Source organism: Ostrea edulis, chromosome 1 (genome assembly GCF_947568905.1).
Source record: "Ostrea edulis chromosome 1, xbOstEdul1.1, whole genome shotgun sequence".
In the NCBI taxonomy this organism is placed as follows: domain Eukaryota; kingdom Metazoa; phylum Mollusca; class Bivalvia; order Ostreida; family Ostreidae; genus Ostrea; species Ostrea edulis.
The window spans coordinates 65,414,276-65,486,364 of NC_079164.1; the positions used below are offsets into that span (position 1 = coordinate 65,414,276).

Below are 72,089 nucleotides of genomic sequence, written 5' to 3' on the forward strand. Positions count from 1 at the left end.
ATGATTTCAGCTTCTCCATCGTCAACTTCCCATATTCATGTAGCAATATTCCATTATCACCTGCATATGGTGTTTATGTCTCTCAACTGATTCGATACGCTCGAGTTTGTTCTGCTTATGGTCAGGTTTTAAATCGATGCAAGCTACTGACAAACATGTTGATGGTACAGGGGTTTTAACAGTCTCGATTGAAGTCAGCATTCCGCAAACTCTATGGTCGCTATAAGGATCTAGTTGGTCAGTACAACCTATCATTGGGTCAAATGCTGTCTGACGTGTTTCATACCGATTGTTAGGTCGTTCTTGACACACTGATTTTGACTACGGATAAATCCGTTTAGCTCATCAGGATATAGGGCTCACGGCGGGCGTGACCGGTCGACAGGGGGTGTTTACTCCTCCTAGGCACCTGATCCCACCTCTGGTGTGCCAAGGGATCCGTGTTTGCCCAACTATCTATTTTGTATTGCCTATAGGAACTATGAGATTGATCACTGTTCGTTATCTTCACCTTTCATAAGAGTACTCGCGTAAAATAAGGAATCAATAGTAATCATATCGAAAAAATAAGTAAATTCTAGATATAAAAGCCATCATAACACAGCCAATGAAAACTGAATTTTATGAAATTCAAATAAGATTTTAATCATTGCATGTGGGCGGATTATCATCAACATGTATGTACGTAAATTACAGAATTGAAAGTATTTAGAACTATTAGTATTCACTGATGTACATCAACAACGATTTTAGTATACAAGGGCATTTCATAAAAGTTAGATTTTTCATAATAAGCATTTGATGAATTTATTCCATCTACGTCCATCCTGATTAAAGCTTTCTTCAGGAGCTCAAACCTAAAAGAAAAGAAAAAAAGCATTGTTTTAAATGGTGAATAAGTAGACCTAACTCCTACATCCGTACAAAAATACCACTGAACAAACACAGCCTCTGTTAATAAAAAAGGTCTTATGTTTGAAACGCTATGGCCATGAAATGGTTTAAATCTCCAAATAATTTCATCAGGATTTTACGTTGTACTCGCAGCTTTTAAAACATGAATGAATTATAGTTCAGACAGCTGCTGTCATATTGTAGCTTTTGTACTTTTACGTGGAATACGTCTATGAAGCAACTGTCTCTGGTGTTTGGAGATTTAGTCGATCCATGAATAATTAAGGACACATGACACTCCAAAAATGTTACAGAATTCTGTAAAGTTATTTTAAGAGGGTGTCCATTATGATATCAGGCAGAGGTCGGCACATACTATCTCTCAGATTTTCATGGAACTTTGTGCCTACTGACCCCAATATTAAATTTGCGAAATAAAACGTTTCTATCAGGTTTAGTTTGGGTTCGACATGGAAAAACAACTTTGAGATAATTTTCGGTGCAAAAAGGTCACGAAATATTGGGAAAAAAGTGCTATGTTTGAACAGCTCTAAAGTGTCATATAACTAAGAAATAGAGAAAAGCAATATTTTATATGTTAGATATACACTATATGCAATAACTAAGAGGAGTTTTGTGTGTGTATTCATCCATCCAATGAATGAATTTATTAATTGTTAAAATTGCACATATTTCACAGCATACACTGTATATATTTTACAAGATAATGATCAAAATTTAAGATATCATAAAACCCAATACAATGTCTTAAAAGAAATAAATTAAGTATAACCAGAAACTTGAAGAGGTGTATTTCAAGTTACAAAAATAAATTCAGTGGAAAAAGCAAGGTTTGATGGTGAAAAGTTGAACTGAAATCTCTAAATTTTCAATAAGTGCAAAAAGGTCAACTACTTTAATGAAGATTGTTGAACTACATACATAGAAATAAATATGAAGTAGATATAACCAATCAATGATTAAAATTCACGAAAAATTACTAGGACCTATGAACATTGAGAAATAAATTCCATGTCTTTCTATACATTCTATACAATGAAGGCAAAAAAAAAATGCCTATGTAAATCATTATATAAAATTTTACAATGTTAATTTTCAGAGGTCATTTCTGACACAGGATTTGATATAATAGTCAATTAATTAACAAACATATATGAAGTTAAAATTATCAGTAAATCAAATTGTAATCAATTGCCTATCATGAAGAATCTTAATTCATTCAGTCACATTACAAACTTAACATTGGCAAATCCCGTGGGGATGAGGGATGGGGTTGGAACACACCCTCTCCCTTTCTATGGGACATCTAGATAGTTATTTAGCATTAACCAGAAATTTCTTGACTCTCTTGTAAAGCATTTCCATTTGCATTCATGAAATAACATACCAGATTCCATTTTCTGCCTACATCAGATTGACAGGACTTGCTTTAATGCATGTTTACTCTGATGTTGAAATATTGACCACTTCCAGATACAAAAAATGTTTGTTGAATTTACCCAGTGGCGGAAAATGTTCAAAAAGTATCTTCAACTGATGCATAAAAGGATAACTAGCAATGAATAATAAACATATCTACTTTATCAATTCATCGGATATGACCTAATGCAGATCTTAGATAATTTTTCTGGACCCCCCCCCCCCCCTTCAAATCACTGGATCTGCCTCTGTTTAACAAATAACAATAAACAAATCATGTCTTAATGCCTGGTACTTAGTAGCATGGTTTGCAAAGAAAGAGCTAGTGCATATTTCTGACATTTGTTACAAACAAACTTTCCCCCTAGAAATTATGAAAATTGCAACTGAATTTATATTGATACATGTATATTAACAATTAATACATTTCACAGTATGGAATCTTATATTGCCACCCAACAACTCTCTTTTGAATATTGGTTCAGAAACAGGAATAAAATTTGTCACTTCAAAAAATGAGATATGCTGCAACCATAGAGTTAAAGTAGTGATCATCATTTGATTATCTTTGTCAGCTGCAAAGTGTTTCTATGAAATAACTGTCAATAGATCTAGATTGAAGTGGAGCTATGAGTTCTACAATTCCCCTTATAACTTCACAAGTCTTTTGTCTGTAGTAATTCTGTGTTCTCTCCAAAGCCTCTTCCTATCTTGGACTCAGCTCAGATCTAAGTAACAAAAGTTGTGTGAATTAATGGAAATAAAATGATGAACATGTTTAAATAGCACTGTAAGCAATGTACTAAGAAAGTCAAGATCATGTTTGATATAGTCGCAAGGTCAAAGGTCATGGTATAAAATAAATTCTGGTCATTAGACATTTCATGTGAAACAAACTAACCCAATACCTTATCCCTCAAGATATAACAGATCTGGTAATTATGAATGTTTTTCAAAAGTAGGTCAACATGGTCAAAGTCAGAAGTTCAAAAGTAAAGCTCTTTTCATTAGTAATCTATAATATGTGAAATTTATATCAAAGCCCAATCCAAAATGGTTGAGAAACTATATACCAGTTTAAAGTTTTTGAAAATCATGCTATTTTAAAGACTAAGGTCAGGTACTAAATTGTCTGGTAATAAAGAATATACACATTTTGTATATCATTATGTAAAATATCAATATAATAAAATCTGGGTTAAACTTCAAAACGAAGGTCACAATATCAAACAGCATGGTATGAAATGAAAGCTCTTGCCATAAGATATCTAAATACTAAACATAAAAGGCTAGCCTACTTTATATATAGTTCAGGAGAATTGCCTACTGTAGGTTATATTTTCTTAAAAGTAGGTCAAACACAAACGTAAAAAAAATGATACAGAAAGAAATGTCTTATTACAAGAAATAAAAATATGAAATATAAGAGCCCTATTACTAACATGAGCAAGCTCCAGACAGACATGACCTAGTATTTGAAATTATCTAAACAAGAATTGTCTGAAGAGAGTTTAAAGCTTGTCGAGTAGGTTAAAATCTTTGATAACAGTCATGAATTAAAAATGCATATATGTGTTGTGTGTGGCATGGTGGCATCACATAAAACTTGAATATGAAGGGTCAAGGTCGTAAGGTAAAAATGTTACTATCATATGACATAAAGAACACAGATTTCTGAAATATCCAAACCCCATCTCTAACAATTCTTATGTTATTGTCAAAGTTAAAGTTTTTATATTCTACAGTATGTCTGTCAAGTGAGTTAAAACAAAAGGATTGTGACATCATAACTTTGGATGCCTGTGGTCAGGATTTGTCTCAAGAAATATACATGTCAAATGTGGAATTAAGCCCTTATCTGTAATATTTCTAAACTTATATAATTTATGAATTATGACAATATGACAAGGTCAGATGTACCATGTTCTGAATTTAAAATCTTTTGATTGAAATAAATATACTCACTGATACAGTCTGATAATTGGCTTGCAGTAGGGGTGAAATGACTATCATTATTTTCCAAATCTGTAATGAAATGGGTGTTTTATTCATTATCAAGCTAATACTAATACTAATACACATTAGATCTGTGTGCATGCATATCAATCATCAGATTTTGTGTCATGTTAAACCATCTGAATTTTATAATCCATTCAACTTAAATTTAGAGAAAGAAACAAGTAAATTAAGGATATTTAATAGTACTATTGTAAATTTGTACATAAAGTTACTACATCAACCTTTACCCCCCCCCCCTTTCCACACACACACACACACACACACACACACACACACACACACACACACACACATAATGGTTCTTATAGTTGCATAATTACATGAATATATATCATTATTTTTTTTATATTATATTTATTATTCGGTTTTTGTCACATACATACATGTACATATAATACCCTCTCACACGATTCATTCATTCTTTCTTTAATAGTTATTAAATCTGGGAACCCAGAAAACAAACACATTTGAAAAGTAGCTAGTAAAAAAAAGATCAGTCAAAAATAATCTGATCTAATTTTAATATATATTATTTTTTATGCATGCATGCTGATATGTACATAGCTTGCAGGACAATAAACATTTTTATAAACACTTACTGAAATTTTCACCACTTTCATCTTGTTTTTGTGTGATTCTATTGTTTCTTAATTCAATGATTTGTGGATGAACATGGTGTCGTACAGATTTTAAAAATCCCTACATTAACCTCCCCCCCCCCCGACTGATTCAATGTTTTTTTTACTGTAGGGATTTATCATTTTAATCATTATTATTATACCCCCCGCAACAAGTTGTGGGGGGGGGGGGGGGTATACTGGAATCGGGTTGTCCGTCTGTCCGTCCGTCCGTCCGTCTGTAGACGCAATGGTTTCCGGACTCTAAAGCATTATCCTTTCCACCTACCGTCACCATATCATACATATGGACTACCCATGGGATGAAGATGTTCCCTATCGATTTTGGGGTCAATAGGTCAAAGGTCAAGCGCACTGGACATCGAAGTAGCAATATGGTTTCCGGGCTCTAAAGCGTTATCCTTTCCACCTACAGTCACCATATCATACATATGGACTACCCATGGGATGAAGATGTTCCCTATCGATTTTGGGGTCAAAAGGTCAAAGGTCACGCGCACTGGACATCGAAGTAGCAATATGGTTCCCGGGCTCTAAAGCAATATCCTTTCCACCTACAGTCACCATATCATACATATGGACTACCCATGGGATGAAGATGTTCCCTATCGATTTTGGGGTCAAAAGGTCAAAGGTCACGCGCACTGGACATCGAAGTAGCAATATGGTTTCCGGGCTCTAAAGCATTATCCTTTCCACCTACCGTCACCATATCATACATATGGACTACCCATGGGATGAAGATGTTCCCTATCGATTTTGGGGTCAAAAGGTCAAAGGTCAAGCACACTGGACATCGAAGTAGCAATATGGTTTCCGGGCTCTAAAGCATTATCCTTTCCACCTACCGTCACCATATCATACATATGGACTACCCATGGGATGAAGATGTTCCCTATCGATTTTGGGGTCAAAAGGTCAAAGGTCAAGCACACTGGACATCGAAGTAGCAATATGGTTTCCGGGCTCTAAAGCATTATCCTTTCCACCTACCGTCACCATATCATACATATGGACTACCCATGGGATGAAGATGTTCCCTATCGATTTTGGGGTCAAAAGGTCAAAGGTCAAGCGCACTGGACATCGAAGTAGCAATATGGTTTCCGGGCTCTAAAGCGTTATCCTTTCCACCTACAGTCACCATATCATACATATGGACTACCCATGGGATGAAGATGTTCCCTCTCGATTTTGGGGTCAAAAGGTCAAAGGTCACACGCACTGGACATCGAAGTAGCAATATGGTTCGGTTTGTCATGCCATTTGTTTTTTACACTCAGAAAAGAGGTAGTTTATACCCATTACCAACACCCTTTGGGAGATTGGGGTAAGCGGGGGGTATTCTTAGTGAGCATTGCTCACAGTACCTCTTGTTTTAAAAAGAATCATTTCATCATATGAATTGTTTGCATTGACACATCATGAGAACTTGCATCAAAATTGTCTAGCAATCAAAGACAGTTTTCAAAGAAAAATAACAGAGAACATTCGACATTTATTCTTACCACTTCCAACGGGAACAAATATTTCCCTTGAAACAATGAAGTTTACTGCTCTGTCTCCTTTACACTTTCCTTTGTGTAGTAGATAACAACATTTGGTGGTGGTTGCCTCCAATAAATCCCCAAAGAATCGCAATGACCTCGGCATAGTAGTACATGTAAGCATCTGCACCGTGAACGATAGTTTAAACAGTTAGACTTTTACGTCGAATTCGAAGTACCCCGATCTGTACAGCAGGAGGTCAATCTCGGTTGAATATTACACGCAATTCCAACTTTAAAATATCTTAAATATCCACTTATGCAAGGTGAAGATAACGAACAGTGATCAATCTCATAACTCCTATAAGCAATACAAAATAGATAGTTGGGCAAACACGGACCACTGGACACACCAGAGGTGGGATCAGGTGCCTAGGAGGAGTAAGCATCCCCTGTTGACCGGTCACAACCGCCATGAGCCCTATATCCTGATCAGGTAAACGGAGTTATCCGCAGTCAAAATCTGTGCCAAGAACGGCTTAACAATCGGTATGAAACACGTCCAACTTATGTCTTTTGAACAATTATTAAGGGTTGGCAAGTCCCTAAAACAAAGACCACTCCTAGAAAAACTTCACGTTTCTATCTTGTCAGCCATATCTGTTTAACCACGAAACTTTGATAAGGTCCGGGCTGAATATTTCTTTTTCACCATCAAATTAAAAAAAAAAATCAAATTTAAAAAAAAAAATTAATTCCACGTTTACACTTGATAAAACAAATCGAGATAAGTGAAATATGTACTCTTTTCTTCGAAAATTACAATTTATGCAAGTTTTGAATCATTTTACATTTTTTACGCCAAAGGAGGTAACTCAAATTACTGGCTTTTTGGCTACTTCTGTCAGTAAATGCTCAACAATAATATTGTTTCCCAGCAATTTTATTGTTTCATATTAATTATTAAGGGATTTCCTTCAAATATTGTCTATACTTTCTGGACAAATAATATTGTATTGGGTATTATTTAACTTTACAAAATGATCGTTTTCTATAGATTATATAGGGTCCTCGGATTTATGAAATAGCCCAAGTTTTGGCATCTAACGAAATTCACTTTACATACGTTACAATTGGCGTATGACCTAAACTTTTATTGGGTATGAATAAAAATTTTGGGAAATGCATGTGCCAGCAATATTATAGCTACTGCCTGATATATCTGTGGACGGCCTCTTAAATGTTTCAACATTGCTAAACCCATATTACCAGAAGTTTTATTTGAAAATTCAATGGAGAACATTACGCAAAAAGAGTACACCACAAACGGTGTTCTTCTTAAGCAATGACCTGTAGAACTAACTTTGCTTCAGGTAGTAAAAACCATCAGCAGGCTGTGACATTCTTTCAATCGTATGAATAAAAGGTCTTTATTTAAAAACTGTGACAAGAGGTAGATAGACAAAGGTTAACTATGAATTCTATGAGTAGAATATTTCCCCAAATTTTTCCAAGTTCGACAACCTCTAATATTTAAAACAATAAAGAAAATAAGAAATTGTTGAGAATAAAATCAAAATCCTTGCCCTATGCACATATTCAAGTTAGCTACAAAGATCCTAGCTTTTAAACTGTGAGAGGGGTTAAAAGGACAAACCATGTCCTTTATGAAAGGTGAAGATGAACAGTGATCAATCTCATAACTCCTTCATTTCATATATTTCCTCAAAACGGACTAAGTTCATCAATTTGTGATTTCCTCAACAAAAACAAAAATCCTCCGCATATGCACATCTTCAATACTCTGTAAAACAAGGTCCACACTTGAAAACTGTGGAAGGAAAAACAGAAAAATCATGTATTTTCTATGCACTTTCCTTAAAACGGACTAAGTTCAACAACCCGAAATTTTCTCAAAAATTTAAGAAAATCAAAATACTTTCCACAGAATGACATGCTCATCTTCCAATCCCATACAAATACTCTGTAAACTAAGGTCCCCACTTAAAAATTGTGGAAGGAAAAATGAAGAAATCATGTACTCTCTATGATTGCTTGTATCTTGTTTAACGTCTGTCGAGAATTTTTCACTCATATGTAGACGTCACCAAGACCAGTGAAGGGCTTCAAATTTAGGCCAGTGAGAGTTCTTTAGCATGCCACACCTACTGTGACACGGGACATCCGTTTTTAAAGTAATCTCCGAGGACCCGAGACATTCACACCTGATGCCGAGCGTTTGGCGATGGAACTGTCACTACCTGCTTTAACGCCTTAGGTCTGTCGCGGCCGGAATTCGAACCACGGCCTTCCGCATACCGGGCGAACACTAACTTCTAGGTCACTGCGGTGTTGTGTATTCTATGAACTAATTCAACAATCTGATATTTTCTTTAAAATTGAAAAAAATCAAAATCCTTGCCACAAAAATCAAAATCCTTGCCACATGCACATCTTCCATACCCATACAAACACTCTGTAAAAGAAGGAGTTCGTCGAACAAGTTATGTACCCTCCATATGACAATAGTTTCCAAATAAAGGGCCAAAACTCCTGCAAGATAGCTCGAAATGGATCAAAATTGCAACATGATCTAGAGTGATAAACAAAGCCGCTACCTGAAAGGTGAATACAACAAACTGATCAATCTCATAAATCCTATCAACGATACAAAATGGAGAGTTGGGCAAACACGGATCCCTGGATATACCAGAGGTGGGATCAGGTGTCCCCGCTCGTGACAGGTCCGCATCGAGGTTTTAAAGATGTTAACAAAGGTAGTGATTGCTCCTTCCCCGAACGCTCGGTATTTAGAATTGAGTATCACGGGTCTTTCGAATATGACTTTTAAAACGGAGGGGACCCGTGTCGTAACAGGTATTGGTTTGTTAAAGATCCCTCACTGCTACAGCCTTGAGCGCTAAGCATCGGACGAAATTTGAGGTACTTCGGTGTTGTCTCAATGTGAGTGATAATATCCCGACATGACGTAATCCATCCAAAACAATATGTTTGACACGGCCATGTCACGAGTGTGTCTCGAACTTATTACCCCTAGTTACGAAATGAACGTTCTAACACTGAGCTACCGCGATCGGTAATAGGATTTTTAACATTAATCACTGTTGGTTATCTTCACTTGTATTTCGGTCCTCGGTGGAATTACGTTTCCTTTTAAAAAACAAGATTACTACGCGTAGCCATATGTCCCCAACCGCCGCTAAAAAGTTGAAGCACATAAGTCTCATAACTCCTGTAAAATTTGTTGAATCAAACTTGTGGTAGCATATGATCAAATACATAACGTGACTACCATTCCTACAAAATTTAAACAAAATCCGTACAGTGGTCTCTGAGGAATTGCGTCCACAAAGTGTTCTTATGGTATAGCATGTACAAATTCAACAAAGTTGATAACTCCGGTAAAAATTGTCGACTTAAAATGGCGGCGCAATATGATCAACTACATATGGTGACTAAAAAGCCAACAAAATTTGAACAAAATCCGTTCACCCGCTTCAAAGGAGTTGCGTTCACAAAGTCAAGTGGGACAGACGGACAGACGCACGAACACCGGTATTTCTATGTCCCTTTCGTGGTGGGGGATAACAAACAAGATTAATAAGAAGTTAAGCATACCTCTCTGGATTTGCAACATTTCTGACATGCTTCATCATGGTATATCTGGAGATATCCATGGGAAACCTTTTCAGTCTCAACGTTTTCCTCACCATTCTGAAATCCATGTTTCCTATGGTAATATATTGTGCTCATGGCAACGAATAAAACAGCATTTCGAGGTCCGTAACTAGGATTTTTGATAGGGAGTAAATCAGTACCAATACATGAACTTGCAGGTATTTTGATCTGTAAGCATGAAACTGAGCCAGAAAAAATATCTAGGGTTAAAATGTACCCAAATGGCACTGATATAGTAAAAATGAGGGGGGTTGATATTTACCTTCCATATAATAGTGTCATGGGCTTTCAATGAAAGGAGGCGATGCGAGCGTCCCCATTCGTAACAGACCAAGCTTACTACATCTGTGATGTAACGAATTAAGAACAATTGAATTGTAAAGATGAGTTTCCTGGGACTTCTTAAATACACAGCATGATTGTGCTGGATCATTTTGAGGGATTGTTTGTTTTATGAACGAAAAACTGATATAGTTTAGCAAGATATGTATACTCCATATTAATTTTAAATAGCAAACTAGGAAGAATTGTTTTAGCATTTTCCATAGTTTTAATGCCCCCGAGATCGAAGATCGGGGGGGGGGGGGGTATTATTTTTGTCCTGTAATTCTTTCTGAAACTTTAAAGGTCACGTACGGTGATTTTCCTAGAACTTGAGTTTTGTGCAGAAAAATGTCTGGCGTACACTTATGGATTAATTTCCATGGCAATTTTGATAAAAATCAGTATATGCACCCAGGGGTGCATGAGCCGAGTTGCATGGAATACATTGTAAAGCCAGGAATGATGTGGCATACTTATAATTGTGAAGAACTAATTTCAGTTTTAGACTTTTTGAGTTACTGTCCAGAAACCATATTTGTCTGAAGTTTTCAATCTATATTCAGTCACTGGGGCCTTGCTTTGCTGGTATCCAACAATATATCCAAGTATCATTTGATTCCAATTAAAAATTTTCGAGTTATCCTCCAGAAACCAAATATTTTTGGAATTTTAAATCTATTTTCGGTCACTGTCACCTTGACCTTTGACCTCTTTTCTCCAAAATCAATAGGGGTCTTTCGTACCTTGTACATAACAATATTTTTAAGCATCATTTGATTTGGATTTAAACTTTCTGAGTTATCATACGGAAACCAAATATTTGTGAAATTTTCATTCTATATTCGGTCACTGTGACCTTGACCTTTGTTCTCCAAAATCAATAGGGGTCTTCCTTACTTGGTACCCAACAATATATCAAAGTTTCATTTGATTCGGATTTAAAATTTTCTGAGTTATCATCCGGAAACCAAATTTTTCTGAAATTTTCATTCTATTTTCGGTCACTGTGACCTTGACCTTTGACCATTTTTCTCCAAAATCAATAGGGGTCTTCCTTACCTGGTACCCAACAATATATCAAAGTTTCATTTAATTAGATTGTAAACTTTTTGAGTTATCAAACGGAAACCAATTGTTGACGCCCAACCGCCTGCCCGCATCACCAAACCAATAGCCGAGTTAATGCAAGTCGGCTAAAAATAACTTAGTGTGAATTACTCGACGCTATTAAACTTTTACCTGAGCGATCGATAATTGTGTTGTGACGTGAGTTATCGCCCGTAGCGTATGACGTCATCTGAGACAAACTTTTGATTGCATTGATAGGCTTTTATAGTGTTTACATCGAAAAACCCTGCATCTATGGTACAATGCGCTGCTTTGAACTGCAATGTGAAATCTGGACAGGGATTAAGTATGTTTCTCTTCCAAAAAGAACTTAAATTGGTAAGAATTTGGACACTGAAACTCAAAAGACACACTGAGATTTGTGACAAACCACGAGGAACAGTGAGCGACACTTTAACAAGGATCAGGTTTCCATCAACCCTGACGTATCATCCTGTTTGATTCCAAACAAAGTGCAAAGTGATGATTAACTGCCCGTCCTACAATACAAGGGGAGGGATGTATTTTGATGATAAAAAGTTCAATCCAAAAAGGGGGGTGCAATCCACCCCCTCTCTACATCCACCACTGGATGCTTTCGTGCGACATTGTATTCAGTGGGTTCGATATTGCATATTGTCTTACACTTTCACATAAAAATTAATGTCACCCAGTACCTAGTTCGAATTGATTTTATTTCTTTTCTTAAATGAAATATCTTACGAATATTGCCGTACTCATACTACATAGATATGACCATATTTATTAGGGACGCCGGTACTCCTCATTTGATTTCTTCACTAGATCTATATTTTGAAGGAAAAAAATATAATAAAAGAGGAAATGAATTCAATTTTAAAAACCTATTTTTATAAAACTTTATTTATAGCGAGATCAATATCAGCCGAATTTCAAATGTTTTTTCCCCAATTTGATTATGCAAACTAGTTCAATTTTTTCCTTATCCTAAGATGCTTTTAAGTGCTATTTCAAACCTCAAAATGCTACAGTTGGTTTTAACTTTGTGCCGTAATATTTCAATTTCGCATTTGACGTGTGCTGTGAAGAAACTACATGTACTAATAGGCCTAATTTACATTTTATGATATTGTACTTATATCAAGATATAAAATAAGTTTTTTTTTTCAAAAAGGCATTTTCATTTAAATATATGTAGTTAAAAACATTATAACCAGGTAAGGTATGTTAGGTCTCTGGTGTTGGTTTTCACAATTAGATCTCTTGATCCGCTCATACACACACGATCGCTACACGCAGATTACAGTTTATTTCCTTATAAAATACAAAGGTTATCTTTTGATAGAACAATTTTTTTCCCAATATCATTCCCAGTTTTCTATGGATTGGCCTGGTATATAATTTCTAGCTGAGATTTCGATGAGATATTTGTCGAACATATACATGTATATATAATATATTATATAAATATTACTATCTGATGGTTTCGAAACGGGTGCAGGTACAAACATAAAAGTTTGAATCTCTAAACTCAAGTGTATATCCGATATTTCACCATCACTATCCACGGTGTTGCTAAAACTAGCCATTTCTTACAGAAATTAAAACGATAATATAGAGGCGTAATATGCGTAAACAACTGTCTCAGATGATGTCATAGGAAAGGGCGATAATTCCTTCATTCGTTTCTATAAACAACGATTTTTAAAGAAGTATTTTGCGCAGTTACCAGGGGCGGATCCAGAAATTGCGGTTACAGGGGACGCCACTTTATGAAGCGGGGGGGGGGGGGGGTCTAGTGGGGGCCCAGGGGGCGAAACCCCTGGAAGCTCCTGAATTTTACAGATTTTATAGGGCTTGAAATATATCTTTTATTTAATCTTTTGTACTATTTTCTATCATTTTTTTTTTAGAGGTAATAAACATTTCATAAAATGACGCAAATTTTAAGGGTTTTTGGAAAAAATTAAGTTCTCCCAATAAAGTAATTCAAGAAATCAATAGAGTTTGTCATTTATTTCTCCGGGAGTGCAAGAAATTATTGCTTTTTACATTGTTTAGTACATTTTTCTAAACAAGATACCACGATTTACCTTAAGTTTGAAAAATTTAGGGGGGGGGGGGCGGCTGCGCCCCCTTAAATCCCCCACTGGTTACCTGGATTTTTCTTTAATAAAAAACAAACACATCAATAAACTTTTTCAAAACGGGTTTTAATGAATTATAAACTTTATTTTCAAATCTATTTTTACCACACTTGACCTTTAACCTTGCTAATACCTTTGAACAGTAAGTGCTAGAGCTTTGATATTTCACATGAGTATTCCTTCTGACAAGACCTTTCCATGGGTACCAAAATTGTTGACCTTGCAGTTTGACCTACTTTTTTTAAAAACAATTGACATTGGTCATAATATCTAAATGGTAAATATTAGAGCTTTCATATTGCACATGAGCATTTCTTGTGACAAGATCTTTCTACTGGTACCAAGACATTTGTCCTTGTGACCTTGGCCATTTTTGGAATTGGCTATTATCGGGGTCATTTGTGTTTCACAAACATCTTGTTTAAAAATATTTTTTTTTAGGAATCATCTTTAAAGTGGAAAATTAAGACTTACGGTACATAACATTCGCCTAGCATGTATATGTGCTTCAAACAAGGAACAGTGTTGTGAACATATGATAGTAAATTAAACTTGCCAACATACTAGATACCAAAGGCCTATGTCAAAAGACAAAAGAGTTATGGTCCGTACAACGTAAATGCCCAAAATGATATTACATAAAAGGTGAAAGTCATCAAAATGGCACGCTATACTCTGTCTTATCGTGATATACCAGTATACAAAACAGTAAAGGTCAAAATATGACACGTCGAACACTGTCTTAAGGTAACTCCATACTCGCAGTTTTATCTGATACAAGTTTGAAAAATGTATTTATTTCCATTCATTAGAGTTAAAACTAACAAATTATCAAATAAAATACATATGTCATCACACTTTTTAAGACACGAGACGTACATAAACAGAATCATCTGTCACCGTCAGAAAATTGCAATTTTCCTTAAACAGCGCTATCAAAATTTCATACAAACTGATTATGACGATATAGTAGCATTCATAACAATTTCATGAAAGTGTATCTTCACAAAAATATGCAAAATGTCTGTAAAAATAAAGGAAATATATCGCATAATAGACTTAATAAAGAAATCAATAGAAACAGAGTTATTGCCCTTGGATTCAATATCTTAAAACGTATTATTGATTATTTATCTATAATTTAGACTTTTAAAATAGTTTATCTTTAACAAGATTTTTTACAATAACTATCGGGAAAGACTGCAATAAAATTTATGTTCCTATCACGCATAAATGTAAATAAATCATTGATTTTGCAAAATCTAATGACATCGCAGGCGGGTGGAATTACTTTAACATGATATACTCACATAACTAATATCAAAGGCCTATTTCAAAAGACAAAAAGTTTATGATCCGGAGAACAAAAATGCCCCAAAACATTTTTCATTTGGTCTTCACATTAAAGGTCAAGGTCATCAAATATGACAGGGAACACTTTATCTTATCATGGTACACCAGCATGCCATATACCAAAGGGCTTACCCAAAAATTATATATTTGACCTTTGCATCAAAAGTCAAGGGTCATCAAAAATGGCACGTAACACATTTACCCATATACCAAAGATCAAAAACCTGTGTCAAAAACAGGAAAAAAGGTTATAGTCTGGACAGCAAGTGCCCAAAAATTAAATTACATGTGTATTTGATCGTTACATAAAAGGTAAAAGGTCATCAAAATGTCACGTGACACTGTTTTATCATGGTACATGTACATGTATATCCACATAACAATTATTAAAGGCCTATGTCAAACGACAAAATAGTTATGGTCCGGACAACAAAAACACCAAAAATACTATATTAATTGACATTTCCATAAAAGGTCAAGGTCAAAGGTAATCAAAAATGACACGCGACACACTGTCTTACCAAATGTACCAAATATAAAACGCCTATGTCAAAAGGCAAAAAAGTAAAAAGTTATGGTCCGGACAAACTTTGTATGAGAAGCAGAAGAAGAAGAATTCACACTAATATAATAGGTACCCCTTCTTATTTATATAAGAATTAATCACAAAACAAGAAATATTCATAAAATGTACATAGCCCCCCCCCCCTTCCACAAAATCAAAGTACATGTATACAGTACTGAATAATTAAGGAGGGATTACACATCAGAGAAATCTTATATTGATTTACCTTATTCTAGTTAAAAATGCAGTTTTAAAAATTGGTTTTTGTACACATAATAAAGCAAACGAATGCAATTAAGTCATGTATAAGTATTATGTGTAGAGGGGAGAGGGAAAAGTGAAAGTAGACAGCGAAAGAGAGGGAGATGTAGGCATGTTTTGGGTAAATACCAAGTTTCATTGGGTTTTTAAATTTTTCAAACAATTTCATTTCTCATATTGCAGGAGAAAATTTTAGATGTTCTCAGCGCACCTTACAGTATAAACATAATACATTGAATGATTCATTGATTGATTTGTGAATTTTTAACGTCCCTCTCGAGAATATTTCACTCATATGGAGACGTCACCACTACCGGTGAAGGGCTGTAAAATTTAGACCTATACTCGGCGCTTACGACGTTTGAGCAAGGAGGGATCTTTATCGTACCCCACCTACTGGACCTTGGTTTTAGTGGTATCATCCAAAGGACCGCTCCGTTTAGTCGCCTCTTACGACAAGCAAGTAGGTACTGAGGGCCTATGCTAACCCAGATTCCAGTCCACAAATGAAATATGGACTACCTTAATATACCCGCGTGGAGCTGTGATGTCACAATCTAATTTTAATAATTTTACAAATGATGGAAGTGGCGGATCTATCTCAGTAAGAGATCGTTTTGTTCAACAGAAAATACACGTTTTTCGCATCTGAAAATGAGAACCGCTAACATTGAGTTTCCGGTTTCATCTCCTTGGCATATTCGGTGATACGAAAGATGATGACACAACTTCCTCTCCATTGTTTGAAAATTATTCTAGCATGCACGCACAACGTAGTGGGGTTAGGTGTCCCGAGTAAAGTTATGACAAAAATTACAAATTGTAACTCAGAGCACTTCACACTATACAACGTCACAATATATGATTGATTGGTTGAATATTGTTTAACGTCTCTTTTGAGAATATTTCACTCATATGGAGACGTCACCACTGCCGGTGAAGGGCTGCAAAATTTAGGCCTATGCTCGGCGCTCATGGCCATGGAGCAGGGAGGGATCTTTATCGTGCCACACCTGCTGTGACACTGGACCTCGGTTTTTACGGTCTCGTCCAAAGGACCGCCCCATTTAGTCGCCTCTTACGACAAGCAAGGGATACTAAGGAGCTATTCTAACTCGGATCCCCACGGGTCACAATATAAAAGTACGTCACGATGTACAGGTCCATATACTTGTACCCCGGGGAAAATGTCCGAATCCTTTCTCGCTATTTACTACCTTTATCCAATCTGTGTTCAAGTTGTATATGAGTAAATCTCTTTCTCATATAATACTTTTCAGTTTTCTTTGATGGTATACTCAATTCAAGTTTATGAAAAGTTCTATAGAATTTTTTAGAATCCACATTTGATTAACACCACTTCTGGAATACATGTATGTAGTCGCACAGTAAGTTTGAAGTTTCTCCTTCACAACTGTTAAAAATTTGGCGAGGAGCAAAGATAGGGGCTTGGTAGAGCACTTACTGGATCCAGCAATGTATCTTTGTTTGTAAGGGTTTTTATGTAGTTTAGGAATCCAGTATACATGTAGGTACGGTAACTCTTATTCATTCAACCCATTGACGGAGATATTAAATGTGTCTAAAACTGAAGCATGGTTATAAAGAATTTCATCTTTTGAAATGGCAGTTGAAGTATAAGTACGATTACCAAAAGTAGAATTAATGCCAAGTTCGTTTAAAATACAGTTGTAACAAGAGGTACTGTGAGCAATGCTCACTAAGAATACCCCCCGCTTACCCCAATCTCCCAAAGGGTGTTGGTAATAGGTATAAACTACCTCTTTTCTGAGTGTAAAAAACAAATGGCATGACAAACCGAACCATATTGCTACTTCGATGTCCAGTGCGTGTGACCTTTGACCTTTTGACCCCAAAATCGATAGGGAACATCTTCATCCCATGGGTAGTCCATATGTATGATATGGTGACTGTAGGTGGAAAGGATAACGCTTTAGAGCCCGGAAACCATATTGCTACTTCGATGTCCAGTGCACTTGACCTTCGACCTTTTGACCCCAAAATCGATAGGGAACATCTTCATCTCATGGGTAGTCCATATGTATGATATGGTGACTAGGTGGAAAGGATAACGCTTTAGAGCCAGGGAACCATATTGCTACTTCGATGTCCAGTGCGCGTGACCTTTGACCTTTTGACCCCAAAATCGATAGGGAACATCTTCATCCCATGGGTAGTCCATATGTATGATATGGTGACTGTAGGTGGAAAGGATAACGCTTTAGAGCCCGGAAACCATATTGCTACTTCAATATCCAGTGTACTTGACCTTTGACCTTTTGACCCCAAAATCGATAGGGAACATCTTCATTCCATGGGTAGTCCATATATATGATATGGTGACTAGGTGGAAAGGATAACGCTTTAGAGCCAGGGAACCATATTGCTACTTCGATGTCCAGTGCGCGTGACCTTTGACCTTTTGACCCCAAAATCGATAGGGAACATCTTCATCCCATGGGTAGTCCATATGTATGATATGGTGACTGTAGGTGGAAAGGATAACGCTTTAGAGCCCGGAAACCATATTGCTACTTCAATATCCAGTGTACTTGACCTTTGACCTTTTGACCCCAAAATCGATAGGGAACATCTTCATTCCATGGGTAGTCCATATATATGATATGGTGACGGTAGGTGGAAAGGATAATGCTTTAGAGTCCGGAAACCATTGCGTCTACAGACGGACGGACGGACGGACAGACAGACGGACAACCTGATTCCAGTATACCCCCCCCCCCCACAACTTGTTGCGGGGGGTATAATAATGTGCCTTACAAACAAAGATAATGCTGTTACAAGCTTTGTCAGCTGGAACTAAAACATATTCCTCATGTAACCTATCTAATTCTTTTATCACTTCTGATTTACTAAATACAGAAGGATAAATGTTACGTACATTTGTTTTCATACGTCTAATGCGGGATTTTAATAATCCACTTATACTTTTAATCCATTCTGACAATGTATCAAGTTCTTCTTTTTCATATTTAGCCCATCGTTTGGCATAATCCTCAACAGAGCTCATAATAGAAATGAAGTTCTGTTGTCAATTGAAAGACCGAGGTTCTCTGTATTCAGGACCTTTTAGAATAAGTGATTTGATGTCCTCATCTTCAACTATATCAACATCACCAGTAATGACATGTCCAGCTGGACTATAGTTGAAAGAAGATGAAGAACAAGTTGGTGGATTACGTATAAGATGATCTATATCTAGGCACTGCAAAGTTTGTTTATAATCAAAAAGTTTGGATGTAATAGTAGACGATATTATATCGGTCCGGGTCACGTTTTAAATCTATCGTATCAATGTCGACATATCAAGCTCAAACCTCAAATGACTTCAGTACATCTTTCACCTGTGTCGAGGTAAGTCTAGCGTATAAAATAGTTCTACGTCGCTTTTATGATGACGTAATAGTTAAACGAGAGATTCCCCCACGTGATACGATGTTTGTTTATGTATTGATAAGCGATTATTAGTAAAATTATGCGACGCTTGGAAGAATTTTACTTTACTTTGAATTTGCTTTTATTACTTGTCATTTTACTTGGGACACCTTAACCCCACTGTGAAAACGAAAATAAGCTATGCCACCTCTTAAGACAGAGGTAGTCTTTTGAATTAAGTATGGTAGAGACTATGTCAGGCGCTCATATAGAGGCGGTGGGAGTTGGACAGACAGAGGACTCAAACCCATTAAATTATTTTGCCAATTTATTCACTTTTAGCTTATAAAATACTAAGTATCAGTGCTTAGTTTTGGCTGCACTCCTGATGGTACCCACTTCCCCCTGGGAAAAAAGTTGGATTCGGGTATGTGTATATACATGAAGCTGCGCTCACACTAACATTGTCAACATATTAATAATTATTGAATCTGAATAAATCTAATAAAACGGTGTCTGCCTAGTGACTACGCATCTATAGGACTGCTATTCTACAAAGAACGGATAAATACACTGTACCTCTTGACATATAACTATAAAGCACTTTTAATTTAGCTACAATGCCATGTTTGAAGTGAAAACTCTTATAACCTGTGATATATGTCGTCATCTTCTCCACCCCATCCAGGATACAAATTTGAAAAACCATTAACCGCTTCAAAATGCGTTCGAAGCATTGCAGAAACGCCTCCAAAGAGCTCATCATATAGTAATCTATTAAAGAGAAGTATGTATTAGTACATGTATGTACATGTAGCAATACAGACTATTTCTTAAGGTTATATCATCTTCAAGAGGAAATATTTAGATTATCAGGAAAAGACACGAATTAAAGCAACACAAGCTGTCATCTTGGTGTTGAAATTTGTTGTTTTAGACGTTCTTGGACAGAAAAAAATAAGGTTCATATTCTTTCATATTCCAAACTTATTCAGAGGCTCCGAAGGAAGCAAAATTACATTATTGTCTTTCCGTACATTTAATGCTTGTTCCCTGTGTGCATTCACATGATACCGGAGAACATGCTCAGTGAAATTAATCGTTCCAACATATTGTCAATTTATTTCAGTGTTTGAGACTTAGAAGTACCCCACGTGTATCAAAAATATGATGAACATAGGCTTTCAACAAAATCTGGAAATTTTATTAGCGTTCTAGGTGGGGAAGAGTCGGGTCCTCTCAACTGGTTTGACACTTGCTTTGTTTCCGGGTCATAATGATGAAGCTAGGTTTTATGAGCAGTCGTTATTCTATCGAGGAACGCCTGTCTTTCTCTTTGAGAACGATGTTGAAAATCTCTTTGAGAACGATGTTGAAAATTTATCATTTAGGTATGCGCAAGCTAACGAGCCAGAGAATAAAGCTCAGAGTCGTCAGTGGGAAGGGCCTGGGTCCCCGAGGCCAAAGAAGTTCAAGACGCAACCATCTGCTGGCAAGGTGATGGCCACAGTATTTTGGGACGCAAAAAGCGTTATTATGTTGGACTTTTTACCCAAGAGAAGTACAATAACTGGAGTGTACTATGCAAACTTGCTAGACCAGCTGAGAACCACCATCCGTGAAAAACGTCGAGGTAAACTCTCTAAAGGTGTTTTGCTGCAACAGGACAACGCGAGGGTCAACACCTGCAAAGTTGGAATGGATGCTGTAGAGCGAAACAGGGAAGAATTAATACTACAGCTTGCCTATTCGCCTGACCTAGCTCCTAGCAACTTCTTCCTATTCCCAAACTTGTAAAAGGATATCAGTAGACGTCATTTCCGGTCTGACGAAGAAGTCGTGACGGCAGTTGAAGAGTGGGTCAATGGAAAAGATCTGACCTCTTCAGTTCAGGGCTGATGGCACTTGAACACCGTTGGTCTAAGTGCATCACACTAGAGGGCAATTACATAGAAAAAGAAGAGGTGGATCTCAGCCCGAAATAAGTTAGGCTGGTTACGTATTGACTCGCCGTCGTACCAAATGTTAATTATTGATGTTGCACTGAGTATGCAAAACACGGATATTTGATTGATTGATTGTATCTTGCTTAACGTCTCGCTCGAGAATTTTTCAGATATGGAGACTTCACCGAGACCAGTGAAGGGCTTCAAATGTAGGACTATGCTCGACGCTTACGGCCATTGAGCAGTGAGGGTTCTTTAGCGTGCCACATTTTCTGTGACACGGGTCATCCGTTTTTAAGGTCATCTCCGAGGACCCTTGACATTCACACCTGATGCCGAGCGTTTGACGATAGAACTGTCACTACCTTTTTAACGACTTAGGTTTGTCGCGCCTGGGATTCGAACCCCGGCCTTCGGCATGCGGGGCGTACGCTCCAACCTCTCGGCCACCGCGGCGGTGACGGATATTTTAATAGTCGGTATTTTTATTGATAACCAATTGTAAGGTAAATAATTGTAAATTACGTGTATATGGCCTGATTAGGAAGTGTCCAAAATTTGAAACTTTTTTGACAACCTCTTGTAAATTATTGTTTGTACAATTCAAACACCAGCAGAGATGGTAAAAATTGTGGATATCGTTAGGCTTAGGCCAATCATCTTCACAAGTAAAGGGTTATTGATTCGTTACCTCGCACTAACCCTTGACATCAGTCGCTATTTAAAAGTTGGGCTCGAGAAGAAGGATGACGCAATATGCTAAAATTAATCAGCCAATTGGATTTCTTGTTTCAGATGAAAGTTTGGTAAGGGAATAAACAGAAAGTAAAAATTGGCGTCCGTTGACGAAAAGATATGTGAAAAACATCAAATCGATCATTTGACCGAAAACCAAAAGCTTTCGATATCATGTATCAGAGAAGGAAAAGATGTTTTTATTGGGACTAAAACCGGCAGTGGTAAATCGCTATCTTACGAAGTTGTTCCCATTATTTTGGACAATTTGTTTAATCATAGTCGACAACCGTACTTCGACAATCCATCATTTTCATACAGCTCATACCCCAAAACCTCGTCTAATTGTTTCTTCAAGCAAAACGAACTCCCGAAAATCAATTGATGGTATCTGCCGACGCCATGCGTGTTTCCTGTTTAGTTTTGTTTTCGACCGATTATGAAAGCCGTTGTCTGATTGGTTTGCAGCTTCAGGCCAATCATATGCTTCTTCTCGAGCCCAACTTTTAAATAGCAACTTTTGTCAAGGGTTAGTGCGAGGTAACGAATCAATAACTCTTGACTTGTGAAGATGTAGGCCAATTTATAATTATATTTATTTTCTCGTGACCGACCACGAATTCTAAATTAGGAGAACTACAGTCTCGACTGATTATTGGTGCAATAGTGTAATTTAAGTCCACATTTCCTTTGTGTTGGCTTTGTGGAAAATGTAGTAGTGAAAACACCGTAAAAACCAATTCGCAGTGAATCTTGTCAGGTCAAATGTAATAATATTTAGATTTCTTACAAATGATATTAAACCAGCTTTGTTAACGTACCTGTAATTAAATATATCAATTGCTGCAGACAGATGAATTGGACTGTCTATACATCCATACAAGATTTTATCGTTTTCAGGTACAAGATCAACATCATGAAAAACAAAACAGGAATAGTTATCAACTTTTAATGCCTCCACGTATCCTATGTTGAAGAGCAACCCCCGATTGAACAATGTACCATTGCTCTGAAAAATAAATATACAATAAATTATATAACTGTTCTAAAGAAGGACATGGGATGTCGCAATCACCTGTGTAGATAACACACCACAGAAGGAAGACATGATTACATCCTACCGACTAGAAAGTCTCCCAAACGAAATACTGGCTGTATAACAATGGACTTTATCCGAATACTTCTATTTCCCCCACATTAATAAACCCCTTGCACAAAATACCTGTCAATTCTAATTTTATTTAAGAACCTAGTTCACAAAGACTTTTGATTATAAAGAATATTCCTTTGTTTTCTCTAGTAAAACTGGCGTCACTTGACCTTGATCATAGTTTGTAGATTCCAATATCCTCTCATCATTTTTAAAGACCCCAGATCTCTAACAGTTCTGGTTCTAAAGTTATACCAGTTTTTTTAAAATCAAGGTCACCGTAGTCACTTGACCATGATACTAGTTTGTAGGTCTCGCCATCCTCTAATAATTTCTAAAGATCCTAGGTCTACATCAGTCCTGGCTTTGAACTTATATCGGTTTTTATGTTCAAAGTAAGAGGTCACTAGACATCGATACTTGTAAGTCACAACAGTTTTTTTTAAAAATCTTTTATCATGTCTCTCGATCCTGGTTGTAAAGTAATGCGAGTGTTTATGACCAAGATTAATGTAACTGGAGATACTACTTTGTATGTTACAACATTCTTTTATCACCGGGATATTGATGAATATTTCATGTTTCTATTGGTCTCAATTGCAAAGTAATACGGGTTTTTATGATCAAGGTCAAAAGTCAAGAGAGTCTGTCATTTGATCTTGATACTGGTATAGCGGACAGTGTAAGAGGTAACTTATGATGCCTCATTAGTGAGCTACATGTAGCTTTTCTAGTGATGTGGTAGAGTCTCTCTCTCTCTCTTGATCACGCAAGTTAAACAACGGCGAGCGTGATCAGCACTTGGCTGGGTGACCTCTACACGTTTGTTTCCTCTTATCAATTCTGAAGACCCCATTTCTCTATCAATTCCAATTATAAAGTTACACCATATTTATGCTTTAAGGTCAGAGATCATTGGAGTCACTTGACCTAGCAGATTCCATCATCCGTCCAGAAGATCCCATGTCTCTGTTAGACCTGGTTCTGAAGTAATACCAACTTTATGTTCCAAGGCCAGATTCCAGAGTGACACACCTTGATATTAATTTGTAGGTCCTATCACCCTCTTATCATTTCTAAAGATCCCAGACGCTATTGGTCCCGGTTTTAAAGTTGTACTATTTTCATGGTCGGAGGTCAAGGTAACTGGAGTCCCTTGACTGTGATACTAGTTTGTAGGCCCAGTCATTATTTTCTCATTTGCCCCGGTTTTACGTTGTACTATATTTTATGTTAATGGTCAGAGGTCAAAGTCACTGGAGTCCATTGACCTTGATACTAGTTTGTATAGGCACAATCATTCTCTTCTCATGCAAGGTAAAGATAACGAACAGTGATCAATCAAGACCCCAGGACTCTATCATATTTGTCTCGTTATATCTGTTGAAATATGGAATTAATTTTGACCCAAAGAGGTATATGATAGACTCCACCCCCTATTTGATCCATCAAAATGTACCTAACCCCCTTGAATCTGAAAACAAAAACATATCCGCAATAGATCCATTGGTCTTTCTTATCCTTGAATATTTAATACTGTCATTAAAGGGTTACGGAGTAGCTAAGGACATTTTTAGATGCGAAAAAGACGAACAATACTTTTAGTTATTTATTGTCAATATCTTTAAAAATTTTGGTGATCAGGTCTTCCAACAGTTTTTTAGAATTCCCATGTGCAGGAAGTGTGCTCCTTAGCCCCCTTTGCTAGCTGACCTGTTTTTATATTCTTATGAAGCAGAAATTATTCAAAAACTTATACGTGAGAAGAAATAATATCTTGCTGTAACCTTCAATGCGATACTTACATTGTAGATATATCGACGACGTTTAATCTCTTAATAATAATCATTTTCATTCATATGTCAATTCGACATATCCCTGTGAACTTGAAATAAAAGACACCATAGGGTCCTCAAAAATTCAGTTTATAAATCATGACAGGCTACTGACAAACAAGTTGATGTTATAAGAGTTTCAACAGTCTCGTTTAAAGTCGGCATTTCGCAAATTCTATGCTCGTTATAATGATCTAATTTGCCAATACAATACAACAAATCATTGGGTCAAATGTTGTATGACGTTTCATACCGATTGTTACATGTAGGTCGCTCTTGGCAAACCGATTTAGGCTATGGATTACTCCGTTTATCTGATAGATCTAAGGCTTACGGCGGGTGTGACCGGTCGAGATGGGGATGTTTACACCTCCTATGCACCTGATCCCACTTCTGGTATGTCCAGGGATCCGTGTTTGCCCTACCTTCTATTTTGTATTCCGTATTGGAATTATGAGATTGATCACTGTTTGGTATATTCAACTTTCATTCAAGACTGTTCCACCGCGGGATCGCAATAGGATTTTAAAGATTTACATAGGAATAAACATTGTATAGAAATTTGTTATGAAATATTCTCAACAACCACAATCAATCTAATAAAGGCTCACATCAACGAGTCAACCCCGTTGGTTCTTCAGAAAGTATTTGTGAGGTATATCCTGGTACATGTACAGCGGTGAGTATTTTGAAATTTAGAAACCAAATTATATTTGACCTGATTCAACTTGCTAAAGCCGGATATGTAATTTAAAGATGTCTAAGATAGTATCATCCGTGTTCGGTAGCTTTAGTATATTTACACTTCCCCCCATTGCTTATAGAGTTTAACAATTGTCAGAAGACAACATCGCTCGCCGGGAAGCGTGACTACTTCAATTATCCGCATTGGTTTAAAATTTTAATGTAATGTATGTAAAATCTTAAGGTCACTAGATTAAAAGTCTGAAGCTGCAAACCAATCAGACAACGGATTTTATAATCGGTCGAAAACAAAACTAAACCGTAAACACGCATGGCGACGGCATTATGGTGTAGAATTTGTGGCCAATTAGTACAAGACAGATACCGTCAATCGATTTTCGGGAGTTCGATTTATTTGAAGAAACAATTATACGAGGTTTTGGAGTATAAGCCGAATGAAAATGATGGATTGTCGAAGTACGTTTGTCGACTATGTTTTAACAAATTAAACAAATTGTCCAAAATAATGGGAACAACTTCGTAAGATAGCGATTTACCACTGCCGGTTTTAGTCCCAATAAAAACATCTTTTCTTCTCTGATACATGATATCGAAAGCTTTTCGTTTTCAGTCAAATGATCGATTTGATGTTTTTCATATATCTTTTCGTCAACGGACGCCATTTTTTACTTTCTGTTTATTCCCTTACCAAACTTTCATCTGAAACAAGAAATCCCATTGGCTGATTAATTTTAGCATATTGAGTCATCCTTCTTCTCGAGCCTAACTTTTAATAGCGACTGATGTCAAGGGTTAGTGCGAGGTAACGAATCAATAAACCTTGACTTGTGAAGATGATAAGGTTGAAAGACTTGGTAACAAATGAAGGGCCTAGTTACAAGGAATATATATGTGAAGTATTAAAGGTCTAAGGTCTATCCCCTTCAGTTTAAAATATATAGCCGATTTGAAGTTTTCGAAAAGTAGGTCAAAGTCCAAAGTAAAGGTCACTAAAGCAAAATATACAGCCATGGTTAATGTTATTTTTACAATAGGTCACAACACATGGTCTCGGTCAAAAATCATCATACCAAATAAAAGACATAGTCATAGCAATTTATATTTGAAATATTGAAGCCCTATCCTCTTTGGTTCAAAAGATATAGCATGGTTTACAGGTTTTTGAAAAGTAGGTCAAAGTTCGAGGCCAAGAGTCTTAAGTACAAATGAAACGCCTGGTCATGAGACATATATGTATGCATGTGAAGTATTAAAGCCCCATCCTTCAGGAAAAGTAAAGCCAAATTCTTTCCCCTTAGAGTGTGACAGTCTAATGCAGACATCGGCGTCATGGCAATAACTCTTCAGACATTCCTCCCACTAAAAATGAGAATTATAGATTTGAATACACGCACAACACGTGCTTACATCACATGTATAATGTAGCACTGGTTCATATATAATATAAGGGATATCAGATTGTACAATCACCAAAACAACACTTTAGTACTTCATTTTTCTATTTTATGAACACAAAATTACAACAATTTTGCAAGGATAAATCTAAATAATGAGGCAATAGAAACGCACTTTTTTTTATCATGTTAGTTGCTAATCCAACTTTTGAGAAGTTCAAAAGTTTGAATTTTGAACGCACAACGACGGACACAATCTGAAAATACCAGCAAATGACTCGGGTAACCAAAGAAAATTAATATTGATTATTTTGCGTTGGAATTCTTCAAATGTTAAGTCAATTGAAATCTGAGGTAATATGCATTTAATTTTTACCTTTGCTTTAAAAGCTGGTTCAGTAAAATCTTTAGAACAAAGGAATTGCTTTACGTAGAAATAAGACTATACTACACCTGTTCAATGACAAAAATGCCATAGTCCAAGAGTTGATGTTTCAGCATCGGGTGTAAAACATACAACAGGATATTAAGATGCTCCTGTCTATTTCTATAGGGAATCAGCACCGCTACTTTGTGTCTGGACAGACATTCTTCTGGTTTATGTCTTCCTCCTGGTTGTAACCACTTAAACATCTTAGTCATTTGCTTCAATGTCGGAACATCAGAAAATCTCATTTTCATACTACCTTCTGCAATAAAGAAATTAACCGTTTATCAGACCGGATGCTGGCACATTTATTAACAATGATTATTGGCAGGACTTACTCTGAATTGCTATATCAAGTCTAAAATCCCACTAACCACTAAGGAATAGTCAATAAGTCATCACAAGCTACCAACCACTAATCAAGAATTCCACGAATTAAGTATAAATCCAGAGTAGCTAGCAACTACTAAGCAATGACCAGTAGTTCAATTGATAACCAACAATAGATAAAGCAACAAAGCGTCTACAAATTCATACAAGTAGCAACCACTACACAAATGTCAATACAACCATTGCAGCTAGCTATTATTAGTCAACACATGCCAGTCCACATAAGCTAGCATCTACTCATCATCTAGGAGCCAGTAACCAAAAACGTCCCTGGAAACCAGCATCCACGAACCAAACTTTGTTTTATCTTACTTCCCATTATTCGGTAATTTCAGACGTCACAAGCTGTGGGTGAAGTGCGACAAAATTTAACCTATGCATGACCCTTAAAGCTGTGACAGATCTTGTCATCGCCTATCTCGATACGGGATCTCCGTTTCTAAAGTATGATCCAAAAGACTTTACATGATGGAAGCTTGTACCAGTCACTACTTAATATATTAAACAGCTTAGGTTTGAAGCTGCCTCGGGATCGCGAATCAAACCCAGAACATACAAGTTGCGCGCTAAATACTAGGCTACTGCGACCCTAAGTAAACAGCATTTTCATAAGGTCACAAAGATAAACCAGAGAACAGTCAATAACTACACAAAAACAACCACTAAACAACGGTCAATATCCATGGTAGTTAGTGACCACTAACAATCAGTCAATAAGCATGCATCTCTTAAATTCACCACTAATCAACAATAAATTTAATTTAATCCATAACCACTGACACAGACCCACACCCAAGAACTGAGTGGAGAGCTGAATAAGAGAAGAGCTCTTCTGTGTAGGGGTTAATTTACTGTTATAATCTTGAATGTCTAGGTGAGACAAAATTCACCAACAAATAAGTAAAGAAGACGGCAAAAATACATGTATCTATCCTTATGAATTAATAAAGTTTGCCAATAAACTCTGAAACGCTTGATCCAGAGTCACTGCTTGAACCTCTAATATTGTTTCATATATTTAAAGAGGTGAAGTCTGTAAGCTATACTTGATTAGTAAATATCATGAAATAAATTTAAAAAAACCATTTTCGTTTTCGATAAACTATCCTCAAATAGCAAAAATGAAAGTAACGTAGTATACATGCTTTGGCGGATCTAAGCCAGTTTTTTTCTTTAATGACAACATAAAACAATACGATATGAAGTAAATCCGTTGTTTATCGATGCTTGATTTTGATCTTACAGAAGAAATCAGTTTTGATGATTGTTGCATGAATAAAATATGCCTGTTCCTTTCTTCAATCCGTGATTCATCGATGCTTGATTTTTATGCCCCCCTTTGAAAAAGAGGGGGCATATTGTTTTGCAACTGTCGGTCGGTCGGTCTGTAGACCACATGTTGTCCGCTCAATATCTTGAGAACCTTTCACTTGATGATAATGATATTTCATATGTGGGTTGGTTATGAATAGAAGAGGACCCTTATTGTTTTTTAGGTCAAAAGGTCAAGGGTCAATCTACTCTGGACATAGGAATATAATGTCCGCTCAATATATTGCGAACCCTTTGCTTGACAGACATCAAACTTGGTACACTGGTACATCTTCAGGAGAAGATGACCCCTATTGATTTTGAGGTCACATGGTCAAGGGTCAACTGGACTTAAGAATATAATGCCCGCTCAATATCTTGAGAACACTTTGCTTGACAGGCATCAAACTTAGTACACTGGTATATCTTCAGGAGAAGATGACTCCTATTGATTTTGAGGTCACATGGTAAAAGGTCAAGGGTAAAACTAGCCATGGAAATATACTGTCCGCTCAATATCTTGAGAACCCTTTGCTTGACAGATATCAAACTTGGTACACTGGTACGTCTTCAAGAGAAGATGACCCCTATTGATTTTGAGGTCACATGGTAAAGGGTCAAACTGGACATAGGAATATACTGTCCGGTCAATATCTATGGAACCCTTTCCTTGACAGACATCAAACTTGGTACACTGGTACATCTTCAGGAGGAGATGATCCCTATTGAGTTTGATGTCACATGTTTAAAGGTCAAGGGTCAACCTGGACATTGGAATATACTGTCCGCTCAATATCTTGAGAACCCTTTGCTTGACGGACATCAAACTTAGTACAGTGGTGTATATTCAGGAGCAGATGACTCCTATTGATTTTGAGGTCACATGGTCAAAGGTCAAACTGAACATAGTAATATACTGTCCACTCAATATCTTGATAACCCTATTGCTTGACGGACATCAAACTTAGTACACTGGTACATCTTCAGGAGAAGATGACCCGTATTGAATTTGAGGTCAAAAGTCAATTGTTGAACTGGACATAGTAATATATTGTCTCCTATATTTTAAGAATGATTTGCTTGATTGACACCAAACTTGGTACACTGGTACAGCATAAGGCGTAGATGACCCCTATTGATATTTAGGTCACATGGTCAATTCACTCTTGACATAGGAAGATATTGTCTGCTCAATATTTTGAATTGATGATACTACTATCAAATAAATGATGTGTGTGTATAACTCTTTTCAATTTTGCACCATGGGGGCATATGTGTTTTACAAACATCTCTTGTTGTCTTACAGAAGAAATAAGTTTTGATGATTGTGAATAAATAAAATATGCCTGTTTGTTTATTCAGTCCGTGATTTTACTCCTTAATCAGTCTTCTGGAAAGGTCCAGAACGAAGCATCCAGAACCATCATAGATGCTTAGGTCTACAACCAATCGCACATTCTCGGGGGCTTCCCGGCCAGCCGAAGAACAACCCGAGCGGTTGCGATTAGTTTGCATTACTTTTGACAAGGCCGATATTTATAATTCTATGCAAATGTATAATTAGGACATACGTGTATATTACTTATATACATCTCGATCAACGAAAGACATCGGATTCCCTCCCGAGACCAACGATTTGGCACATCGATAAATTCTTAAATACGATATTCATCTGATATTTTCGATGTTCTTAATTTTTTTCCGTGATTATAGAAGTCACTGTTACGACTTTTTGTAATAATTTATTAACAGTTACTGATGTGGACAAACACATGGATAAACACAAGAAATTTTATATTATTATGTGATGACACAGATCTAAAAACTAAGTAATAAGTCAAAAAATGTCCAATGTGTTAGATATCGAATGGGTTGGGACTTATTAACTTTAAGGTTAAAATATTTTAACAAAATTAGGTTGTACAGTGCCTGGCATATAGTTCATTACGTTTTCAATAATTGCGTTTGACGAGAAGAAACCACGTTTATTCATAATTTTGCCCTTAAATCATCGCACCGGACAAAAACTACCATTATAAACACATTCGCAATAATGCGGTTCAAATTTTGAAATTATGAACGACCTTTCATTTTGTCTTTGGTCAACTACGTGAAAGGTGAAAATAACGAACAGTGCAATCTAATAAATTCTATAAGCAATACAGAATAGAGAGTTGGGCAAACACGGACCCTGGATATACCAGAGGTGGGATCAGCTGCCTAGGAGGAGTAAGTATCCCCTGTCGACCGGTCACACCCGCCGTGATCCCTACATCTCGATCATGTAAATAAACTTATCCGTAGTCAAAATCAGTGTCCCAAGAAATGGCCTAACAATCGGTATGAAACACGACAGACATCATTTGACCCAATGATTGGTTGTACATGTATCATTTATGTTACATAAGGAATATCTAATTTTGACCTTTTTGTGACTTCCTAATAATCAAGTTTCATATTTCACTGTGTATGATATTAATGAATATAACATAAATAATGAATGCACGAAATTATTAAAAAATTGTTCTTAAATTCATTTGAATTTAAAATTCAAACTAGAAGCGTAATATGTTTATGAAGCAAGTGACTGATCTTGACCAACAGGTCAATGTGACGTGACATCATCGGGTAAAGTGTGACGGATTTATTTCTTTGACAGTCGGATCAAGCATTACTTCACCAAAACTCTAAGGCGGGTTCAAAATAGTCAAATAGTGTTAATATATCATATATTATGTAAAGTATTTCGTCAGTATGGGCCATTTCAGGGACATTTTTAGCCGAGTTGCAATGAAGTTGAACTTGACTATTGGTTTGGTGATGCGGGCGGGCGGGTGGGCGTCAACAATTGGTTTCCGGATGATAACTCGAAAAGTTTACAATCTAATCAAATGAAACTTTGATATATTGTTGGGTACCAGGTAAGAAAAACCCCTATTGGTTTTGGAGAAAAATGGTCAAAGGTCAAGGTAACTGACCGAAAATAGAATGAAAATTTCAGAAAAATTTGGTTTCCGGATGATAACTCAGAAAGTTCAAATCCGAATCAAATGAAGCTTTGATATATTGTAAGGAAGACCCTTAATGATTTTGGAGAAAATAAGTCAAAGGTCAAGGTCACAGTGACCGAATATAGAATGAAAATTTCAGAAATATTTGGTTTCCGGATGATAACTCAGAAAGTTTAAGTCCGAATCAAATGATACTTAAAGATATTGTTATGTACCAGGTAAGGAAGACCCCTATTGATTTAGGAGAAAATAGGTCAAGGTCACAGTGACGGAAAATAGTTTTAAAATTCCAAAAAAGAATTGGTTTCCGGAGGATAACTCGAAATTTTTTAATTTGAATCAAATGAAACTTGGATATGTTGTTGGATACCAGCAAAGCAAGGCCCCTATTGATTTTAGAGAAAAAAGGTCAAGGTCACAGTGACCGAAAATAGATTGAAAACTTCAGACAAATATGGTTTCTGGACAGTAACTCGAAAAGTTTAAAACTGAAACTAGTTCTTCACAATGATAAATATGCCTCATTATTCCCAACATTACAATGTACCACATGCAACTCGGCTCATGCACCCCAGGGTGCATACATTGATTTTTGGTTTTTAAAAGAACACATTAGAATTTAGCTTAGATATAGATGCACAAGTACTCTGAAGTTCTAGATTGGCCAGAGCACCGAGTTAAGAGGAATTCTGTGCAATAGTCGCAGAAAAGGCAGGTGTACAGCTGGACCAGCGAGACATCCTGGCAATACATCGGATATCATCTAGCAGCGAAAAACATCCAAGACCAGTGATTGTTAAGTTCCTTACCAATGATGTGAGGAAAGCGGTCATCACAAAGAGGGAGAAGCTTAAGAGCAATTTTATTATGGTTGATCACATCACTAACATGAATGCACAGTTACTGAAAAATTTGAGAGCAGAACAACGCGGACATGTGATTGATAGTGTATGGTACTATAACGGGTACATATTTCCCATGGACAAAAGCGGGAAAAGACATAAAATGGATTTCATCGATGACATTGACAAAAAATTCATATGTGAAAGAAGTAGAAATGAAATGACCACAAACAGAGAGGAGTTTCCAGAAACAGGAGTGACATTTGACTTTGGGCTCTAAGTTATGCCTAACAATAGACTTCAGAATGTAACATGTGTATCTCATAGTGTGTGTTTTTGGGTGTGTTTGTGTCTGTGTGCGTGTTCACCTTTATTTCAGCAATTCATAGATATGTATAAGGTTTCTTTTTTTTTTTTTATTTCTTACAAAAATATGTCTAGTAAGGCAGAAAGTTTAAGTATATTTGCACCAAGTAATCAAAAGTGCAAGGATGTAGTTAATTGGGTAAGACAAAAAATGTTTCCATGATATGTTTTCAAGAAACACATAGTACACCAGATGTTGAATGATTTTGGGAGTCAGAATGGGGATATAAATCTATTTTTAGTAGTAATACTAGCAGTTCTGCAGGTGTTGCTATCATGTTTCGAATAAATTTTGAATTCACTATTCACTCTGTCCGAAAGGACTCTTCTGGTAGATTTATTATTTTAGATTTTTAAAACAGCAAATGATAATAGACTTACATTAGTTAAGTTATATGGTCCTAATTTGGATAGCCCATATTTTTAAAAAAAAAAAATATTCCTACTGAGGTCACTAAGTTTGTCGATTATTTTTTGTGGTGACTGGAATGTTGTAAGATAAAAATAAGGACACATTTAATGTAAAAAGATTAAACAATCAAAAGGCTCATTAAAAAATACTAACTATAAAGACAGAACTGGAAATATATGACTGTACGGACACGAAAGATTAGGTTTCTGTACGTTAGTTTATTCAATTAGTAAAAAGCTGTAACAAAAATAAATACACAATTACATAAAGAAATTCAGAATAACTTACAATAAAGGTATGCACTCACGATTGACAAATAATGAGTATTTTAAGAATATGAAAATTTGTATAAAAAATTAACACCACATTATACCAATTAATCATGCAGTATTCAAAAAATATAAATACTAGTATGACTATAAAGTAATATCGAATAAAAGGAAATGGTTACTTTTACTACATATATCTCATAAACAATGGTTGACTATGCACGAACTATTTCCCGCCAAACAGGTACATTGTTTACCTACACTTACATCCAAACTGATAAATACTGCATGTCATAAATAAATGAAAATATAATAAAAACTTACACTGTGGGACTACAGGATACGATAAAGGGTTGTACTCTGTACAAGGTGTGGTGGCATCTTTGCCCTATGTGGTGCGCGTGGAGACTTCTGTGTCTGTCAGCATCTATATCGACTGACAAATCTTATTGTACTAACTGGAGAGTTTAAGACAAGGGCAGTAACTCATGAAAAGTTCTACTTCTGAGTAATTCGTACGTAAAAATATTCGTGTTACACAACAATGACCCATGGAGGATATGGAATGATGAAGCTCGACACTTCACCTGGAGGAGATCAAAACCAGTAATTCAATCTAGAATAGATTATTTCTTAGTTTCGGACTGTGTATTTAGTAAAATGTTTGAAACTAAAATTATTCCAGGTTATAGAACAGACCATTCTGCAATTTTCTTTGAAATTTAAAACAAGTGAAAATAAAAGAGGAGAGGGCTACTGGAAATTTAATTCTCAATTATTATTGGAAACTGGATATATTGACAGAGTGAAACAATTCATCGGGGAAATAATAGAAGAGTATATGGTATCTGGTGACTTGGGGCAAAAGGAAGATATGAAATTTAGAGTTAGCGATCAGCTGTTCTGGGAGATTCTCAAAATGAAACTTCGATCAGTTTCAATAGAATACTCATCTATAAGAGCAAAAAAAAAATTATTAGAAAAGAAATTTTGGAATTGGAGTCTGCAGTAAATGCATAAGGAAAGGCAGATATTTTAAAATTACTTGAAGAAAAGCAGCAAGCATTACAAAATTCAAGGGCTAACTATGTTGAAGGTTTAATGTTACGGTCAAAGGCTACTTGGTATGAAATTGGGGGGGTTGGGGTTCGGAATATTTTTTGTAAATTGGAAAAGAGAAACTTTGTAAATAAAACTATATCCAAGCTCATTGACTCAGATAGAAACCATATTACAGAACATACGCAAATTTGAGCAGAACAAGTCAATTTTTACTCGGATCTTTACAAAAGTTAATTAAGAGATAATAATCAAGCAGCATTCTGTGAGGATATTTTTTTAAAACACAGTGTTAAATTAGCAAATTCACAGAAAGAAAAATGTGAAGGTATACTGAGACTACAGGAATGCAGTGAAGAATTAAAGAATATGAAAAATAAAAAATCACCAGGTTCGGACGGTTTTACAGTTGAGTTTTTTTTTCTGGAAAGACATTGCTGCGTTTGTGATTCGTTCATTAAATGAGGGATACCAGATTGGAAATTTGTCCCAGTTTCAATCTCAAGATATAATAATTTGTATTCCCAAAGAAGAAAAAGATAGACGCTCTATAAAAAATTGGCGACCCTTATCTTTATTAAATGTTGATTACAAAATTAGTTCTAGTGCCATAGCAGATTGTTTAAAGAAAGTACTAACAAGTATCATAAGTGACACTCAGAAGGGTTTTATAAAGGGACGGTTTATTGGTGAAAATACTCGTTTTTTGTATGATTTGATTGACTATCTAAAAAAGCAAAATCAGTCAGGATTGTTATTATTATTAGATTTTGAAAAAAGCATTTGATTCATTGGAATGGGATTTTATTGTAAAGACACTCAGGTCCTTCAATTTCGGGGAATTTATTGTAAAATGGTTTCTTACTCTATACACCTCTAGTACCAGTTGTATCATTAACAATGGAAACTTATCTAAATTCCTCAGTCTTGAACTAGGGTGTAGACAAGGAGATACATTGGCACCATATATCTTTATTATTACAGTAGAATTGTTGGCAATAGCACTTAAAGAAAATCGAAATATTAAGGGGATAATTGTGGCTGGAAAAGAAAACAAATTAGACCAGTATGTGGACGATGATGGCAGTGAAAAATCACTTTAGAGAATCTATCAGATATGTTTAGAATGATTTCTGGACTACGTTTAATTATTTCAAAATCACAAGCAATTTGGTTGGGGAGCAAATCAGGTTCGGCAGAAACTTTGTGTAATGATCGGAAAATAAAATGGGGAAATAGCAATTTTAAGCTCCTCGGAATAGTATTTACAAAAAATCTGGAAGACATGACTTTATGTAATTATCAATCTAAAATCAATGCCATTAAAAAATTGCTAGGTCTGTGGACTAAACGAGATTTAACTCCAATAGGTAAAATCACAATTATCAAAACTTTAGCACTCCCAAAGCTCATACACTTATTTTCAGCATTGCCTGACCCACCTAAACAAGTACTGGAAGAGTTGAATAAAATATTTTTTTTAATTTATTTGGGGACACAAGGTAGAAAAGTTGAAAAAGAAATACAGTTTGGGGTAATTATGATGAAGGGGGGCTAAATATGGTATATTTGGCATCTTTTACGTCTTATATTAAGCTGAAATGGATCAAAAGGTACCTTGCAGATAATGAGGGTATATTGCAACATATGTTGCATAATATTTCAAATCTTAGAAATGTGGATTTCATTTTTCACCTTTCCAAAGAAAAACTTAATGAATTTGTAAATCACATTGACAATGTGTTTTGGAAAGATGTGTTTAAAGCTCTATCAAGAGTTAAAGAAAGATCTCTTTCTGTTACAGATTATTTGAATTTAGATATAAGAAACTTTGTTGATGTTAAAAAATGGAATTTTTATACAAATTGGGTTGGCATTGAGTCCTTGAATGACTTAGTTTTGCAGAATGGAATATTCAAATGCTTTACTGATGTAAAAGATGTGGTTTATAAAAGAACTTTTTGAGCTATTATTGTCTTATTTCAAAAGTACCCCAAAAAATTAAAAGACAAATTGCTGATTTTAAAAACATCACGAATTGTTGAGTCCAAATCAGTCTATTGTACAGAAAATGAACTCTACTTCTAATGTTAAGTTTTTATATCAAGTTATGAAGGAAAAGGAGTTCATAGCCCCACAATTCAAAAGAGAGAAGTGGGAAACTTATCTCAGTGAAACTATTTCAGAAAAATGTTGGGAATTTTATTATATGAATGCATCATTATCCACAAAAGAAACAAAATTAATTTATTTTCAATACCGTGTTCTTATGTGTTATATAGCTACAAACTCTTTCCTTCACAAACTTAAACTTGTAGATAATGACTTGTGTTCATTTTGCAAAAGCGAAAGAGAAACAGTCACTCATATTTTTTATGACTGTGTGTATGTATCTGCCTTCTGGAGAGATTTTGTGAAATGGTACAATGCATTTGAAAAAGATTATAAAATCACAAAACGAAGTGTGTTACTAGGCAATATTGATGGAAGTTTGAAAAAAATTCTTCTTTTGTTAGCTAAAAAACACATTTATTACTCAAAATGCTTTGATAAATGGGCATTGTATGATACTATAATGGACAAGTAGTGTTGATTGATTGTATCTTGCGTAACGTCTCGCTCGAGAATTTTTCACTCATATGGAGACGTCACAAAGACCGGTGAAGGGCTTCAAAAACACGGGTCATCTGTTTTTAAGGTCATCTCCGAGGACCCCTGACATTCACACCTGATGCCGAGCGTTTGGCGATGGAACCGTCACTACCTGTTTTAACGACTTAGGTCTGTCGCGGCCGGGGTTCGAACCCCGGCCTTCCGCATGCGGGGCGAACACTCTAACCTCTCGGGCACCGCGGCGGTTGTAGTTTGTTGAAAATCAAAATATATTTATATGAAATGTGTATATCTATGTGTGTATATATATATATATATATGTGTGTGTGTGTGTGTGTGTGTGTATGTATATATTATATATATCATACATGTATATACAATGCATGGTTATTGTTGATACAGAAGGTGCACAGAGTGACTGAGCGAGTGTAGATTACAGTTTGTATGTATAAATGTGTTGAAAATACAAAATATGAAACATTTAAAAAAAACTTACTATACGCAAAACAAGCTCTTGCGGATCGAATCAGTTGAGAGATATAAACACCATATGCAGGTGATAATGGAATATTGCTACATAAATATGGGAAGTTGACGATGGAGAAGCTGAAATCATCCCGTTTTTCATACAGTTGAGTTGTCGAATTGAAGTCCACAGCAAGATATTTTTTCTCACGTAGAAATTAAACTTAGATATTTTATTGAAAATAGATTTTAACGGCAAACTAACAACTCAACTTTATGATATTCAAAAAATCCTGGATCCGCTTGTAACATTCTGCATCAAGATAGGTTACATTGTAATTACATAGGTCTATTAGCTTTGTTCGTTGAAAGAAAATGTTAAAACTACACTCTACACACTTTTAATTAAAAAAGGTAAACAAGTACCGATACATAAAAATTGCTTGCGCCGCGCAAAGATTCACTTCGCAACATAAAGAGGAAGCGAAGGCCGCCATCTTGGTTCTTCGCATGCAACAGACAATGCAGAAAAATTTGCAACTTTTTCTTTCACTAAAGTTTTATCTAACAACGTTATAAATTACCATAGCATAAGTCAAATCCGACACAGTAAAATACTTGTAAGCAATTCACAGATCGCGATCCACATATATGTCAATCGATGCGATGGAACGTCATTTAACAGGACATGACGCATTTTATGTTTTGATAGACGGATCAAGAAATTTACTCTGTATTTTTTTGCCAGAAAATTTCCGCAACTGTTTGTCACTAGTGGTAAATCTGTTTTAAAAGTCCCAAATGTTTACCAGAACCTTGCTACAACTGTTTACTACTACCGGCAAACTTCTGGAATGTTTTGTTGAATAGTTATGCCAAACAAATCTATTTGCCGTAAATTTGCGGCAAACATTTAGTTTTGGTAAGGGTACACACTATCTGGTAATTTTATTCCTTTATACATCTGTTATTGGTGCTCTTTTTCTAAAATAAACAGTGTAATTATTATTTATTTTTGGACTAAACAAATTATGATACGTTACATTGTTGACAATCAAAAATTACCTTGGGAACGAAGAATGCAGAATTCGGATGTTTTAAAATATTCGAATTTTTCAAACATTTTACGGTAACACGAGCTCTATATGTTAAATTTCTTTGACTGGGCGTTCACAAATGTAAAAATCATTCCGATCTACATAAGTTTATGTTGTTTCAACGATCTGACGACATAATTTATTTTCAAACTCCCCATCGAGGCCTCATCTATGTACATGTATATATTTGTGAGGAAACGAATCCAGTCGAAGTTTGAATTTATTTTTCGATCAATTGTGACGTCATGTCAGTATTCATGTGACGTAGTCTATGGATTAGTCTGATATTTCGAGGTCTATGGATAGTGAATCACCATGTCATTGGACTATAAATTTACTACTTCACAATGCGAAACTGGAATTCATCATATATATCATCGTTCATTTACACTTTCTTTCTCATAGCCACAGGCACGGCATTGTCTTGTGCCTTTTACAGTACCCGCAACGTTATTCTTGACCTTCCTATCGTGCGTGTATCCTATCGTATCGTGCGTGTATCCTATCGTATCGTGCGTGTATCCTATCCTATCGTGTATCAGGTTTTCCGTTCTCTATCGTGTTTTGCGTTTATCAGGTCTATCGTGTATCGTGTTTTGCGTGTATCAGGTTTTCCGTTTATCGTGAAAATCGTTTATCATGTAGCTTCGGAAACTATCGGGATCGTATATAAAATCTAATGAAAAAGTACGATGCTTTCCGAAACCTTTATTCGTTTTGTTAAAAAAATTTTTTAGGATTTGAGGAAAGACGGTATATTTGAAGGAGAACATACTGTTGTCGATTTTAAGGCAGAAGAAGAGCTATTTGTCTGTCCAGAGAGAGTGAAAGTTTATCACAATTTAATTCTAAGTAGTCTGGAAAGTAGGCAGTGGTCTGTCGAGCAAACCGAGGACAATAAATCTGAAAACTCCTTCATCTGAAGTTCATATACATTTGTTTGTCTAGAAACAATTATTTGTAATTAACACTAACAGAAAAATAGGGAGTTCCGATTTGAAAGAAAAAATCAGTGAATTACATTGTTTATCACATACATGTATATTTTGATAATGGTTCTTTTTCTTCCGATTTTTTTCACCTGCATGCTACTTATATAGCAACTGCTGAACTTGTGCGCGTCTTTATAGCTAATTTTGTGTATCACCCGTGTTTTGACAGCTAACATTCTCAGGGACATTGTATTTCACACATTTAGAATATTAAGTTTTAAAAGGGTGCAAGGGTGTTGCATCCCCCAAAATTCTGCTCAACTGGGCACGATTCCGCTGTCATCGGTTTTTTTGTTACTTGTACATGTACATGTACACATGTACCAATAGTCGCACGTGTAGATACTGGAAATATATGTGGGTTTTGATGATTATTTGAATATTTACACACTAAGCGTTTCAAAATTGCGAATTTAAAACAAACCTTGTTTTGTTTACGTTTTTTTAAAACAGTTTATCTATGTTTTGTTAACAAAATATTAATTCAAATAAATATGTTCCAATTACTTATGACTATCAATTATCATTCATAGTGTACAAATATCTAACAGGTGTAACGCGGTTGATAGTTTTAAAGCGGTCGTTATGAAAATAACTTGAGATGTTGAATGAGCCTTGATCTTAGAGCTTGATGCAAAGTAACCCCCTCCTCGCTACACACACAATATTACTTGGTTTTATTTCATATTCAAGGTAATATACATTAGCATAAGGGAGCTACTGAAGCATGATATCACTACATTATATTACATTTAGTTAATTCCCTGTATAATTTATATATTAAACATTAGGTGACAATATAAGTTTTACTTTTAGAATCTTTGGCTGAGAAAATTCATATACATGAAGATATCAAATAATGAATTCAATGCCGTATATATTTTAGTTTTTTATTTTAGCTGTGGTGGCATAAAAAACATAAACAAAATGAAATTTAAAAAAAAAAGTACGACCATGGATTAAAGAAATTATATGGTACAAAACCGATCAATGTTTTAAACAAATGTTATCGCGACGGGGACAGATAACTGATAGTCATCCCGCGATGAGAACGCGGTTTTCCTGAGTTACCTATAGATTACTGCGTTAGATTTTCCCCATCGCGAGAACGCGAAAAACAAGAAATCCGCGTTGTCCGTAATGTATATAGGTATATAATAAATATTGAAATCCTTCAATATTATTATCAACATAATGTAATTATGTTGTAGGTATCAAAATTTCGTTCTGTCTAAATCGTTTCTTTTACAACATTTCTATCAGGTTTTCCGTTTATCGTGAAGATCGTTTATCGTGTTTTGCGTTTATCAGGTCTATCGTGAAGATCGTTTATCAGGTTTTGCGTTTTTCAGGTTTATCGTGTATCCTATCGTATCATGCGTGTATCCTATCGTATCGTGCGTGTATCCTATCCTATCGTGCGTGTATCGTGTCCTATCATTTATCATGTCAAGAATAACGTTGAGGGTACTGTAGTAAGCTCCAAGTTACAATCCTCCTCGAATGTATCGCATACTCGACATTGTCAATTATGACGTCACAGCCGTTACGTACGTCATAGCTAGCAATGCATCAAATTCACTCACGGATGCCATCGTATTACATCCGAGATCTCAATCGGATCACGCGCTCGTCCTTTTCCGTAACCGGTAAGAAGACTCGGACGTGGATCGGCGCAAGAATTGCATCAAATCGATGCATTTCTTCGCCGGAAGCGCGCCTGTGGATGAGGTGAGGTTAAAAGGCCAGAACCGAATCCCTTAATAACGTGTGTTACATGTATTTATATTTTCACCACAAATTCAGTTTTGGTATCATTAACGTCTTATTCACTCTAATACATAAACATGTAAGTGGAAATTGATAGTGGTACAATACCTTAGATGTGTATAATATCTTAGATGCATTTGAAAGTTCACGTTTCATAGTGTAACGTACGACTGTGACGTCATAGTTACGTTTATGTATACGTAGCAACCAACTCTGATGGTGTCGATCCACATACGAGATTCATTTGCGGTTACGGAAATAGACGAGTTGTTACGATTGCCGAGATCTATGTCGAGTGCGCGAGACATTCGAGGAATGCCGATTGCTCCACGTTACAGTTTTGATTTTTTTCAAACTTCAAGCCCGATCCCCAAAGCTTAGGGCAATCAATGAAAGTGGATTTTAGTTATTAAAGCTTCAATGTTTTAAACTCTGTTTCAAACAACACCCTGTAATATTTCTCAAAATGGAAATTTATAATTAGTAATGTAAATGATGAATTAAACATGTTTGCAGGGATAGGAATTTTAAACACCGGTTTACAATATGCATGGTTTTTTTCCCAAGGTTTTCACATAAAGGGGGTCATTGGGCTCTCAAATTGTCCGCTGCCCCATTTACTTTTTATGTCAAATGATTGCTGGAGTGTAAAGGTTAAACGCATTAAAGTGTTTCAAAAGTCTGTAGGTTTTAGAAGTTACAAATTTTCGGATATGATAGGCTATGAAGTCAAAATTTGGACTACTATACGTGCATTTTCATCACTTTGAAACCAACAGCATGGTTCAGTAAATGAAGAATTATAAAACCTGTCAAATTCGATTCATTTTCTTCCTTTCATATAAAAGAAACATATTTCCACTGTTTAAATAAAGACAATGCCTCAAAACCTGTGTACAGTGTACATGTATATTGACACTTCGTGGTTTTAAGTGGTGTGTTCTAATTTGTTAAGTGGCTCTACTCTGGAAAGGTCCGCTAAGCACAATTTTTTTAAAATGAATTTGGTCAATATACATCCTCGACAAAATACATACAAACTTTGATAAGAATCTGTCGGTTTTTCAATATTAAGATGTGGTATGGGGATTTACCGTAAGCTTCTCTATCATTATTTAAACTGTGCTGTCTTGTAACAAGCACTTTGGCTGAAAATGTCCTTTCTAAAATCTGGAAATCACATTTATTTAGTCACAGATAATTGTGTTGCATTTCTTAAAATTACAAAGGTCTGCTTTTATTCTGTCCAATTATATAGATCATGAAAAAAGCGACAAACAGAGAGCAGTTTCCAGATTTACATATCCTTCAAAGTGGGACAAGTATATGATCCGCTAAATAGGCACACACACAATCCAGGCATCAAAAGAAATAGAAAACTCAATTGAAGGTGACAGAAGAAAGCAAAGGTCGAAAAGGTGAAAAAAATTACATCTTAATTGCAAAAAAACAACAAAAACAAACAAATCTTTGGCGCTTACTTTTTCTTCACGTGACCCCTTCGTTGTGACCTTTGGATGCTAGAGGACGGATCCGGATGCTCATTATGTACGAAAGGTGAAGATAACGAACAGTGATCAATCTAATAACTCCTGTAAGCAATACAGAATAGAGGGTTGGGAAAACACAGACCCCTAGACACACCAGAGGTGGGATCAGGTGCCTAAGAGGACTAAACATCCCCTGTCGACCGGACACACCCGCCATGTACCCTATATCTTGACCAGGTAAACGGAGTTATCCGTAGTCAAAATCAGTGAGCCAAGAACGGCCTAACAATCGGTATGAAACAAGTCAGGCAGCATTTGACCCAACGATATGTTGTATTGGCAAACTAAATCGTTATAACGATCACAGAATTTGCGAAATGCTGACTTTAAACGAGATCGTTGAAAACCCCTGCACCATCAATTTGTTTGTTAGTAAGTAGCCTGTCTCGATTTAAAAACTGACCATACGCAAACCATGCTCTTGCATATCGAATCAGATGAGAGATACAAACACTATATGCAGGTGATAATGGAATATTGCTATATAAATATGGGAAGTTGACGATAAGAGGAGATGAAATCATCGCGTTTGTCAGAAAGTTGAGTTGTTAATTTGCCGTTAGTATCTACTTTCAATAAAATATCTAAACATGGAGCAGAAGTGGACGACTCTGTGGTGTCTTTTATTTCAAGTTCAGAGGCATATATCGAATCGACATGAATGAAAATTAGCATTGTTAATAGATAATACGTCGTCGATATATCTAAATGTCAGATTGAAGGCCACAGTAAGAGATTTATTCTTCTCAGATAGACATTTTTGAATAAATTCTGCTTCATAGGAATATAAAAACAGGTCAGCTAACAAAGGAGCACAATTCGTGCCCATGGGAATTCCAGCAGACTATTGGAAGACCTGATCACCAAAGACTACGAAGATATCGTCAATGAGAAACTCCGGCATATATTTTATTTGAACTTCAGAGTACTTGTGCGTGGAATCAGAGTGGTGCTTAACCAAGAAATCTTTAATTTATCGTGAGGAATGGTCGTGTAAAGTGTTGTACGTTTTGGTGTTGTTGATTTGAGGAAAGTTTTGTGATTTCTAATTTACTAAAAGTTCTTTAGAATTTTTGAGAATCTACATTTAATTTACACCACCTCTGGCATATGTGTTGCCCTAGACGCCACCTTATCAATGGAAATACAAGTCAGCTCCGTGGTAAGGATGATGTACTTAACATAAGGAAAATCTCCAAGGTGAAACACCATCCCATCCAAGAAGCGTGTGTGAAGGTCATCAATGCAACAGTCATATCCCACCTTGACTATCACAATGCCCTCCTGCTGCGCATAACCGATCGCTCCATCCACCGACTACAAGTGGCTCAGAACAACGCTGTACGTTGTCTCACACGATCATGCTACAGACAACATATTTTGCTGGTAGTTCAACAACTACACTGGCTGCCTGTAAAGCAACGTGTTGTGTTTAAAGTGCTGACAACCATAAATAAGTCACTACACTTTCTCTCTCTCTCTCTCTCTCTCTCTCTCTCTCTCTCTCTCTCTCTCTCAGCACCAGCATACTTCAGAGAGTTATGTCCTGTTTACCAGCCACATAAGACCTTGAGATCATCATATAACCTATGGAAACTGGTAGTGAAGAAATCAACAAAGAAATACGGTGCAAGAGCCATAAAAGCACAAGGCGCACAATTGTGGAATAAACTGTCATTGGAACCTCGAGAGCTTGAAGAACATGGAGCATTCTGCAAGAACCTAAAAACTCTCTTGTTCAAGCATGAATATGCCTTGTGAATGTAATATTCAGTGCAATGTTAATGTATCATGGAATCTATGTGCAATCTCTTGCAAACTGAATTTTGATCCAGTATATGAATGCAATTACCTCTGTGTCAGTTGTATCTTGTTTAGTCAAAGTTAACCACCTATCAACTTAATACCATGTTTTATTTAATAAAAGTCTTTCTACTGTTTTATCATTTACTTTATAGCTCTTGCAGGTCTTTTATTGGTGTGTTATCATTTATTATTAGCACAAACATTGCACAGCGCATGTAATTTTGCGCTTTATAAATGAATAAAATAATTATAATATGTAGTCGCACAGTACGTTTGAAGTTTCTCCTTCACAACTGTTAATATTTTCGTGAGGAGCAAAGATAGGGGCTTGGTAGAACACTTACCGGATCCAGCAATGTATCTTTGCAAGGATTTTTATGAAGTCTAGGAATCCAGTATAGGTGTGGTAACTCATACTCATCCAACCCATTGACTGGAATATTTTAAAATGTGTCTAAAACTCAAGCATGATTTTCCTTGATGCAGAGTGTGCATTAACACAATAGTTTATATTTTTATGCCCCAGAGATCGAAGATCGGGGGCATATTGTTTTTAACCTGTCTATCATTCTGTCTTAAACTTTAACATTGCTAATAACGTTTAAACAGTAAGTGCTAGAGTTTTGATATTTCACATGAGTATTCCTTGTGACAAGGGGCCTCCGTGGCCGAGTGGTTAGAGCATCGCGCTCAAAATCACAGGGCCTTTCACCCCTGGTCAGCGCGGGTTCGAATCCTGCTCGCGCCGGTAAGTGAGAAAGTTTCCTAGTTTACTTTCGGAGGTCTCTTCCCAGGTACATTGTATTTGGGTTCTCTCTTCCACCAACACAAACCGGGCGCCACCAGATAACTGGAAAATTGTTGAGTGTGGCGGAAAACATCAAAACAATTCTAATGACAAAACCTTTCCGTGGGTACCAACATTTTTGACCTTGGAGTTTGGCCTTCTTTCAAAATAATTGACATTGGTCATAACTTTTAAATGGTAAATATTAGAGCTTTCAAATTTCACATGAGCATTTCTTGTGACAAGAACTTTCTCCTGGTACCAAGATATTTGTCCTTGTGACCTTGACCATCTTTGGAATTGGCCACTATCTGAGGCATTTGTGTTTCACAAACACATCTTATCAAGGATTGTATTCTACTACCCCCCCCCTTTTCAACGGAATTTTCTTTAAATTCTCCGGCCGTCGAAAGAATGTGTAGAAAATGGAGTTCCATCATCCCAAAATCGGACGGAAGATTTAATCTTTACTTGCAACGAGATCGTGTCTAGTTATTATTATATTATTTTCCAACATCAGTTTCATATGTACACATCAACCTTCCACACATACAGATACAGACGGAAGGGGTTATATCATAACTGTTCGCACATGTATACAAGAAAAAAGAATACATGGACACAGAATGTATAACAATATAGCCTTAGACATTATTTGAGAGGCATCTCCACTCTGACCATCTATTTTCAAACAAATCGTCCCAGAACAATTTCCTTTCTGGTGAATAATTCTAGAGAGCATCACTGAAGAGACATTATTTGTCGAAATGCACATCTGGTGCATCAAAATTGGTACCGTATAAATTTTACAATATGAAAGGACGTCATTAAATATAATAGTACTTAATTTCTTGACATTTGAAATATATATTTTTAAGGTATTTCCACCCTTCTGTGACGTCATAAGATTTTGCAAAGTCAATGATTTAATAAGATTTATGAATGACAGAAATATAAATTTTGTTGGAGTCTTTTTCAATAGTTATAAAAAATCTTGTGAAATATTTCAAAAGTCTAAGTTATATATGAATACTCAATTATATGTTTCAAAATATTGAATCCAAGGGCAATAACTCTTTTCATGAAATTATTTGTCAAGTCCATTATGCGATAGATTTCCTTTGTTTTAAACCAACGTTTTGTATATTTTTCTAAAGAAACAGTTTCATGAAATATTTATGAATACTATTATATCATTACAACCAGTTTTTGTGAAAATTTGATAATGCTGTTTAAAGAAAATTGCAATTTTCTGACGTTAATAAGAAGTATATTGTGCTAACAATTTTATTAATACCACAACATTCTTATTTTATCATTTTTATTTCTTATTAAAATATATTATTTGAAGAATCAACAATCAAATAAAAGATTTAATCTATAATTCTAGAATGGTGGAATTACCTTAGCTAATAAAATAATCACATTTAAACTAACATCTTTATCTACATCACCAGTATAAAAATTCCGTGCATTGAACATAACTCTTTTGCCTATTTTTTCCCGGATAAAATCGTCCAAATTATTCTAAGATTATTACAATCAAAATATAAGTGTTTAATGGTCTCTTGTCCTTTGAACAGTGTACAAAGTTGGTTGTCAGTAATCTTTGAAAAATATTTTTACTCCCAAAATTCCATGCACAATTCTATACTGGAACCACTTAAGGGCTGTGTCTTTCGTCAAGCATTTCAGATTAGTATACACTTGTTTCCAGTTAAAATCATCTCAAAGTGTTAAAAGATTAGTGCACTTTCTCACAAGCAGGTTAATGTTGAACATGTACTTGAGACATAAAGAAATCATATATTCTTCTTTAACCCTTCTTATCTTGACATAAAACTTTTATAAATTTATGATGAGCTGGTCTTACCACTAAAGTGGGATCCACAGGTTTCACTTCTGGTATTGTATACAAAATTGCCTACTTAAATCCCTCATATACAGTGAAAGGAAATTTTACAGAAACGTTGTTATGCTTTTATATGTAATCAAAATTTGTAAATAAATCTGAATCCACATGGATTCCCATTTGAAATAGAGATTCATTAAAAAGAATTTATTTTGTACCTTAATCCTGTCATTGTACCACAATGGTTCTGAAAGCATGCTATATTTCTTTGCAGATGTAAAAATACTAACAAAGTCTACAAAGTAAGATAGTGTTTCCTTCCCCAAAAAAGGGGATTTGAAATTGTTTTCAATTTTTGTTTGATATAGCCTACTCCAAAATGACACGTTTGTGTAACTTCGCAACCTGCAATTTCTGTAAATAACAAAGTCCACAAGGATTTGGAAGTTAGCATTCTCCTAAACCAGGGTTTCAGGGATTTATGACAATGTCTAAATTAATCATTTTATAACCACCATATTCATAGTGTAGTTCTAATGTTTTTCTGGCTGTTTTATGAGGTTTGTTATCCCAGATGAATTTAAATAGGATAGTTTCTATTTTTTTTTAACTATTGTGGTCTTGGTTTAGGCAGAATGCTAAGTACATATACATGTAAATGAGTGAGTTTTGAGAGCAATGTACTTTTTACCAAAGATGGAATCTTTTCTTTTTGACAATTGTAATATCTCTTTCTGAATCTTTTCTAATTTGTTATCAAAGTTCAATTGTTCCATATTTTCAAGGTTTGCTGTATATGTAATGAATACCGAGAATTGTAAATGGTTGTGTATTCCAGCTAAGACCAGTATTGCCACACAGTGTTTCATTAGAACCAGCTTTTGAAACTATCCAAATAGCCTTCGTTTTATGAAAGGACCTCATCCTGTGGGGATCTGGGTTAGAATAGATCCTCAGTACTCCTTACTTGTCGTAAGAGGCGACTAAATGGGACGGTCCTTCGGATGAGACCGCAAAAACCGAGGTCCTGTGTCACAGCAGGTGTGGCAAGACAAAGCTCCCTCTCTTCTCAGTGGCCATAAGCGTCTAACATAGGCCTAAATTTTGCAGCCCTTCACCGGCAGTGGTGACGTCTCCATATGAGTGAAATATTCTCGAGCAATTCAACAATATTCAATCAATCAATCAATCAATATAAAGAGACCTCTGTGGCCGAGTGGTTAGAGCATCGCGCTCAATATCACGCGACTTCTCACCTCTGGTCGGAGCGGGTTCGAATCCCGCTCGCAACAGTTTACTTTCGGAAGGTCGATAGAGACCAGTTACATTGCATTTGGGTTCTCTCTTCCACCAATAAAAACCTGGTGCCACCAGATAACTGAAAATTTGTTGAGTATGGCGGAAAACAATCAATCAATCAATTATGAATATTGGGCTTCAATCCTGAAAATTGGAAAAGCAAATGAAGTGCACTTTTAAGATTTTTTTCGGAACCATCTAAAACAGTACTGTGCATGTCATCTGCATACTGGAGTAAACAAACATTATTCTTTTCTATCCTTATCCCCTTCATGTTTTCATTCTGTCTATTTATGAGTCCCATAATTTCTACACAGATTAAACAAATATGGAAAGACTAGGTCCCCTTAACGACAATCTCGTCCTATCAAGAAGAAATCTGATGCTATTCTGTAAAAACAGAGTTTAGCTTTTCTCTATAATACAGAAACCCATTTTAAGTATGGTTCCATGTAAAAATCAGGCAGAGGGTGATAAGTCGACCGTCAGGGATCGAGCCGATACTTATATATATAGTAACATTGTTTATAGGAAATCATTCGGTGATAATATTTTTTTCATATGACGCACCTTCACAGAGCTGTGTTACTAAAAATAGAATACCCATGTTTTGACCAAAATTGACTCATAAAAATGCTATATATTCTTAAAGGTTTTGTTAAATGAAAAGATCATACATTTTCAAATGGCTTATATAAAATGAAGAAGAAGGCTACTGTTTACGAATTTCTGTTGTCATAGTGAGTATTTGTTATGTGTTACCATGGTAACCGTTCCTGTAGTTAACGAAAGGATTTTCTAACGGAAAAACATTCCAACTTTAAGACCATTTTTCTCGAAACAGCAAACACTTTCAAAAAAGTTTTATAATTAGACGGATGAAGTACATGCTATTGAATAATTTTTACCCAATATTTTTTTTGAAAGTTTTTACTGTACTAGGAAAAAAAAATATGAAGATTGTGAAAAATGGCGGGAAAATAATATATTTTCATGTTTTTAAATTTTTTTCTACTTACAAACTATTCAACAAGCACACTTTTTTGTCATGTTCTAGTAATTATCATATTTATAAATATCTAAAATGATCTTCTTTATGTGTTTACATACCATAATGATATGTCTATAGATGTAAATGCGAGAAACGATGCATAGCATTTTGGGTCGGGATCGAAAGTCCGTTTATTATTAACCCATTTCTTTCAGATTTCCTCAGGTTTTTGTAAACAACTTATTAGACCGGTCTTTATAGGATATTTTGCACTGAATGGAGAGTTTAACTTGCAAGTATTTTTGGCTGGATAGTTGTGAGTTTGTGGGTAATTAACAGATTAAAGAAAAAATGCTTGGTTGGCAATTGTTTTTCATTTTGAAATTCACCTATCAACAACTCTTGTGAGGCTGGTCAACGACGTACGTTGTAGGTTGCTCGAATAACAAGAGATTGGCATTTTAGTCCCAAGTATAAAGAGAATGAATGCCCATGTTCTTTAAAAACGTATATCTTTAGAAAAACAAAACTGAAAATACATTGAACATGTTCAAGGGAATCCTATGATAAAACATTAAGACATAATTTATCAACTTTTGTGTTTTACTCTAAATAATTCATTGAAAATATCTTTTTTGAATTCATTTTTGCTCTGTGTAATATGAAATTTAATACATTTATTACAAAGCATCTTGACATTTTAAACTTTGGCTAACAATTCTAGAAACATGATATGGCTCAAATTTTAAAATAAAACTTTTTAGCACTTGATTTCCTTATGAATCCTTTGTAAGAGTGGAACAAAAACTTTTAGTGAAATGTACGTTTTTACAGTCGTATAATATACATGTTTGTTCAGGAAAAAATAAAAATCAGAACAGAAACTGCAGACATTTGTATCATTAATATTGTAAAATTTGGACAGTTTATATTGACTTTATATAATTTTATGAATATACATGTAATGTAGAAATGGGATTGTTTTAAAATTCAATAATGTAGTTTAAAAAATGTAAGTTGACTCATTTATCATGTCTATGGCACTATCTTTTACCAAGTATGATTACAGGTTGCTTTCAGATGACAAAACAACTGTTTAACATAATCCATGTAGATATTAGTGTCTGTAAAGTGAAATGAAAATGAATTCTTAATTATTTCATCAATACATTCCATTATCTATAAGATTTTTTAACAGTTGCAACTTGTAGGTTTAGATCCTTTATAAACTGTATACTGAAAGATGTACGCGGAAGAGTTCTTTGAAGCTTAAAAATTTTATTTCAAAATCATACTTTTTTAAAAGTGTAACCCCAAACAAGGCATAAACATGATAAAGGAACAAATGAGCACAGAAATATATTTGTTACGAACATATTTACAAAACGGAGGCAGATCCAGAAAAAAAATATAAGGGTGGGAATGGAGGTTTTGTGACTCGTGTATTTACCTTCTCCATCCAGAAAGGGGTGGGTGAAGAGCCCAATAATTGCATAAAATAGATCATTTGAGCTATTCTATGATGCATCACATTATACATGTATTTTTGCATGTCAACACAACTTCATTACACAATTCAACCCATTGGTGTTTAATTTTTTCATAAGTTGTTTCCCTTTCGAATTTAGGTACATTAGGAATTTCAGTTGAAATAATTTGAATAAAACACCATATATAAGAATGCTTTCATGTTTATTTGACAATTTGTCATTTATTTCTTCATAGAGTTTTGATATTTTGTTTGGATTCAATATTTTAGACTGTCTTGATGTTCAACATTGAATTTATGGACTCCTTTGCTTTCCTTTTGTAATAGTGTCTTGTACTTTCACTTGGTTTGATTGATTTTCCTCCTGTTACCACTTTAAGTATATCCTTGGGTTTTGCACAGACCTACAATACAATAAGATAGACACTGATTTTCAGGACACAAGAATTTACTTATTTTTCTCTCCTCAATATACATGTATATAATATATATTTCTCTAGTTTTTGAGAATGTTTGAACATTTTATATCATAAAACTTTCAATAAAGTACACGACTCAGAGCCTAGTAGTCATAGTACACATTGATTTTTAAATTATACATGTAGTTAGAAAGAATAAAATACTAAAACAGCATATAAAACTTTTGAAAACAAGAAATGCTTAAAGAAACTTGTATATGGCATTGAGAAGGTGTTCCAAATATTCTAAATCAGTGACAAGTAGGTTCGGGTACTAGTCAGGGCAACAGCTGTATCAGGTTTTGAGTCTGGTTTCTGAGTGACCAATATTTTCCTATAATGGTGGGTTGGGGGTTGGTTGACTTTGACCTCATTATCAGAAGGGGTCATATAGTGCTTGTATATCAGGATTATTATATAATATTATACTGCTCTACCAAGTTTGAGGTTTTTAAAACATTTACACTTTAGATTCATTGGTACATATGTGCTACATGTATTTACCACAGAGGTTTCCAATGCATGTAGTGATGGTAATGACACTCCATGATGCTGGTGTGAAAACTTTAAAGAAATATACATTAGCTAAATGACTTGATCTTTGTTATATTTATATATTATTATTAGAAATATAAATTCAAGAACCCATACATTAACCAGTCCCCATGACCATATCAGATTGAGGCAGACTTTAAATAGTAATATAATATATATCTAATAAAAATGTCAAGATATAAATTAACATTATGAATTGTTTTACAATAAAATGGAATTCTTTAAAAAACTACAGACCCTAAATATTTTCTTTGATATGTCTAATAGTATGCATATGTTTTTAAAATATGAATTCTGATTTGTCAAGAGCTGAATGGTGACCACTAAAAGAAATGATTTTGTGCATATGAAATAATATTTAAAAAATTTGTGTGTGTTTATATAGAACACCTTGAAGGAAAAAACAATGATGTGTATATAAAATAAATTGAAGAAAAAAATCCCATCCATTCTGAGATTTGAACCCGGTACCTCCTGCATGCTAATCCGGATACCTAACCTTAACTGTCTGTGACTTGCAAAGGGTAGGATCACATTATGTACTTTACATTGCATCTCACAAAGTTATATCATGTCTTAAATTTTTATATGCAAATTCGACTGAAATCTACATGTAGTACATAAAACCACACTCTTTTGAGATGATACCTACTCCTACTGATCCTCAGTTAGGCATAATCTACATTTCTATCTGAGACAAGAGGCGTTTGTGTGGAGGATACGTAGATGTCTGCTATTATTGCAGACCATTACAAATGAAACATGCCGTCGACTAGCCTAGGCCTAAAACATATCATAGCGTAACTGTTGAAAGTATGACTTTTTGAAACAAGGGAGTGGGTGTCATCTGCACACAGTCGTCTCATACAATGCTACATTGTATAATACAACATTCGTTATGATTTTTATGCTAGTAATAACATGAATAATAAATATTGCGAATTTTGACTTATTAAATATGTAAATCACACCATTTGAAATTACCGGAATGCGCCGACTTGGTGACATGTTGCTCGGTCTTCGTTGTCGGCTGCTCCACACACGTTCTATCTTCAGTGACTCCATATACATCAATGTATTTCTGACACTCTCCGAAGGTAAATATATTCGTTTCCTTTAGAGGAGGCTTGAGGGTAGTTCACACTCTGTCGGAATATTGTCCTACACGGCATTCAGTTTTGGATCCGCCATATTCCGCGCACTTAGTGTGTTGACAAAGCAGCGCCCCTAGCGATCATCGAGGTTAAATTCAAGAACGATAACCGAAATTGCATTAAAATCGAAACATTCAGAGAGGTTTTAAAATGTTATATTGAAACTTTCAAAAAAAATATTTATTTCAGAGCATGCCTTTTTTATTTGTTTAATGTTATATTATGATATATTTTCATACCTGCTTTGCTGTTTTTAGATTTCAAAGGGATTACAAGTAGTGTTTTGTATAGATTTGCACTAAGCGTGAATTCTCCATGTTCATAATTATCTGTCCATAATTTTGGAACAAGGCGAAATAAATCAAAACTACTTTGTATATTTGCCAAACATATTACGGTGAGTTAGTATGCTAAGTTTGGGTTCATTTCATGAACATGGACTTATCACGAAAATGCGATTTTGCCTGATTTTTACGTGGAACCATACTTAATAAGTCTGCACCAAAATTAAAATAAAAAACTTTAAAATCAATAAACAAGATGATACCTGGTTTATGTCTTTCAAAAATGCTGGGGAGAACATCATATATAACACGAGTGCTTTCTCCAATAAATCTACCCTGAAGGAAACCCATGTCATGGATTAAATAGTCTAAAACTTGTTTAATTTTGTTTGCTATACAGGAAGAGGCAATTTTATAACAAAAATTAAGAAGCAAAATTGCACGCCATTTTTTTTTTAAAGAAACTCTCTTGTTTTATATTCCTTAGGAAGTATAGAAATTATTCCTTGTTTTGTGTAATTTATAATTCAACAGATAAGAAACCATAAGTAAGAGATCTTAATTAAAAAAAAACAATCCTAAAGAATTTGTAAAATTCAACAGAAAAACTATCAGTTCCAGGGATTGTTTTAAGAGTTGAAAGGACTTCCTCTCTGGAGATGATACCTTCAAGTTCCTTTGAAGTAGTATTATTTAGAACATTTACATTGCAAGTGTCTACGATGATATCCAACTCCACATCGTGTAAATTATTGTCATTACTTGAGTACAGTGTCTTATAAAAAAAAAAAGTCAACTTCTGACAAAATATCAGATTGGGATGTAACAATACAATTATCAGTTACAAGCTTGCTTACAGTTTTATTGACATAGTTTCTTTTTTCTAAGCTAAGCTAAAAAAATGTAGGTTTTTCTCCGTGTTCTGTTCACTTTAGTTTTGTTCTAGCAAATAAACCTCAAATGTAAACTTTTCTTTTTGCTTCAAGTAGAACTATATTTTAATTCGAGACAGGCTGCTGGCAAATAAGTTAATGTAGATATAGGGATCAGGTACCTGGGAGAAGTAACCGTCCCCTGTCGGCAGGTCACACCCGCTGTAAGCCAAACATTTTGATCAGGTATTGTGTGAAACACGTCAGACAACATCTTATCTAATGTCAGGTTGCATTTTCAATTTACATTACCATATCAACTTATTTGCCAAGTCTGTAGTCTTGTGATTCTTGAGAAAAGTTTTAAAGACTTCTAAAATAACCAATGTTAATTTTGGTTCCATATAGTAGCCCTATACTGCCCCTGGGGATCATGGTATGAGCATACTTGAATACAATATTTCTAACAAGCTTCGGGTTTTCTGTTTTCTTGAATCTGGAGGAGATCTTTTAAATGTCCCGTCCTATTTTCACTTTCTAACTTTTGACTGTACAGTTTCATCCTAAGCCATTTTTTTATCATGCGTGAAACTCTATTGTATCTCACGGTGATTTTCCTACTAATGGAATGGGACATATTTCAGTAATTAAACTCATAATTATCTAGCGTATCATGAAAAGGTGAACATTACAAATAGTGACCAATCTCATAACTCCTATAAAGAATACAAAATTAAGAGTAGGATAAACACGGACTCCTGGACATACCAGAGGTGGGATCAGGTGCCTAGGAGGAATAAAGATCTATTGTCGACCGGTCACAATAATGCAGCAGATTTACAATCTTGACAACAGCGACAGCGTTTTGAAGTTTGACACTAACAGAGTTTATCCGCCACAATTCCACAAGATTGGTTGCGTGGTTATTTGTATGTTTACGTCCCTTCGAGAATCTTTCACTCATATTGAGACGCCATCGGTAAATGAAGCACCATAAATTCAGATCTATGCTTAGTACCCATGTTTGAAACAGTGAGGGTTATTAACGTGCCAACGCCTGTCACGAGTAGATTGATTGATTGATGTTTTCCGACACACTCAACAATTTTTCAGTTACATGGTGGCGCCCAGTTTTTATTTGTGGAAGAGAGAACCCACATACAATGTACCTGGGAAGAGACCACCGACCTTCCGAAAGTAAACTGGGTAACTTTCGAACCCGCGCCGACGGAGATGAAAGGCCGTGTGATTTTGAGCGCGATGCTCTAACCACTCGGCCACGGAGGCCCCTTATTTTGGATGACTCAGTTATTAGAAATATCAAAATATTTTATGAAACAAGGCTCTGTTCATTTCTAAAAATGTTGATAGAGTTTGGTTGTCCCTACATGTAACTTTGACCACCAGGGGTAAAGCAATCAGTCATATGCGGCTTAGTTGTCAAGTAGGGTTCCTCTTCTGGTGCCTGTAGGTCATTTATCGAATCTATTAGTTTTCAGTGAAAGGCAAAATTCAAACTTGTGATGATGTACATTTGGATCATACCCTTTTTTAAACTTTGACAAAGCATTTATTTCCAAGAGGTCCGCAGTCATATAAACGCCGCGTAATTTCATATCAGCGTACTTAAAGTATGTAAGCTAATATCAAGTAAGTCACATGTAACTCAGCGGAATTTTATACCTAAAATGATAATCCGCGAAGTTATGACCCCGTGGAGTTAAAATACGAATACAGTATGGGATGGTAAAAGAAGTCCATAGATTCGCTGCGTCCATTGCTGTGTAAAATATTTCGTGTCTTACCAGCGGTTTGCTTCCTTGTCTCTAAAATTCCTTTATGGAAGCTAGGCAATGGAAATCCAAAGTGTCCATTGAGTCATATATTCGATACGCATGATAAGGTGTACAGTCCAATAACTGCCCATGTGTACCTGGGGTGGATATGGTAAGTATGTGTGGTTCTGCATTGTATTAAGGTATAAGTACGTAGTTATCGTGGTTTATTGTCATGGCATCAATTTGTATATAAATTTTGTTGCCGGTTTTCTACATACTTAACGTATTGCAGAAACCTTTGATGTTCCAGTATAGTTTATTGGGCCATCCATCATTAAGCACTCTTTCATGGCTTCTTGCTCCAGGTAAGGTGGAACCAATGTGGTTTTGGAGATTGTTTATACGGTGGGGATTCGGTGTACTTTAGTTTGAAATTGGTGAATTTAATTTATCTAATTTTCATTGTTTTGATATCTGACCAATTTCAGAAGTTTTTGCCCTACAAGGGGGGGGGGGGGGTCAATGCTATTGGAGTGAAAAACACTCCGCTAAACATATTAATTTCACTGTTTCGTAGCTATCTGCAATTGGTTAAGCAGTACTTTCCCCAAGACTTTTTGGTTTGACCCCAAATACATCATGAAAGTGGAGGTATTCCCATTTCCCACAATAATGAAGCAATGGAGATGGACCGTCTTCAAGTTGCATTAAGTACCCAGATTTGATGGGGAAAATATTGATTACAATTTTTTATGCTTAATGGTGTTCAGTCAGATGATTTGGGAAATGTAGTCCTCAACAACTGACAAGGAGATTTGAATATTTTATGGTAGAGTGAATCCTGGTTCCTTTGTTGTTAGTAGGCGAGGTTGGTCGTTTGTCAGTTGATTGGTGGGATGACTGCTAACTTGGCTTACCTGTTCGCAGTCACGTGATGTTTGAGCACACCAAGTCAACTGATTCCATAGTTACCGTTGTGTTCATAGTATATGAAAATATTTTGTGCAATCGAACTGTGACTGTGAACTGTGATTTTGTGACTATTCTGAAATGAATTACTATTATCATAACTCATTCCTTAATTCAGCGAAACATTGGGTTAAACTAACATATTCTAATTACATGTAGGTGACCCGGTATTTAAACATTTTGATTAAAAAATATTTTGTTGATTGGTGTTGCATTTGTGTCGGTTTGCTAAGATGTGTTGTATTGGTATTCCACAAAGAACTCGAGCCACGAACACCCTGTAATGGCCTACGCTTGGGTTGAAATGTAAAGTGTCTTTTACCATTTTTTTCTGTCTTTGATTTCAATCTAGACTACTTACTCAAATCACATGTCACTTTATTTTTAGGAAACCAGATGTTGATTAATTTGCAACTAAAAGTCAAACCCATAGATGTGCTTGATTTTTCCGGATTTTCACCCCTTCTTTGTAACTTTAAGCCAATATTTCATCTATTACGTATGCCTCGCTGGAAGATTTTTTTTTCAATTAAAGGAAAATTTGCATCAAAAGATAGTTTTTCCAATGAAAAAAAAAACTATCAGCAAGGTTTACGATCTGTCGAAAGCTAATGTCTTTTTAAATATCGCGTAAGAGGAATTATCCGTACAGCTGATATCAATATGTGCATGAAGGTTGTGTACAATGTGAAAATTGCTTTAATTATGAATGTTTGCATAAATCATTTTTCTTCATTTTTGCTTGCAATAAGAAATGATTATACATGCATGTAACAATGCTAGTATAAATACATAATGTATTTCGTAAAGACTTATCATAATTTTTAATCAATTAGTTTATTCAATACATCTGAATGAAGTATTGGGGGGATCTATATTTGTGAAAATACAGGGAGGTTAATCTAGGTTAAAATAAGCGGCGGATCCAATACAACATGTACATCCAATTTTTAATAGAAAATGAAATATAATAAATAATTTATGAATATTTTCATAATAGTTAATAATCAAAACTTCTTTCTTTTAATTAAGACATATTACATAATAAAAGTAATTAAAATCATTGTTCTAAAAGTACCATGATTTAACAGGCACGTAGAATCAGTGCGGGGGGGGGGGGTGCTTTTTCACGAGTTTTTCTGCCTATTGTTGTTTACAGGACTCATTCCCAATCCAAAGTAATAATTGATATTAATTTGTTTTCCTGTACGAAATCGTAAAATACTGGAAATGCAGAATCGGGGCCATTATTGTCAAAAACTATCGGCATCCCTCTGGAAACTACACGTACGTTAGACTATATACATTTAAGGCTATACTGTCCTGATAAAATGTTTGATTGTAGAACCTTTATTGAAGCTTTACTTGCGATAAAAATATTATACTTATGATCAACTCTATCATTTATTGGACCTTGTATTTTATATATCGCATGTATCCATGCGTTTATATCTTAAATTCGTTTTTCGTTGATTACATGATTCACCGAGTAGTTCAGAGCACATACATCATTTACTTGGTTAGTAAATTTTATCGTAATAATGTTACATAATTTCAAATATTATTTGAAAAAATATAGAGAAATGACAGTTCAAACCACGACAAGGAATTTGGTTTCAAGAAGCAGTTTTATGTCAGGATGAAACTGTTCGAATTTCCTCGACGAGTGGGACCGGGCATTTAGCGGAATCGGTAAAGCGGACTGTGCGGATCAAGAAAAATCATCCCCAAAAAGAAGGTGTTGCACGTCTCATGTTAATTTCCCTAAAGGTGTTGCATGAAAGATCGAAAGATTTAAGTTATTCAAATATATGATAAAACCAATTGGAACGTATGTCTTGATTCAATAATTTTTTTAAATAAGTTTAAAAGACGTTTATTGACAAAATTAGCCAAAATATTTCGAGTTTAAATCAAGCAATATGCGATTTATATGATTTTTAGCGTTAAAATGGAGGGGTATCCCCGAATTTCAAAAAAAGTGCCTCCATGAAACAAAATAAATTTAGAATAAGCACGTTCTTCGAATTTTCCTCTAAAAAACTGTCGCTTTGAAATTTTGTTTCACGAGGGCATTTTTTTGCAAATTTAAAAAAAAATGAAACGACTTCACTAGTATTATTTTCAACTTCACCTGTACGTTAATTTTCCTCAGTAATGTATGGTCTACTGCGTGGTTCTGTGGATAAGGTTGTCGACTCTTAAATGTTACTGTAAGATGTTTTCTATTTTTTAAACGACCGGGTTCGACTCCCTCACGAACATATTTTTTTTTCTTCATATTTCTTTTCCATCTAAATTTTTTTTCTTAATTGAAACACGCTTCTAGATTTTATAAATGTTTCATGTCAAATCGCTGTTCACTACCATGTTCCGATTTTGAAATAAGCTTCCAACCTGGACACTGTTTAGTTTGTGAATAAGACTCTCAACAAACTTATTTTCACACTCATGCAAAGTAAAGATATATTGGGCAACTGTCCCCCTCCTCCTTTTTGATAGTACATGTAGTACTATTTGTTACTTTTTCAAGATGATATATGTATGTGTGGAAGGTATGGTTACCAGGGGCAGTCAGGAAATCAGATGGTGGAAATCATTACAAACTATGTACCAACTCTCTGTATTTCCAAAGAAAGTGGGAAAATAAATAAATTTTGTACGTGGTTTTTCAGTATCATAGTGACGTCATTTTGTTAAAATTTGGTACAAAACTGACAATTCTATTTACGACGGGACAATATATTTTGACGTCAAAGCTTAGCAGTGGTCGTATAGTCCTATCAGATTCTGTTTGAAGTTTGGTACAAATATAGCTTGATAGGACTTCCGTTCAGACTAAAAAATGGCTAAAACGGTGTGGACGATGAATGTGAAGGCTTTTAATTGCTGGAATAAACGAACTACTAAAACATATAAGATGTCACCCTATAATATAATTGACAAAGACCTATATTGTTTTTAAATTCCGAATTCTCATTTGTTTTTCTTCTTAGACATAAAATTAATTTTTGATAGTTATCTTTTGAGCAGATTCAGCACCTACATGTAAACAATATCATGCATTAACATTTATATTTTTCTTCTTCAAGAATATTTATGTTCCCCAAACAAAGTTTGGGAACATATTGTTTTTACTCTGTTTCTTACTATTATTATTATTTTTCTCCGGTACTTTTTTCTCCGGGAGTGTTCTCAGAAACTCCAAAAGGGATCGATATAAAACTTTCCAGGATGATAGTGTAGCATTTGTAGATGTGCAGAACGATAGTCAATTTGTCTGCACGTGCGTGCTTGTGCAATTTTGGTACAAAAATGGAAAATCAGAATATACAAGGGATCGATATGAAACCTTAAAAGGATTATAGTATATCATTTTTAGATATGAAAAATGATAGTCATTCTGTTTGCACGTGCGTGCATGCGCATGCACGTGTATCACAAAATGTGTACACTAACTTTGGAATCGGTCTAACTTTTTTGTTGTTCATTAAAATGGTTTCCCACATTTATGTAGCAATATTCCATTATCACCTGCATATGGTGTTTATATATCTCAACTGATTCGATATGCAAGAGCTTGTTCTGGGTATAGTCAGTTTTTAAATCGAGGTAAGCTACTGACAAACAAGTTGATGGTACAGGGATTTCAACAGTCTCGATTGAAGTCAGCATTTCGCAAATTCTATGGTTGTTATAACGATCTAGTTCGTCAATACAATCTCGCATTGAGTCAAATGCTGTCTGACGTGTTTCATACCGATTGTTAAGACGTTCTTGGCACACTGATTTGACTGTGGATAACTCCGTTTACCTGATCAGGATATGGGGCTCACGGCGGGTGTGACCGGTCAACAGGGGATGCTTACTCCTCCTAGGCACCTGATCCCACCTCTGGTGTGTCCAGGGGTCCGTGTTTGCCCAACTATCTATTTTGTATTGCTTGTAGGAGTTATGAGATTGATCACTGTTCATTATCTTCACCTTGCATTTATATCATAAGTAGACATTGAGACCCTTAACTGATTTGCATGGTCAAAACTACCAATCTGCACGCGCATGCACGTGCGCTTCTTTTTCATTGGATAATACTAAAACGTTTGTAACTATCTTATTTATGAAGCGAATGAGTTGATATTCACAGTATAGGTAGATTATGTGTATCTTTATATATGTGTAATAAAAGATACCTACGCACACGCATGCGCGTGCATCGTTTTTCGAATGTTTATTTTTTATACGACGATAACGTTTTTGTTTTTCATTAAATTATATTGATATTGAGGTTTTATATGTGTCTTGGTACTCCTTACAAATTGCTGTGGTTAAAATTACTGCTCAGCACGTGCATGCACGTGTGCTGAATTCTGATTGGACGATTTTAAAATCACTATGTATATAACTGCCTTACATTTGATGGAAACGTTATGAAATTCATACTGTGGGTATATGATACAAATGCCTGTTAAATGATATCAACAAAAGTACGGAATCATACTCGTGTGCGTGTGTATGCACGTGCATTGCTTTCTTTCACTCCTTGGTACTGAAATGACTATAGTAAACATACTACATGTAATTAAAGGCTAAAGTAAAATGACTATTTGCTACAGGTTTACAATGACATCTCTTTTTAATTAAGAGGGAGGTTTGGGGAACATATGTAACGGTCCCCGTTACAATTAGAACTAGTGTATTTTGTGTTGAGCATTTTTAAGTACTGGAAATGGCTTCATGAGGTATCCAACATCTTCAACTTCAGAGCTCTATATGAAACCATAGTAACCCGTAACTCATTAATTCTTATCGTATCATGAAAGTCAACGTCCTAAGGAGTATTTTTGTAAAACTCATTAAAATTCAAGAATAGGCCATTCTTGGTGGATTGTGGCTCAAGTCTTTTCTGTTGTGTGCAATGGTCAATACTCGACAAATAAAGTCCATGCCTACTTTGCTGATTTTCTCTATATACACAATAGGGTCTATATTTCATATAAAGTATATGCCTTTTTACGAAAAATAGATAGAATTGCAGTTAAATTAGATCGGGTTTGGAATACAGGTGTCTTTCAATTAATGACTTCGGGATCGGTTTCCATTATGATGCGCAGAAGGATAATTCGTACACTCAAATAGGACTCAGGGTCACCCCATTTTAGTATGACCCCGGGTCACCCTATTTTTGTACCCAGTTTACTACGTTATAAAATAGTCCCACATAAAAGTGAAAGTGCAATGCTGACAATGTATATGGCACACTACCAAAGGGAAATGAAGTCATTATTGATCATTTATATGTCATCATTTCTTAGCAAAATATAGCCTAATTTTAGAATGATAAGTCACTGTTATCGCGAACTGCATCCCTAAGATTTTCCTAAATACTAGATTGTGATATGAACCTAGCATATAATAAATACAATGCAGTGAAAGTGAAATTGAACTTGAAATATCGTCCTTTTATTTATTTGCAATTTATTCATAGATGATTATAAGATAACGTTGTACCTGGGGGTGACCTCTGCTCAACTATTAATTTCAGACATGAAAATTATGTTACTATGGATTATATTTTATGATGCTACAACAGTGTCAAAGTGAAATATTTAGCTCACCTGAGCCAAAGAATAAAATGAGGGTTTTATTATCATTTGTCTATACCGTTTGTAAATTTTCTTATCAAATGGGCATTTTGTCACCAAACCTTAATCCATATCATATCCAAAGCTATGTTTAGATTGTCCATGTGTATTTTGTCTAGATTATGTTATGGTTTGACTTTGTAATTGTTCATTAGAATTGTTGTAAATAGAAAATATAACATATACAATGCGAGTCTGTAAGATGTGTATAAGAGATTATGGGAAGTATGGGTTTCAAACATAGCAGATTGGTCATGTGGTCACTCTACCTAGTACTTGGCTATATGTTTGAAATAGAAGTATGAATATAAACAGGGATGACCTAAGGTCATCCATACCCATACACTAAGATATTTATTACCTCAGGGGAAGTTTCTACCAATTTTGTCAATGGTAACCAAAGGTAATCCTTGTATGACCATTATATCAATGAGTGACCAGGGGTAACCCGTATATGACCATTACATCAATGGGTAACCAGAGGTAAACTTATATGATATTTACATCAAAGGGTGACCAGAGGTAACCCTTATATGACATTTGCATCAATGGGTGACCAGAGGTAACAATGTTATACCCATTGCTACTATGAGTGACCAAAGGTTACCCTCTTATAATCAGTTTCTATGGTTGATCAACGGTTACCCTTATATGATTATTATATATAACCCTTTTATGACCATTACATTAATAGGTGACCAGAGGTAACTCACATGTGACCATTACATCAATGGATGGTCAGAGGTAATCCATTTATGGCCATTTCATAAATAGGTGACTAGAGGTATCCCGTATATGATCATTACATCAATAGGTGACCAGACAAACACTCATGTGACCATTACATCAATGGCTGACCAATGGTAACATTTACATGGCCACTACATCAATGGGTGACCAGAAGTAACCTTATATGACCATTATATCGATAAGTGACCAGAGGACACCCTTATATGACAATTACATCAATGGGTGGAACCCTTATATGACATTTACTTTAATGGTTGACCAGAGGAACCCTTGTATGACATTTACGTTAATGGTTGACCAGAGGGAACCCTTGTATGATATTTACTTTAATGGTTGACCAGAGGAAACTCTTATATGACCATTGCATTAAAGGGCGATCAGAGGTAACCTTATATGGTATTTACATCATTGGGTGACCAAAGGACACCCTTATATGACATTTACATCAGTGGATGACCAAAGGTAACCATTTTATAGCCACTGCTTCTATGGGTGATCAAAGGTTACCCTTGTATGATTATTATATCTATGGTGACCAGAGGTAACTCGTAAAGGATCATTACATCAATAGGTAACCAGAGGGAACTTTTATTTGACCATTACTGTACACCAATTGGTGGCCAGAGGTAACCCTTATATGACCATTACATTAATTGGTGACCAGAAGTAACCTTTATATGACCATTACATCAATGGGTGACCAGAGGAAACCTTTTTATGACTATTACATCAATGGGTGACCAGTGGTAACCATTAAACATTGTATGATCATTATATCATAATTTTGACAACGGATAACCTTTGTAGAACCATTAATCAATAGGCTGGGAACAAGTCTCCATTATCGATATGGTCCCACTATAGCATACTTTTTTCTTTAGGTTTTATATGATGATGAAATTCATTCATCTGTAAGCATTGAAACAAAAACATCACTCCGTCAGGAAAAGAAATATAGATTGATAATAATGTTAATAGTAATTAATAAACATTTGAAAAACACAGAAAAGTGGAAAGACCTAATAAAAGGACTTATAACAATGTAAATTTGAGCATGTCTACCTGCCGAAAGATTTGTGCTTCGACAATGACAAAGTCAGCAGAAAGTAGGCACTTGCACCCTTTCTAACAGATAAGAGTTTTGCTTGTATTTATTATTACGCACATTTATTTCGAGATATAAGAACTACTTTCGGGTGACCCCGGGTCCTACTTGAGGGTACGCATTATCCTTCTGCTTATGATGCATTCAAAAATAATTTGAGATGTATTTTTGTGCGAATCGCCTCTGAGTTATGTCGTCTGTAAAAATTCCGCCCACCCAATCCATATTGTACATATTACGGACTGCGTTGTCGAATTCGACTATCCTCTCATACTCTTGAAATTGAAACAGGTTGGCATAACAATATACTTAGAGAAATTGAAATATGTAAATTTTGTAAAACTGACATAGAGGACGAATACCACTTTATATTAATTTGCTCTCATTACGAGGAATATCGACATAAATATATCAAACAGTATTATTGGCAAAAACCATCTATTTTCAAATTTGTACAATTATTAAGTGTTCATAATGTACACGAACTTTGTAATTTAGGGAAATATTTATGTCTTGCACTTAAGTTGCGAGAAAACCTTGTTTAAATATTATTCTCCGTTGCTTGCTTGAATTTGTACACCGCCATATAATGTCATTTTTGTGTATTCATGAAATTGATGTGATAATACATACCGTAAATCTGGTTATTTTGGCTGTCGATTAATTTTTAGCATTTTTGCAAGTCAGTTGGATTCGCAAAGAATATTTTTCTCAAAAATAATGTTTCACACGTTTTTTTAATATGTTTAAGGAATGACTTTAATTCTGGGGCAAGTTATACGAGTATAACCTGGTTTGGGTCAGTTTACGCTTTATAATCCGCGAAGCGGATTATAAAAAAGCGTAAACTGACCCTAACTAGGTTATACTCGTATAATTTGTCCTAGAATTAAAGTCATTCCTTATAATTTAATGCAAGAGTCAAAAGATGCTAACCTTCGTTTATCAAAAGTACATAAACTCGAAAAAATACAAGTCAACTGAGCCGCGCAATTATTCACTTAGCAACAGCGACACGAAGCGTCTAGCTGTGAAGGTCGCCATCTTTAATATTAGCTCTACGGAACCTAGCCATTTATCAAGATATTGTATCGAAGGTGAAGTTTGTCATGATAGAAAATATGTGTAGACTATGCATGCAATGCGTATTTCGCTGCTCTTTAGAGATAGAGATTGACTTTGAAGTCGCTCATCTCCGACAGATTGAGAATATACGCCAAATTGCATTGTTTAGGCCTACCCAAAATAAATCTTCAAATATCAGAAAATGCAATAATTTGTGGCTTTTAACTCTGTGAAAACTTCTACTACATGAAAACTTACCCTTGCATGCAACGTTGTCGCTTATAGTAAATCCGACACAAGAAAATATGTAAGCAAGTGACAAATTGCGATCCACATGTCAATGTGCCTGACGTCATGTGATAAAATGTGACGTATGAATTTTTGTTTGCTTTGTTGAAAGACGGATCAAGCAATGAAACAACCCCCCCCCCTTTTCCCCAGTGATAAATGTATTTCAAAATGAACAGGGTAATGCTTACTTGGCAAATCATTAATTCGAATATAATATCCTTGTTTTAATCTATTATTCGACCATACATACAGAGAAAGATATTTTACAACAGTGATTTGCGTACAACTAGATGCTAATATTGACAGCGAGAAAACAACATGTGTATCAAGCCGAAGTATCTTATTGTACACGTTGACTTTCTATTCCATAGAAGGCTAAAAACAGTGTTGCGATGTAAATTTAGAAAGAGAAAACAAAATAGTTCCGGTATCTCGTTGTCAAGGGGGTGTGGACGTCTCCGTATGAGTGAAAAATTCTCGAGTGAGACGTTAAGCAAGATACAATCAATCAATCAAGGGGGTGTGCCCCCCCCCCCCACCACCAAACCAGGTTATACAAAAATAACTTGCGTTCCTCAATTGGAATTTGACCAATCAGAGACAAGGATACATAAGAATTAAATTATTTTTACATAAATTCGCAAAAATAAAAAATAAAAACACACAAAAATGAACATATAGACTTTTTAATCAAATTCGCAAAAATAAATCCACGCAAAATATCCAGATTTACGGTATGTCTTAAGCAATAAAGAGTATATTTTGTTGCCTCCGTAATCGACGATTCGGGACATATAGTTTTTAGTTTGTCTGTCTGCAAAAAACATTAATCTTGACCATACAGTTTGAATGCTTAGTGCCAAGACTTTCATATTTCACATGTGTATTCCCTATGACAAGACCGTTCTTGTACCAAAATATTTTTCGTCGTGGCCTTCACCTTAGAGTCTGACCTACTTTCAAATATCAGAATAATTCTAACATATGCATACCTTTTAAACTCAAGCTAATCCACTCCTTAACATGCATGGATTTTTTGTTTATTTTGTGAAAACAATTAAGTCACAACATATATTTGAGACTGAGTTGCATTTCCAGAAATATAATTTTTCTACAAGTTTTGATATACAGATCATACCGTGTGGTGGATATCTTGATAAATTATATCTAAAATGCAAACTTTGATAATGTGCACAATAAAACATTACATATTTGCATGTACATGTAAAAGGATACCAAAACTAAATACAATTGGATTAAGGAGGTATAGGACATTGTCATAATGGCTGACTTTTAGATTTAATTGAGTAGCTCAGTAGGTTAGAATGTCGATTGCTCAACTGTAGATCGATTGTTCGAGCCCAGCAGGGATTTAAAAAAAATCAGATTACTTTCTAATAAAACTGCATTTTTAAATTTTACTAGATAAAGTAAAATTGAAAGTTTTCAATTTCAAAATATATTGTTGCACGTATCTTCCACTTTTCATCCATATCAAATTTCCCTGGTGTAGTTTTTCTGCTTAAAAATAAATATCGAGAGATTCCTGACTAATGAGAAATGCATGTTGTTAACAATATAATTGATATCCAGAATATGGAAGATATTGGAGAAATATCAGCGATATGATTTCGAAAATTAACTACATGTTGTTATGGTACCAAACACAGAAAAATTTTGAGTTCATCACGATGCTTTTTCTACCCGGAAAGCACAATACTGGTATTCAATGAACCCGGAAGGTGAGGTGAATGTTGAACCTTGGGGGTTAGGAAAATATCATACTGACTGAGAACATGCCGATGAATACAGATACAAAATGATCAGTCACCTTTGTCTACAGCTTAAGTGCAAGACTTTATTGAAAATGATTATAAAAGCGAGTTTTCTTCGAACGACTGAAAATAATAAAAACTTTTATCTACCTGGAAATTCCCAATTTAATTTTGGCCCGATGTTGGAAAATCAAATATTATAATATTAATCTTGAATGCACATAGAGGTGAACATAACATTCTATTCTATCTAGTTTGTTTGATATCAGCCAATCAGAATCCTCGGAACTCCTCAATTAAATAAAATACTATTGGTATACGTTTCTGTTCCACTCTACAGATATCTATCATTTTTTTCTCTTTCCAAAAAAAAACTCCACATTTATACAATGTATAATTATAGGTGCCTACGTGAAAGGTGAAGATAACGAACAGTGATCAATCTTATAACTCCCACAAGCAATACAAAATAGAGAGTTGGGCAAACACGTACCCCTGAATATACCAGAGGTGGGATCAGGTGTCTAGGGGGAGTAACCATCCCCTATCGACCGGTCACACCCGCCGTGAGCCCTATATCTTGATCAGATAAACGGAGTCATCCGTAGTCAAAATCAATGTGCCAAGAACGGTCTAACAATCGGTATGATTGATTGATTGATGTTTTCCGCCACACTCAACAATTTTTCAGTTTTCTGGTGGTGCCCAGTTTTTATTGGTGGAAGGGAGAACTCAGATACAATGTACCTGGGAGGAGACCACCGACCTTCCGAAAGTAAACTGGGAAACTTTCTCACGTACCGGCGCAAGCGAGATTCGAACCCGCGCCGAGAGAGGTGAGAGGCCGTGTGATTTTGAGCGCGATGCTCTAACCACTCGGCCACAGAGGCCCCTCAATCGGTATGAAACACGTCAGACAGCATTTGACCTAATGATAGGTTGTATTGGCAAACTACATCGTTATATCGACTATAGAATTTGCAAAATACCGACTTTAAACGAGACTGTATCGTAAATATGATACGCTTTCAAGTAGTGCAACTGAATATATATTCTGAATTTATACATGAAATTGCACTAACTGCTATTTAATGGTATACCTATAATTACAACTGCACGTTTCATATGATAAATAACTGAAATAAAAATAAAATTTGAATAAGCACAATTCCAATAAACTCACCAAGGATCGGTGAATGCTGTGGACATATGTGTCTTCCGTGGTAATCTGTTGTTATTTCAGATTCTGGCGGTAGATTGATTTTATCATACATCCCATGCTTATCTGTTCTTATAACAGATTCTGAAGGCAAACTGATCATATCATAGCCGTAGTCTTCAATGATCAGAGAATATAGTAAGTAAATTATACATGCAATCAAAGAAATGTATATAAAGTATTTTATCATCATCCTCGAAGCCATGTCTAAACTGAACCGTTCCGATTAAAATATCAATCTCGAAAGATAACGGTTTCCGTGTTTCTTCACTTTTAAGTATCATGTGTGTTCGATTATTATGTAATAGGCCGTATCACGTGCATGCACGTTCCTGTATAAATCAAAATGTGGTTTTAAACTTTTTGTTTCCAATTCACACTAACTTTTTCAAATGAATTATAATCATACCTTAGCATACAATGTCATTTAGAATTGCAATATCTTGAAGATATATATAATAGTTTGTTAATTTTATCAAAATATCTTAATTTTGATAATTTAATCATCTTAATTTTACATTTAGGGTATCCCACCCCATATTAGAACCACATCACATCAACAACAACAACAAAAAGACAGAAAAAAGCAAATGATTTAGAACGAAACGTACATATTGTACAGTATTATAAGTTACAGGCTGTTTTTTTACGGTTATCATTCAAATACTGTAATAGTCCGTATTAACGATATGTTTCATGTGACAGTTTTAAAAATTGTCGATTTTTTTCTTTTATGCATGTATTTTATTCATTTCACGTTTTAGAAATAAAATAATGATTACATAGGTCTTTACAAAAACTCAGTCTTAGGTGAAATTTGATTAATCAATTAGTTATGAAATTCACTTGTAATTAAAACGTGACTTAAATGTTTTTCATTGAATCAAATTTAAAATTGTCGTTGAATCGTGACACATTTACGTTGCATACATATCATTTTATTCATTGAGACGTGTATTTCAGTGATAATTATAATTAGTATGTAAAAGATATAAGCCATAAATAAACTGTCCACTCTGTGAGAGAAAGAACTGAGCGAGCCCATAGCACAGTCCTACAGGATAGCGCATACGTGAGATTAAAGGCTGGTGTTTTTTCGGTGGTAGGTAGTATGTGACTGGTTTTGTGCAGCTCAAACGGAGTACCTGTAAGTATACGGTTGAAATTCTGAACAATTACAATGTATGAATGATGAAGTCGGTATGATTTGTGAAAGTAAACACATACTTTCTTCAGACGGTAAGATACCGAAGCCTTTGTCCAAGACCGTCAAAATGGTTGATCAGAGTAGTATAAATGGTCATCAGAGTGAGTCAGCTGAAATGTTAGATCTCACGACAGTTATAGCACAAGCAGCTGAAAGGCTACAAAAAGGACAGTCGATGTTGAAACATTGTTATGACGTCATCCGTTGTTCTTTTTTTTTAATACTTTCTATTGCTTGAAATGGCAGGGACAATCCAATAAGTTATAAAATCTGATTTAAAATGGACGTTTTATTTTTAACTTATTGGACGGTTACAGGTAACTTATTGGACGGTTACAGGTAACTTATTGGACGGTTACAGGTAAACTAGTGGATTTCGAACGAACAACAATACTATATAGACGCAAATTAATATCTGTAATTCATGAATTTAAAATGCTCCACTAAATGTATATTTCAATTCACAAAACAAAGACACTTGCAGTGCAATGTCAGAACTTAAATTTCAATGAAATATTTCCTGATTTTATTTGAATCTCATTTCCACCATTCAATTTAATTTTAATTTTCCTAAATCAACACAGATATCGGAAAACCACTCAAACATCTTAGCTAAATTTTCCTTTAATTGATTAAGTTTGCACCTGTCAGTCACACTCATTGCTTGGTTGACAATAAACTTGGCATACCGATAAACCACAGAGCAGATTATCCCATTTACCTCACCTGAGTTGAACATTAAACAATCGGAACATCACTCGGCCTATTCCGGAGAATAAACGTTTATTCTCCGGAATAGGCTGAGTGATGTTCCGATTGGAGCATTTAAGTGAGCTGTTGTGTTTGTCCGTCTGTTTGTAAATGTTTCAAAATTTCATCTTTCCTGGAACCACCAAGTCAATGTCAGTCAATCTAGCAAAAAGCATTCTTGAGAAAAGGGAATTCAAGCTTGTTCAAATCCAAAGGGGAGATAATAAAAAAAAATATGGAATCATTTAAATTCACTGGGACCAATTTGTGGATTATCCAGATTTTACAGTTCCATTGGGATGTAATGTGGATATGATATCTGTAG

General features: G+C 35.3%; 1 protein-coding gene across 3 annotated transcripts; it reads right to left on the minus strand.

The window, feature by feature from the left end:
* Positions 1-626: 626 nt before the first annotated feature.
* LOC130052339 (beta-1,4-galactosyltransferase 1-like) lies at positions 627-34,572 on the minus strand. Of its 3 annotated transcripts, none has more exons than XM_056156873.1 (6): positions 34,445-34,572; positions 27,546-27,781; positions 22,830-23,017; positions 19,979-20,101; positions 10,118-10,213; positions 627-857 (listed from the first exon to the last, which is right to left on the minus strand). In XM_056156873.1, the coding sequence occupies exons 2-6, from the start codon at positions 27,771-27,773 to the stop codon at positions 725-727; spliced, it is 768 nt and encodes a 255-aa protein (XP_056012848.1). In that variant the 5' UTR covers positions 27,774-27,781; positions 34,445-34,572; the 3' UTR covers positions 627-724. The 3 variants fall into 3 exon arrangements, with proteins under 3 accessions (XP_056012848.1, XP_056012837.1, XP_056012859.1); XM_056156862.1 differs by lacking the exon at positions 34,445-34,572 and adding an exon at positions 28,222-28,274; XM_056156884.1 differs by lacking the exon at positions 34,445-34,572 and adding an exon at positions 27,894-27,985.
* Between the last annotated feature and the right edge of the window lie 37,517 nt (positions 34,573-72,089).

Excerpts from the sequence above, each read along its gene's own strand:
- LOC130052339 (XM_056156862.1), bottom strand. Across the intron at positions 23,018-27,545 it reads GCATTTTTGTCATTGAACAG|AGCAATGGTACATTGTTCAA; the intron begins GTGTAGTATAGT and ends TTTATTTTTCAG. Across the intron at positions 20,102-22,829 it reads ATTGATATATTTAATTACAG|ATTACTATATGATGAGCTCT; the intron begins GTACGTTAACAA and ends TCTCTTTAATAG.